Source organism: Callospermophilus lateralis, chromosome 1, assembly GCF_048772815.1.
Source record: "Callospermophilus lateralis isolate mCalLat2 chromosome 1, mCalLat2.hap1, whole genome shotgun sequence".
In the NCBI taxonomy this organism is placed as follows: domain Eukaryota; kingdom Metazoa; phylum Chordata; class Mammalia; order Rodentia; family Sciuridae; genus Callospermophilus; species Callospermophilus lateralis.
In genome coordinates this window covers 195,114,089-195,186,177 of record NC_135305.1, presented here as the reverse complement: position 1 = coordinate 195,186,177, position 72,089 = coordinate 195,114,089, and positions in this window count along the sequence as shown.

The window sequence follows — 72,089 nt, the reverse complement described above, 5'->3', positions numbered from 1 at the left end:
GGTTCACTTTAAAATGGGTCCTACAAATGAAATGCACAAACCAATACATGTCTCCTCAAATTATAGCTGAATTTGAGAGTGCATTTGCACTGTACAGTTTACATAAATGTGAATAAGGAGACAGACACACGGAGTGTAGTCAAGTGCTTGACATACTGTGTTAGTCTGGTAGGGTGCTTGTTATGGTTTCATGTGCTAAGGCATAGCTTTAACAATGCCCTCACCACAGGCAAAAGCCTGGGTGGGCACCGTTTTTTTGCTTTTTCTGGCATGACTTTTGAACACTGAGTGCTCTTATAGCTGCTTAGGGTAGGGACAGAGCAGTGGTTATAAGCGTTGGCTTTGGCATCAGAAATATTTGGATTGAATATCAGGCTTTGTTTTGGCTCTTACTGGGAAAATGACGTAGCCTCTCTTAGCTTCCTCCTCTCTCCTTGAATTGGAGGTCTACCCCAGATAGTGCATACTATATTTAGTATAATAAATGTTCAGTTAAATGTTATTGCGGCTCAAACACTGGCTAGGGTCACACTAGAAACTGTTCCTTGATAGTTAGCTAAAATTAGCTTGTACACTGCTTATCAGTTTATGGAAAGTTCAGTGCCCCATCTTTGAACTCTAACCCTCCCCCAGTCGCCATCCCTGCAGACATAGCACCCTGCACATGTTATCCTGAGCATGCTGCCCCAGGCAGGCTGTCCCATGTAAGTCATTTTATATTTTTCACCCCAAATCTTCTGTGTGCAGACTGCTAAAGATTTGGGAGGCAGAAACATTTTTATTAACAGAAACAACTAAAAGTTGAATTTTAGACATCCATGTTCTTAGAAAGAGCTTTGCTATAAAAATTTACCAGCTGCAATAAAAATTGTTTGGTAAGACCATCTGTATGGTTGTGTAGTTTGTGCACTGCAAGAAAGAATCTAAGGGAGATGAGTGAAGGTAAAAATTCAGCCTGTGATTTGCTTGTCAAACTGTGAGCCCTGGTGAAGGGCTGTACCAGAGATGCTCCTTTTCTCTAATTAATCCACTTAGACGAAGCACTTTTATCTAAGCACACAAGGGCCATTGTTTGGTCATTTTACTTTATTCTAACCTTTCTTCTCTTTGGTCTTTATATCCAAGGACAACAAGTTCCTTCTGTAAGATCATACTATTTCAGCCTAAACCCTCCAGCCACACATTTCTTTCTGAATTCAGAAATTTTCAGATCATGGAAAGGTACATTCACCCTGCATTATGTATCAACTCCAGCAGGGTCTGGGAAAGGACTCTGTAATTAAACACATTAATATTTTCCTGACAAAATGCATGAATATTCACACTAAGTGGGATGAATAAAGACCATAAATAGCAGGGTCTTACACCATGTGAGTTCAAGTCAGGTCAGGGTGTATTGCCACTGAGATTGGAAAAACATTCAGTGTTTAAAGCCTGTTGGGGTTCAGAACAAAGGATGAAGACCTGTATTTGATTGTTTGCTTAGTGCTGGGGGTGGAGCCCAGGACCTTACCTATGCTAAGCAAACTCTAAATCGTACACCTTCAGAGCCTTGCATTTTCTTTGTGGGGCTGATGAGATTTCTATAGCTCCCATATGCAGACTCATCATGGGATCCCCTACCTTGCGTCAAGACTAGTTGTGGATTTGAAGTGAACTCTTGTCAAAGTCTGATGGGCTAGAATATGTATGTTTTTAGGTCAGTGGGTCCTAACCTTTGCAGCTCATTAGAACCATCTGAGATTTAAAGAATTCTGGTTCCCAGATCTACCCCAGAACAATTAAAGGAGAATGCTGGGGTGTGGGGACCACTTTTCAGAGATTTCTAGGTTATTCTGATATGAAGCCAAATTTGGAGATTTGTGGCTTCAGGGAAAGGGGAAATTGTTGGGAAGGATGCTGAGCTATGTCTCCTCGTCACAGAGAGCACTGGGTATATGTGGACAAGACACTTAAAAACCGGAGCTTTGCATCCACCCTGCATTCTGGAGGCCAGTGAGAAGGTGGGCAGGGCTACTGTTACCCTGCTGTCTTCGGTAAAAAATTCACATTCAGAATTTGCTCTACATAGAAATGAATTCGGGAAGCCACTCGTCAGCCCTGCTTTATAAAAAAGATAGGTGTTTTACTCCAAACCTGGCAAGAAGACAAGGGACCAGGAAGCAGTCACAGTCCCTTTTGAGTACTCCTAGCTCCCTGCCCACCCCAAAACTGTCCATACTCCTTCTATAGTTGTTCTTAAGCATCAGGAATCACCTAAAGGTGTAGTTATGTTTTGTTTGTTTGTTTGTTTGTCTTTACAGAAAAGTAAGTCTGATCTTGACCTCTTGGCACAAGAACAGTAAATAAATAAAAAAGGAGATTTAAATCAATGAATCAGACAAAACTTTTCTATGTTTATATATGAATACACACCAGTGAAACTCCACATCATGTACAACCACAAGAATGGGATCCTAATTAGGACAAATTATACTCCATATATATATATATATATATATATATATATATATATATATTAAGTCAAAATACACTCTACTGCCAGGTATATCTAGAAAGAACAAATAAAAAAATCAAACAGAACCTCATAGGCACTCCAATCCAGTTCTTTTTTTTTTTTTGTCTAAAGGAAATTATCTTCCTTCTATACAGGAGAGGGAATGCACTATTATTTAATTCAACACTAAAATACCAAATAAGCATTATTTTCCTAGTTATATTTCACTTTATGTAATGTGATGAAGGATAATTTGTACTACACAGGATGTAGATAATCCTTTTATTCAAGGATTTTTATGGCCTAAAGAAGTATGGGAAAATGTTGGGTTAAGCAATGATTAGCAGCTTTCTTTCCTGCAGGACTTTTAGAGCTAAGTCTAAGGTTTCTAAGAATAAAGAATTTCCCTAGTAGAAAATAAAGGTGAGGGTTTTTTTTTTTTTTTTTGTCTGTTTGTTTGTTTCCCCCTCCCAGGATCATCTCTTGGGAGTAGAATGGAAAATGCTTTAGGATGAGGTATTAGATAAGTGTTGGGACTTGTAATAATCTCTTCTGTGATTGTCAAAGGTCATACTTGAACCAGTGACAATGATGGAGTTGAGAGCCTGGTCAGACTCTCCCTGATGTCCTAGATCTGTGATGCTCTCTTGATCAAGGGCCATGTCTCTGCTCTCTTTCCTGGGACCACTAGTTCGGAATGCATGGAATGAATGTGGCAAGCTTGTTAATGCCTGGATATTTATAAATATGTAAATATTTCATTGCTGCTGCTTTCTTCTCTACAATGCAAGCTCCCTTGTGAAGATATTTGTACTGACAGAGCTCAAATCCACCGGCACCCCCACATCTGTCACTGTCTTTCTCCTGGAATTTAATTGGCAAGAGTGACTCGTGGGACCTTATTTGTTAGCAGTCTGGGAGGGACGCTTTCTCTAAGGGTTCATGTTTCCAATGATTGATTTTTTCCTGGTGGTGCACAAGAGGGGCTTCTAAGCTGAAGCCCCTCATACAGGGCTTGCCATGTCCCTACATCTTATGCCAGGGATGTCTCAGGATTCTGGATAGTTCTTAATTTAGCACATTGGAAGATGAGTGCTTTTAATTTAGGTTCCCCACACCTATATTTATTACCCCACTAAGATGGTATTCATTCTTCTTTTCTAAAGATAGAAGGCTTGCTGGGGCTGGGATGGAGGACTTACCAATGGGGAGAAATAAAGAAAAAAATTGCCGGAAAAATTTTTTTTTCCTGTCAAAAATTTGTTATTTATTTAAGGCAAAATAAATGTAAGTTTTATTTGGACTTCACATCTTTTGTAGTCACATGGAGTCAGACTTGGTGATTCCCAGTCACTTAGCACTTTGAGGTATGTCAAGACCTAGTAACTTAGAAACTAGAATTCCTGATAGCTTTGCAAGAAAACAATGAAGAACAAAAAACAAAACATTCACCTAAAAAAGAGACAAATCTGAAGAATACATTGATGGCCAACATCAGAAGCAGAAGAGTGTCGATGCAAATCCAACTTCCAGACCACATTCTTTGCCTTTCGTTTTCTTCGCGTAAAACTGAAGGCAGTTGTGTGGAATCTGGCATTTCGAGGTTTAGTTTTATTAAGAGCCCCCATTTGAGTCCCTGTGAGGGTGGATTATTAGAAAGGGAATTACCTGATGGCTTGAAATCCTCTAAGACTGCCTCCCATGCCCACCAACTTCCTTTATCATGTTAATATTCCTCGATATAAATGGGTCTCCTCGCAGCAGCTTTGGCTCTTTAATTCTATGCAAGAGATCCATTTTCTGCTTGTCACCATGTTTAATTGTAGCAGGTAGCTTCCCTACCACAATTCTGAATAACCATTGAACTTAACTTTGATGTGCATTGTTCTCATTTCTCCATTTATTAGCGAGCATATTGGCTCTGCCAGAGTCATATAATTATCTTCGTGTCTGCCAGATTAGGGCATATGGTGTATTATTTTGGGAAGGCAGATAATGCTCCCATTTGGAGCAGTATCCGGGCAGTCTGAACATGCCTTAGAAAGGGTTTCTGTATAAATTAATTTCCCCTCTCAACTGTGTAACGACAGTATATTAATTTTTTGCTCTTTGAGGCATGCAGACTTAACTCGGAGAGGATTTTATAATGGTCTCCCATGATACCATTGGTTCAGCAATTTGAATATTTTAGCTTGGAGTATTTTTTTTTTTAATTTAAGAAAGTAAGCTGACAATCTGGTGTCGCTCTTAGAAAAAGGCCACAGAATCAAGAGTATTTGTCCTAAAGAGAAAGAAGAGGGTTGTCAGAGATGCTTGCTACCACTTTCAGAATGTGAGGCCATGGGTCTAGGAAGAGGAGACTGACCACCAGAGGCAAAGATTTTGAAGTGTCCATCAGGGTTTCCAGCTGGACCCCTCCCTCCGGAGTCATGCAGCTAGATACCTGCCTAGCACTTGGCACCTCAGGGAAGACACCTTGACCTGAAAGAAATGGGTAATATTTTTAAAGGTGAAGATGGAGTGTTTTTTCTTTTCTTTATTCACTGAAGTTCTATGGTTAAAAGACAAAGGTACAGTTTCTAAAGGTATGCAGGCTGCAAAGCTGACCTACTTTTGCAGGTTTTCTTTTTAAGATTTTTGTCTCAGTTCAAGGAATAATTAGAGTAGATGGTCTTTGAGGATGCCCCAACTCTCTGATTCCTGGTTTCCACCATCACACCTATCAGGACTATGGAACAGGATCTCAGGGAGCCATGGCTCTCAAGCTTGGCCTGCATCACAATCATCCAAAGGTCTGTTCAAGCAGATGGCTGGGCTGCAGACCCCAGCTTTCCCATTCTGTTGGTCTAGACGAGGCTCTGAAAAGTTGCCTTTCTATCAAGTTGACAGATGCTACTGATGTTTGTGGTCTGGGAAGCATCTGTTGAGAAGCGTTGGTGCAGGTAGAAGCTAAGCAAAGCACTCGGACTCAGAAGTTGAATTGCATGAGTTCCTATCCAGTGAGCACCTTTCAAGACTGTGATAACAGGAATGTGTGCAGAGCAGTCTTTGCTTTGTGTGATCTCAATATGTGCAAGTTTCAGTTAAATGGTGTCCTGCTGAGGTTCAGCTCCTGGGAAACAGATTCAGGATTCCAGCAGATGGAAGAGTATGAAAGGCACAGTTTGGGATACTAGGCAAACTTTATTTGAAAGTGGCAGCAGCCCCCGACCCCAGCCCCATTTTTCCATTGTCCTTTTTTATATGCAGGCACATTGCCTACAGATTGCACAAGGGAGTGCATGCATAAGCAGATAATTGCCTTGAGTACATATACTGACTCAGAGTGTTTATGACCTTGACTACATACTAATACATAGCTGACCAGAGTCATGGCAAGGAGCTTAACGATAGCCCTGTTGAGCCTACCCTACAATGGCATCATATGCAATGAGGACTGCCTATACATATAACTTTCTGTGTTTCAGCTTTCTCATCTGAAAGCAGGAATAATAAAACCTACCTAATGCAATGGTTGTGAGGATTTAATGAACAGTGCATAGAACAGTTTATGGATAGCTACTATTATAATTATATTATTATTATTCCTAGAGTGATCCCCTTAGAATTAGGAGATTTTAGATCTTTAGAGGGAATATAGTTCAACTCTTCACACTGCCCTCTTTTTAAGGAAAAGACAAAGAGCCACAGAGAATTGGTCAACCTCCCTGTTGCTGAAGTTCTGTGAGTGTTAAGGTGCAACTGGTGCCAGAACATTCATCTCTTGCCTCCTAATCCAGCACTTCCTCCCAAATGCACTTTTGATGGCTCTGCTTTTAAATATTTGTTCATTCAGCTTACATTAGGGATGTTCCCATCTTGGCTAGCTAATTTGAAGATCAGGGAGAAACCTGGGAAATGTAGGAGCGATGTTGTAGTCAGAACTCCATTTGGCATGTGGCTTGAGACCAGGTATCTTCCCTGTTCAATCCATCACTTTATCTCACAGGGGCCTCAGGATAAGTGTGTTTGTTAAAGAAGCTCAGCAGTCTCCTCTTGGGTGTTGTCATCCCAAAGGCTATTTCCTCATTCAGCTTAGAAATCATCATTTTACTTGTTTCTCTGGTGGTTGAGTTTATGTAGGACAAAGTCACTGGTCATAAAGGAAAATCATAAAAAAATAACCACTTCCTCCTTGGACCCACAGGAAATGGACCTCGGGATAGTTCCTTAGTTTGCCAGCTTGCATTGGATGAAACCTCCTACATCAGTTCTTCAGATTGGTATCTAAGGAAAGCCTTAATGTGTCCACTCATTCATTCAACAAATGTCCATTAAACACCTACTGTACGCCAGATATGTTGGGTGGTGTAAAGAACTTTGGACTATTGTATCCAGGTAGTTCTGGGGTGATTTATTTCATTCTTGTTCATTTCTTCTTCTTTTTTTCTAGTTATTTAGGGATCACCTGGCAATGGTCCAGGGTTACCAGGTTCACTGTCAGTCCAATACATGTTAAAAGAAAGAATGAAAGATGGATGGAAAAATAACTGCAAGGGCAAACCTGAATTCCTGTCCTGGGCTCATGTTCCTGCTTTTGGAGTTTGAGGTAGGGGTTTGACATGATTTATCATCTCTATATCACCCCACCCTCTCTCTCTAACTCCCCCCCCACCCCATACACAATTAGCTTCAGCTTATTGTGTACAATCTCAAGCACTGCTCTGGGTATATAGGAATGACGAGCTTATGTATTAGTGGACTTTTTCCTTTTGTGATTTATAACATATGTCCATCCAGGTACAAATTACCAGGGACAGTCAAAAGGCCAAATTCAAAAATATCAGCCTTCTTGAAAATAAGTCTGTAATGGATGTTTGAACCATTATAATAATAAGCAACTGCTATACACACCTCTACTGTCTATAAATTACTGTTACATGCATTTGAGTCTTCCAGGAGATGGTTACAGGCTTTGGATATTTGAACTGGGGCTGTGGACAGGGGACCGAGTCTTAATTATGTAACTTGGAGCATTGGATATGTATATGGATGGCAACAATCTAGGCAGTGAATGCCTCCTTAAAAAGAATGAAAAAGGTCCCTATTTATATAACTATTGATTGCCTATAGCTAGGCTAATTTAATGCATATATTTGTATAGAGAAATTTCTGAAATAAATCTTTGATTGTAAATTGATATATTTTTAAAGCAATCTGGGTGTTTTAAAATAGCATAGATTAATGGAAAAGTTAGATAGTAAGGGGAGAATCCATATATCCCATGTCCTGTGTCCCCTAAAGTTAACATCTTACATTGCTATACTGCTTTCACAAGTAAGGAAACAATAGTGGTATTACTCTTAACTCAACTCCATACTTTATTTAGATTTCATTGATTTTTTTCTCTAATGTTCTTTTTCTCTTGCAGGATCCTTTTCAGGATTCCACATTACAATTACCTCTGTGTCTCCTTAGCTTTCTCTGGCCTATGACAGTTTCTTTTTGGTGAACTTGGTTTCAAGGATTTGTTTGTATCAGAGATTGAACCCAGGGCTACTTAACTAAACCACTGAGCAATATCCCTGCCCTTTTTATTTTATATTATGATACAGGGTAGCTAAATTACTTAGAGACTCACTAAGTTGCTGAGGCTGGCCTTGAACTTGCAATCCTCCTGCCTTAGCCTCTTGAGTCACTGGGATTAAAGGCAAGTGCCAATACATCCAGCAGGAGCCTGTATTTCTTTCACTTCAAAGTGGCATTAGAAACCAAGACCTTTGCACTGGCTGGTGCTTTTAATAGAATGTCAGCTGCAGACCTTGGGCTGATCATCTGAGAATCAATTACCATCCTGTGGGGGCTATTCCCAGGTTGACCAAGTCAACAAAATAAGCTTTAAAACATGCAAAGAAGGGCTTCCCTTTAAGGGTAAGCTTTTGGAAGCTTAGGGTTGAGGATAGCCACTTATTCTGTAAGCAGAAAAATTCTTTATTAAAGCAGTGTGTGTGTGTGTGTGTGTGTGCGCGCGCACGCATGCATGCATGCATGCATGCCAAGGTGCAGTGACACATACCTATAATCTCAACAACTTGGGAGGCTGAGGTAGGAGGATCACAAATTTGAGGCCAACCTGGGCAACTTAGTGAGACCCTGTCTCAAACAAAACAGAAACAAAAAAACAAACATTTATTTTTAAGGAGAAATGTTACTTTTCCCCCCAAAGACACAGTCCTCAGAATCTTGACTATAGTTGTTATGATGATCCACCTAATTCTGCTATTCCCTTATACCAGTACCTGATAGGTATCTTACTTGGGGGCTGGAAGCAAATTAGGGAATTAGTTTGGGAATGACTGAAGATTTTGAAATGAGAACTTTAAATACAGGAATTAAAAAATTGTGAAACTCGATGGCCTGCTTAGGGAAACTACCAGGGGCTGTTCTAAGTGCCTAGAGTTGCCTCTCTTAACCCCATGTGACTCAGCTAATCTGGCCGCAACTACTTGGATCTATGATTGACAGTTAAGGCAAAAGCTCAAGAGTCAATAAATTAGCTGGGTGTGGTGGCACACGCTGTAATCCCAGTGGCTTGGGAGGCTGAGATAGGAGGATCTTGAGTTCAAAGCCGGCCACAGCAAAAGCTAGGTGCTAAGCAACTCAGTGAGAACCCATCTCTAAATAAAATACAAAACAGGGCTGGGGATGTGGCTCAGTGGTCAAGTGCCCCTGAGTTCAATCCCCAGTACCAAAATAAATAAATAAATAAACAAAAAAATAAATAAATAAAATAAAAAAATCAATAACCTCAGCTTCTCTATAAAATTAATGTCCATTCCCCAAGGATATATTTCTTAACACTGATAGAGTCTCAGATGAGCTGGAGCAACAGTTTTAACTTTAAATAATTTTGAGGAAACTAATATGTTATTTAAAGTATTTTTATAGTAATGTCCATACAGATGTGTACACCATTTGAATGAATCTCAAAAGTAAGTATGGAGGCTTTAAATATTTTTTTTTCCAATTTACTAAAAATTGAAAAGTTCTGTGGCTCCATGCATGGAGAACAACCCAGCAGTAAGAAAAATTAAGTACTGATATATGAGATGATATGCGTAAACCTCAAAAAGATTATACTCAGGGAAAAAAGCCAGATGAAGAAAGACCACATATTATATGCATCTAATTATATACAATGTTCAGAGTCGGTAAATCTATAGGAACAGAAACAACTTAGTGGCTGCTTGAGGTTGGTGGTGGAAGTGGAAGTTAATTGTAAATAGGCATGAAGGCTCGTATTGGGATGATGGAAATGTTCTAAAACTGGATTATGGTGATGACTGCACGACTCAGTAAATTTATTGAAAATCATTGAATTGTAAATTTGATGGGTGAATCTTGCAGCATGAAAACTGCACTTCAATACTTTACCAAAAAAAAAAAAAAAGGAAAGAAAAAGAAAGAAGCAGAGAAAAGGAAGTTTATGGTTCCCAGAATCTCTGGAGTGGTGGGTTTAGCTGTTAGGTGTACTTAGTGAAAAAATTTTATAAGCATAGCTACAAAGTAACTTGGGGATGCATGGTTCCTGACCTCAAAAACCTAACTAAACTGTATATGCTTAAAATAAAAAGCAGACATTATTTAAAATAATTACATTCAATACAATAGATTTTGATGTAAATTTCAAGTTTACTTTGATGAAGGAACAGGTGAGAAAACTTTTTTTTTTTTTTTAAAGAGAGAGAGAGAGAGAGGGAGAGGGAGAGACAGAATTTTTAATATTTATTTTTTAGTTTTTCGGCGGACACAACATCTTTGTTTGTATGTGGTGCTGAGGATCGAACCCGGGCCGCACACATGCCAGGCGAGCATGTTACCGCTTGAGCCACATCCCCAGCCCCTGGTGAGAAATCTTAACCAGAGAAGATTAAGAAATTTATCTGCCTTCTGAATGGGGCTGGGGCTGTACCTTTCATACTTCAATATGCACAGAATCACCTGGGGGTCTTGTCAAAATGCAGATTCTGATTCAGTAGGTTTGGGGGTGCCACCTAAGACTGCGACTTAATAAGCGCCAGAGTGATGCTCTGGGCCTGTGGAACACACTTGAAGTGGCAAGGACAAGACTGCAGTGTTCAAGCGTTCAGAATTTATGACCAGATGGAGATGGATTCAGACCTGTAGCCTGCTTTGCACATACAATGTGACTTCGTGCATGTTGCTTGAGTCTCCATGCCTTAGTTTGATCAGGTGCCAAGTGGCACTAATAATAACACCAGCGCATAGCCCTGTCATAAGGATTCAACTGTGTAAAGTGCTTAGGAAGCTCTGGACACTCTGCAAGTGCTGAAAATAGTCATCACCCTTGCTATTGGTAATCTGCTGATTACCATTCTCTTTTCTTTCTTTGTTTTGACAGTCTGTTTGCTGGGGTCCCTCTGCTCTGTTTTGGTTTGGTATTAGATGACTTTATTTCTTCTTTTTTCTTTCTGTCTCGTATCAAAGTATTTATTTATTCAAGTTCACGGAAAGTAGAGTTTGTGTACGTGCCTTCAGGAGGCTCCCTTTAAGTTCCCACTCTTTGCTTAAGAGGTTCGCTTTCCTCTTATGTCATCAGCTAAATGCCTGGCCCTGAAGCATTCCTAACCCTGAAATGGCTTTTCTTGGGCGGAGTACGAGCTCTTCCCGTCCTTCTGTCTGAACGAAGCCTTCTGTCCAGTTTGTGTTTTCTGGGCTGTGCAGCAGGGAGGAGCTTTCAAACTGTTCCCTGTTTTTTAGGAAGACTCACTTCCTGATTGGGGTTTGAACTGAAAATGGAATTTTCCTTTTGTTGGGTGGAAAATGGTGGGAGCCAGGACTCCTACAAACATTAAACATGCCCTCAACTCCACCTCCAGCGCCCACCTGTAACGAACGGTTCAGAGGAACTTCTTGTTTAATAATTCCATTTTAAATATTGCCTCCCTCGTGTGCAAGAACATTCACAGAGACAGGCCAATGATTTGGTCTGGACTGAATTGTTCTATCAAGCTGTGTCCGGCACATCTTTAGGTGACACAAAGAGATTGTCATTAAATAGTATTACTTTCTGTAAAGTATTTAGGTGAACTCTATTGTACTGTTTCTAAGGTATGTGTTTTTATTCAAAAGTACCCACAGGGAGCTAGAAATAATACCCATAAGAAATAAATGGAAGTATATTACCACTTCACACTGGTGGCCAGAGTATGAGGAAATCCACCTGCAAAATTCTGGGCTGCACTGTGCTGTTGAAATCCCTGTGGTGCTATTTCTGATTCTCAGAATGATTAACTCATGCTTTACTAAAGGTACTGCTAGGGAGTTTTTTTTTTTTTTAATACCCATGTTATTTTTTTTTTATTGGTTGTTCAAAACATTACAAAGCTCATGACATATCATCTTTCATACATTTGATTCTCATTTATATAGTATTAAATGCACCCATTCCACGCATATAATTCATGAATCTTAACAAATGTTTGCACCCCTGTATTTATGCTATAATCAAGAAAGAGAATATTTCCATTACTGTGGGGAACTTTTTTTTTTTTTTTTTTTTTTTGGTACCAGCAATTGAATTTAGGAGCCCTTAATCACTGAGCTACCTCCTCATCCCTTTTTATTTTATTATTATTTTTTATTTTGGACAGGGTCTTACTAAGTGACTTGGAGTTTCATTAAATTGCTGAGGTTGGTCTTGAACTTGTGATCCTCCTCCTCAGCCTCCCAGTTGCTGGAATTACAGGCGTGTACTGCCATACCTGACATTGCCAGGAATTCTTAAAGAAGGATTCAAAAGAAGGAAGTGAGCCAGGAACTGAAGTTTTCTATGGGGTGACTCCAAGTAAAGGATTTTTTTCCTCTTTTATTCTAACTCACATTTAGTATTCTGTGTTAAGTGTTTCCAAATCTTACAATGGAACAGACTCTGGATTAGTGGCAGGTGGCAAGAGGGAAACAGCACTGGTAGCAGGAATTATAATGAGGGTTCAGAGAAGCCGCATTTGCTGAAAGCTTGAACTCTTAGGTCTGCAGATGCCCTACAGGTAACTAAATGCAGGATAATGCTTGGTATCTCTGCCTTCATTTTGTTTTGTCTTCACATTCCTGCTCAGCTCTGAATGTAGACACATCTATCATTTGAGTGTTCATCTAAAAGATGGTAATACTAGGATTATTGACCCTAAATTTACCTAGCCTATCTCGTCCCCCTTTGAGACCTCAAGACAGAGGGACAGACTTATAGGACTGCCAGCTTTTGTAGTACCCTGTTTCAGACTCCTGGAGTGCCACCTAGAAGTCTTTCTACACCTACTAGGAAAAGTGGGAGGCAGGCACATCACTCCAATGGCAAGACTAGCCCCACTAAGCAGGAGCAATTGTCTTGTGGGAACTGAGTTGCCCCTTTCCAGGATCACAGGTCTGATAGATGAACATCCTGAGCAGAGGTGAAAATTGCCCTCTCAAGGATAAGAACTTCTGAGCCACCTCACAGCACCAGAACGGAGGGAATGGTCAAGCTGGCCTGCTTAATTATGCAGGCCTCTGGCTCCCACTCCAGATCTTCCTCTATTTAAACTCAACTCTCCTGTCAGTTCCCTGAAGTCAGCTGAGATGCTGGATCTCCCTTTGCTTTCCGAGTCCAGCTGTAGTGATTAAAGTTCTTGTCCTGCTTTTCACCATTTCCTTCTCTGTTGGGTTTTGGGGTGAGTAGTTGAACTTGGTTTGTTGGGACCCTGGAGCCAGGCTTCTGGCCTAGGACTCCCTTAATAAAATTATGGTGCAAGGAGAATCCAAGAATGACAGAGAGGAAGGCTGTGGGGAAAATCATAGCCTCAGCTCTGACTCAGAAGCAGATGATTGCAGACAGACACAACCCTTAACATGGTAGTCATTTAGTGAGTAAAAGCACAGCAATTCCAGCTAAATTGAATGGCAGATAGACAATGAGTAATTTTTAGCATAAGCATATCCATATAATATTTGAGACCCACTTATACTAAAAAATTAGTTGTTGTTAATCTGAAATTCAGATCTCCTTGGACATTTTATTATTTTATTTGACAACCTTATCTTCAAAGAAAAAGGCCAACATCTGTGTAACAATGTTTATTCTGAGTCAAAATGACCAAAAGTAAAATAAAAAAAAATTGAGAATACACATCTTTGGGAGGTTTGAATAAAGAGCAGTGTGTGTATGTGTGTGTGTGTGTGTGTGTGTGTGTGTGTTGTGCACGTGAACTAAAATGATCAAAGAGGGTCAAAACTGAAAGGCCAATATGAATTTTTTTTTGGCCTAAAGTAAACTTGATATTTTATTTATTTGAATCTTTGTTTTCCAGTGAGCTGAATGTGTTATTGATTTTTGGTTCCAAACTGGCTGAGTGTTTAAAAGTGTGTTTGACTAGGTTATGGTTTCCTAAGAGAGTCTCTTGAATTGGTACTGCCTCAACAAGAACAATTTTATACCTTTGAGAATTTGTTGGTAGAGAATAGGTCACAGGAGCCAATTAATTTTCTTCTGCCCTCCTCATGTTATAAACTAAACTCATTTCTATGAAAATTTTATGCCTACATTCAAAAAACCAAACAAACAAACAGTACTAAAATACTTGGTACAAAGAAGGGGCTCTCTTTTCTTTATTTATTCATTCTTTATCTTTAGCCCTAGAAATCACATTCAGCTATTTCAGAAATTTCTTCTGTTATATATTTTCCCATTTCAAGTAATATTTTTTTTCAAATGTATTTTTTAAAAATTGATAACAACACTCTATGTTTTTATCATACACAATATAAAATAGAAGGGTTAATATCTTGTTCAAATGGTTAAAAAATTTTAACCACTAAATGATTTAGTGGTTAAATCTAGTTAATTAACAAAAGCATTGCCTTAAACAATTAAAATTTTAGGGTGAGAGCACATAACATTCACTCTTTTAATATCTTTCAACGTAAATACATTTTTCAATGTATATTGACTTTAGTTATCTCTCTTAGTGGTTATGAATTCCTGTTCCCCCAATCATCCTGGCCTCTGATTATTACTATCTTACTCTCTCTTTCTATGAGATTGACTTTTTCAGCATTCACATGAGTATGGAATAAATCATATTCTCATGTTATTACTTAACATTGCTTTTGTGATTTCTTGCTATGTAGCAGAGAATTTCACTGTTTTGTATGCCTCTCTGTAATTCTTCTCTCTACATTCCCTATCTAATATCTTCCCAATCTATCAAAATTTTGTTTCAATCCACCATCACTGCTTGTTTTTCCAATCTACAAATATCTTTTAATGCAGAAATAATTATATTTTATGATTGCGTTTAATGTGGTTTTATGTATCTTGTTAATTGTTGCTTCTGTTTTACTTTTGATTATCTTTTGTTATCATTTTTTCCAAGTATTTTTTCCAAATGCTCTTATTGATCTGTGAAAGATATTGACTTTTTTTTTTCCAAATGATTAACATGTCACATAATTTTTCTGTTCCAAAGCCTTTTCTCCCTTTTATCTTCCTGCTTCCATTTGAAATGCTTGCTGGCTAGGTTTCCATCCTGCTGTCTCCCAGGTCTTCAATTCACCATCTATTTGTAAATTTCCCTTATTTTTCTCTTCTGTTGCACATTTCTGGATTTTACTTCTTATTTTTTTATTGAAGGATATTTCTTAGTAGCTTCCTGTAAAAAGGGTGCACAAAGGTTTATTTATTTGAACATTTTCATGTTTGCATATGACTTTATTTTCTTTCTGTACTTGACTGATGGTTAGACTTACGATAGAATTCTAGAGAAATAACTCTCAGAAATTTGAAGGCATTGCTTCAGGCTCTTTCAACATCTAGTTGCCATTCTTGTTCCCAACATTACTGTTTGTCATATTTTCTTTCTATGAAAGCTTTTAGAGTTTTCATTTATCCTAGATATTCTGATTTTTTTCAGGATGACATGCCTATGGTTGAGTCTCTTATTAGAGAGCTAAAAACACTTATGTCTTCAGTTATGAACTCTTCTTTTACCAAAAATGTGATGGTTTTGTTTTCTCTGGTCTTTCTGAAATTCATATTAATAAGGTATTTGATTGTGTGAACTGATCACCTAATTTTCTTTTCTTTTCCCTCTCGTTTACAGTGTCTTTGAAAAATTGTTCTACTTTTTGGGTAAGTTCTACTGTATTTTCTGGGTAAGTTCTTCAAATTTGTTATCTTGCCTTTCCAGCAAAAATTTTTGTACGTGTGTCAAAAACCTAATTAGAGAAAGAAACAATAAACAAATAAATACATGTATATGAATGAATAAGTGAATAAATTAACAAATTAAAAAAAATCACCAAGTGATAAACAGCTTTAAGAAACTAATACAGAGTAAAATGGGGAAAATTACAAGAAAATACAAATAATTCAGGTAAGAGCTTTGACTAGGAGAGTTTTTTTTTTTTTTTTTTTTTTTTTTTTTCTGTATCAGGGATTGAACTGATGGGAACTTAACCATTGAGCCATATCCCCAGTCCTTTTTAATATTTTATTTAGAGACATGGTCTCCCTGAGTTGGTTAGGGCCTTGCTAATTTGCTGAGGCTGGCTTTGAACTCTGGATCCTCCTGCCTCAGCCTTGTGAGTGGCTGGGATTACAGGTGTGTGCCACCGTGTCTGGCTGACAAGGAGATTTCTTTGAATTGTTCTTGTTATTAAGAACTGTGATTAGTGTCACAGAATATAAATTTGTATTATTTGACAGAATATAAATTACATAGTTTGGATATGACCACTTTTCCAATATTTACACAATAATCTCCAAATTTCATACGAAAGAGTAGAGCTGACTCTAGAATTTATGGGGGGTATCCCAGAGAACTCCAAAAGAAAATGACTACAAACTCACCTGCAAACTTGTTTTTCCCCTCTTCCACTGTAAAACTGTGTATCCTTCTCCACACAAATCAAAATAAGTCTTCACCTTGACTTTCAAACCTTATTTATAAATTTCACTGAGTAATTAAGATGATAAAAAGAATAAAGGAATTAACTGTGAATGAAAATAATGCATATACCCAACTCCTAACTCTAAGTACCACAGAAAAGAAAGGTCAACTTTTTATTGAATAAGATCCAATTTACTTTTCAAATCTTCATTTTAAGACACTTTTTCTTCCATCGAAGTTTTAATGTCAGTAAATTTTAAATTATTGCTGTATATTGTTCTTTGATTTGTGCTTCTACGGTAGCATCTCATTCTTATTTCACAAATGGAATTATCTTCTCTTAGATATTTCATGAAGATACATACTACAGATTTTTCAAACTTCTGTTTTTCATCTCTGCTTCTTTAGATACCGCTTTTCTATTTCTTCAGGTATATTTCATGCCAGAATCTTGCTCTCATAACTGGCAATCTTTAGGGTTGGTTGGTTTGTTTTTGGTATTGGGGATTGAACCCAGGGGTGCTCTGCCACTGAGCTATATCCCCAACCCTTTTTATTTTTCCTTTTGAGACAAGGTCTTGCTAGGTTGCCCAGGCTTGTCTTGAACCTCCCATCCTTCTGCCTTAGACTCCTTAGTAGCTGGGATTACAGGCATGCACCTCTGCATCTGGTTTAGGTTTTGGTTTTTGAAAGAGAATTCCTAGAAAGCAGACTGGAATCTGTTTGAGAATGCACGCGTGCATGAGGTGTGAGCGACTTATCCACTGGTGGGCTTCAGATGTGGATGGCAATCTAGTAAGCTGTGGGGGGAGGTATTTTTCTTGAGTAGACCACATGTCTCTAAAGATATTATATCTGTACTTTTTAGCTTTTCCAGAGAAGAATCCAGCCTCCCTGCTGGTGTGGAATGAAGGGACAGTACTTTGGCTGGCTTCTGTCATTCTAGGGCAAATGGAGGAAGGTGGGTTCAATCCCTAGAGTTCAGTAGGTGGTTATTTACTTATTTGCTGTGTTTTCAGTCTTACCTCTAGCTCTAACCTTTTGCTATCTCTTCTTTTGCTCTGTCCATTTGGATTAACACATTTATTTTTCATTCCCTTCCTGAAATTTCAGTGAGGTTTGGCAAGGAGAGGGAGAAAACCATGGAGTATAATCCATCTTTATCTAGGAGTCGAAGCCAGCTCCATTTCACAGTCTTTATCAATCAAGTCCCCTTAAATTCCATCTAAATAGATGGTGATGACTTTAAGGGGTAGAATGTATTACTCTCCAGTCTAAGGGGACCCTGAGCTGAGTGGCATCTAGCTCTATGTGGGACCTCATGCTTGTTTTGAGTTTGTTTTCTCATTCCCCTGCTTGAGGCCAAGTCCTCCTTTGCAGTAGGTCCATTCTAATGGACGGAAGGAAATGTGCCAACCTGGAAACAGCTCAGAACAGTAGGTGCTGCACTTGATCCTGATCAAAGACCTGCAGACACAATTAAATGTTCAAAGTTCGTTGAGTGCTAAACAGAGATTCTTTGACATTGGGTCTTTTAATCAAGATTAAGAAAGAATTCTGCCCAAGGGAACATGCACCTGAGTGATTAGGAAGTGGGAGGGCATTTGAAGTACAATGACTCTGAAAGCAGTCAAATAGATCCAAGAATCCATGGAGCAGCCTCGAGTCTATTATCCCATAATACATTCAAATATGAAGAAATTGATTGAAGTTTTTTGACATTTGTGATTTCTAAACCTATTTATGACAGCTAATGACATTCCAGGGTTATTATTAAGAAAATTCCTAGTCCTTTCCAGCGGGGAAGAGTGACTCTTAAGAATGCCTGGGAGGTATAATTAGGTGGGAATGCAGTTTTGTTTCTCTTTGAAGGTTTCAAGGACCATCCTCTAGCTTGCCAACTGATCTTATGATAAAGCTCTTGTACTCATGGAGATCCCTGGAGCTTTTATGACGTCATATAAATATGAGAAAAAAAAGGGGGGGATATTAGATTGGCATTATTTTGGAATGCTCGGTTAAGTATAAAAAAATAGCATTCATTGGATGTCTGCTATATGCCAGGCATTGTGTTAAGGATTTTAAATGAATTATGAGATTCATCTTTATTTTATAGATGAGAAAACTGAGGCCACATGGAGAGTAGGGGCAGAACCCAAGTTGGAAACTAGGTAGTTTGGTCAGGATGCACAGTGGGTGAAGTCAGTGCTCTCCTGGAGGCTTTGGAATCTGATTTTACAATGTGTGTGTGTATGTGTGTGTATGTGTGTGTGTGTGTGTGCGCGCGCGCGCGTGAGCACGTGTGCACACGCACCTGTGTATATGCATGCACTTCTGTGGGTTTTTGATTCCAGTGGTTACCACCTGTAGCTCTTTCTTGGAGGACAACATCTGGGATTCTGATACTCACTTGTCCTGCGATAGCCTTTCATCAGTGACTGTCAGGAGTGACACCAGGGAAGCTAACTTCCTTACCTCATCTTGGCATCACTTGGAGGTTAAATTAAATAATCGTCCTTCAGAGATCCCTCTGGGGGGATGTAGCTCCTGTCTGTGGGACTCTATTTGACATGGCTCCCTTCCTTCATCTCTCTACCTTCTCTATTCTACTTTGCTGTTCTCTGCACCTGGCTTTTTCTGGCTGCTCTTTCTTCCTAAATCACTTGCTCATGAACTGTTATTTTGAGCTCTGCTTTTAGGAACCTTGTCATAGGACAGAATAAGTTTTCCAATATGTCTAGGAATGGGACCCCCGTCTCACCTAGCTGCTACACATTAGAGCTGGGGTTGAATAGACACCAGGAAGACAAGCTCAATGCCTCTTACTGGTGACAACCACACAGTGGTTTGTACTTACAAATTCAAACCTTTACCCTGGTCCTTAAGGCTGCTCATCACTCCAACTTCCTCATTTTCTTCTTCACTTTTTTCCAGGTACATGAATTTCTCTTAGTTCTTTTAACACTCCAAACTTATTAGTACCCCAGGGTTTTTGTACTTGTTCCTTTTCTCCTCACTGAGGTCTCAATTCAAGTGACGCTGCCTTAGAGAAGCTTCCCTAACCATCCTAACTAAAGCAACGTCCAACTCTCATGTCGTTGAAAATCCACCCCATTTTGTTTTGTTTTTCCTTCTGACATGTATTGTCACATGAAATCACTTCAATTTTTTTTTTTTTTGGTTTATTTACTTGCTTCCTGTCTCTTCTTCATTTCGATGTTACTTTCATGAGATCAGGGACTGAGTTCACTGCTGTATCCCCACTACCTTGTTCCATGTCTGCCCCAAATAGTGCTCAATAAATATATGCATTATGGTGAATGTGTTGCCTACATTGAAAGGGTAAAGTAAGATCCTTTTCCTTCTGTGCTTTTTCTACTCTCTCCTCTCCATTATGATGTTTGTTGAGAATAGGTTATTAGAGATAGAAACAGAAATCTATGATTTATCTGAAGCACACACAAAGAGTGACATGTGCCAGGCTACAGACAACCCAGGTGGCCATCAGGCATGTTAACCATGGCTAATTTGTGTTCAGGGAAGGTCTGTGTTGCTTGCCCCTTCTGAGCTTTGATTCCAAAATTTCTAACTTGAAACTCTCCTGCTGGCCTGGGAACTGCTTCTTCCTCTCCCTTCTCTCAAGTATTTTTATTCACTGCCTTACACATAAAATAAAGTCCCACTCCCATTCCCACATCCTCTCTTTACCTCCTGACCCTGTCCCACGAAGGTCTTTGATAATATTTTTATATTATTAAGTACCCTAGATATTTTGGTTTGTGACAAACCTCTGCTTGGACACTTGAACTGCCTAAAATGGACCAATTGGCTGAGGGGTTCTTGTTCATAGTTTGTACTTTTCAAGAGTAGTGACAGCACTTTGTACCAGGAGTGCTTGGTCACATAACCCTGTGTAGAAAGAAGAAAAGTCCTTGTTGCTCCACCTCTGCTTCATTAGTGGATTTTAAAACGAGAAACATCAAACTCTTGGCTGAACCCACGTGAGAGGCTTTGTGTACATGCATCTGGCATTTCGTAAGTTTCTTTTTTTCTGTTTATCCGTGTTATTGTTTTCTGTGTTTATATCATAGGCTCCTTTCTATTGGAGACTTTGGCAAAGATTAACATGACGGCTGGATAGTTCTGGGTTGAATCAGGCGTGGAACACTTTGGAGAAGGGGCTGAGTGACAAGACCTGGCCTGCAAATATAGAGGAAGGAAAGAGGAAGTAGGGTAATAAACACAGGTAATGTAAATCAAGATGTCACGCCAACCATGGGACCACAGGGAACAGAGCTTGTTGATTAGCAGAGGTTGAAACACAACAGGAAAAGAAAGAGAACACCACTGGCCCAGGTCAAGATAAGAAAAACAACAAAGAAAGGGGAAATGTTTATTGAAGACCTTGAAAAATGGGCTGCACCTGGTGCTTTTCCTTCATTGATTCATCCAGCCAGGCACTCATTCATCTATCAGGAATTTATTGAGCACCTACCTTATTTCATTTGGTCCAACGACCCTTACTAGTGTGTTGAGCCATTTGTATCTATTCATCTGTTTCTCCCAAGGCATGTTGTTGGAACACTTTGTGCTTAGCAGAGTTTCTCTATGAGTCTTCTTCAGCTTCTAACTTCCCTTGGGTGGTTTTCGATCTTGGATAAGGGAGTTGAAGTAGAAGTGGTAGTGAGAACAGGAAGGATGTGGAGTTGGTGGCTAAAATGTGGTTGAGGTATGGGTGGACTGGACACTGGACAGGATGCTGGGAGAAGGGGAAGTGTCTCTGCTGATTAACTCTGGCAAGAACGTAGGTGAGCCCCTGACCAGGAAGGTTAACATTTTATGGTCCTTAAGAGTTTCTCTCTCTCTCTCTCTCTCTCTCTCTGGTGCCTGGGAATTGAACCCAGGGTCTTATGCATGCAAAGCAAGCACCCTACCAACTGAGCTATAGCCCCAGCCCAGAATATTCTTTCTGGTTAGCATGGTTGGCCAAAGGCAAGGTTGTTTTCAGTCTTTGATGCCTCTTACTGGCTATTTTCTCCTCTTCTCCTCTCCAGATATACAATAAAATTGATGGTCTAGCCCCTTGTGGTTGTGGAGGCCATATGGTGAAGTCTGGCCAAGGAGCTAACCTGAAAAGTGACATGGGTCTCTTCTGAGAGGGACTGTCTAATTGCAGGTGTGAGACCTTCCAGAGCATACTTTTCCCTCTGCCATTGGCAACTGGTAACATTGGATTGGATGCTTGCTGTATCAGCCTGGAGGGGGTTAGGGTGAGGCAATCTAGGGAATATCATTTGCATCTGCCTCATGATATGTGGGGAATGTGGGTAAACAACTTTGCTATAAATGTTTACTAAGATTTTGGGGATTGTTTGTTATTAAGCCATATCCAACCCATACATTATTTATTTTTTGGTGGTTCTGGGGATCAAACCCATGGCTTTGTGTATGTGAGGCAAGGACCCTACCAACTGAGCTATATCCCCCCTCAACCCATGTATTCTTAACAGGGATGACAGCCTTTTCAAGGGTGTACAAACTCACATTTGGGATAGGAGAAAAAAATACAACATATACATCATACTGTACATCAGCAAATGCTCAAATTTCATAAGGAAAGGGGAGAAAATGGGGAGATGATGGTCCCAGGGTTCAAATTTGCATTTAGACAAGAGAAGTAAGTTCTGGAAGTCTGTTGCATAGCATTAATATTATAGTTAATACTAATATGGTATATTTGGACATTAGTAAGATAACATATTTTAAATGTTCTTAACACAAAAAGTGGTATGTGGAGTGATGAATATGTTCACTAGATTAATTTAATTATTTCACAATGTATAGATATGTAAAAATATTACCTTGTACCCCATACATAGATACAATTGTTTATCTGTCAATTAAAAATAAGCACATTAGGGCTGGGGTTGTAGCTCAGTGGTAGAGCACTTGCCTTGCACATGTGAGGCACTGGGTTTGATTCTCAGCATCACATACAAATAAACAAAATAAAGATATTGTGTCCATCTATAATGAAAAATGTTAAAAAATAAGCACATTTAAAATTTCATGGGATTGGATTAAGGAAAAAAATCTAAAAGCGACTCCTTAGAAAGGTGTTAATGAAAAACACGTTGAGAAACACCAATTTAACTTACCCCAAATTGTGTAACTAGAAGAACATTTTTTTTCAAATACATCTCTTTCTATACCCTTTCTCTGACCCCCACCCCCTCTATCATCTCTATGATGTTTTTGACTGTCCACAGCCAAGATGTATGTATGTCTGAAACTTTTTTGGACAAGTCTATTAAATTTTCTGTTCCTTTGTCCCCATACATACTTTATAATTTTCCAGGCATGTTTTTGATTTTGGCTTAAAAAAAATGTTCAGTTTGCCCAGGGCCTTCATGGTTTCTTGAGTCCTCTTGAATGGAAGGGTTCTTAACATTTTTTAATGATGCTTTGTGGAGAATGAGGAGAGAAGGGTCAGGCTGTATGTGGGGAATTTCTAGAAGTTTGTCCTGCCTTGAGGAATAGTAAGGAGGCACTTTATCTTTTGGTTAAGACATTGAGAATGTTTGCACTAACAGTTGTGAAGTAAATCAGAAATAGCTTTTCTGTCATTAAGGCCTGGCCAAAAGAATAATTTCGAGTGGAGGGAAGAAACACTGAATACTAGCTCTATAAGTAGAGAGAGGAGGTGGGTGACCAAGGGACATCCATGGACAAACTATCTTCAGAGTCCTGCCCCACGGCCCCATGAAGAAAATTATCTCCTAAGGTATTACAGGGTAATGCAATTGAGCCCAATAAAATTGGTTCCCTACAATTTGAAGCTATTAAGCTACCCAGTGAGTGAGACCCTACCTCAGATGTAACGTTCTGGGAACCAGCTAGTGATATGATGGGTAAAGGGCTGGTGCGGGCACTTCAAGAAGCTAAAAAGCCCAGCCAGGTTGTGAAACTATGACATTACCCTTCTGCCTATTTGTATGAGGCTTTGAGACTTCAATTGACCCGTGGGCATGTAGATTGTTTAGCAAATGTTTATCATGGATGCATGAGAGACTGACTACCTGGTACCCATCATAGTGATTCCCAGGGGGAAAACCTATACTTTGAAGATGTCCTTCCTGGAGAGCAAGTGTGGGACAATAGCTGGAGGGATAGGTAGCCTGTGTCTTCTTTTTTCCCCTCTTTATCCATTGCTCCTAGTAAATATGCATCTTCTTGTTCTTTTAATGTGCCTGGTGTTGAAAGTTTAATTTGAGCAGTCCCCACGGGTAGTGACTTCTTCAACTAAATTGGGAGGCCTTCTGAAGCAGCTCCTCTATTCAACATCCTGTAATAGTACAAATCCTTCTTACTTAACTTATGGTCTGTGGATCAGCAGGGGCCTTACCTGAGAGCTAATTAGAAATACAGAATCTCAGATATGTTCCCCAAAACTCCTGAACCTGAGCCTGCATCCCCAGGTGATTCATATAGAGGCCTTGCTATGACTGATTATAAAGACAATGCATTACCACTTATGAGTAATAAAATTGGAAGAGAAAGGAAAGAATATGTAAAAAAGTAATTGCTCAGATCTATGAGCCAGAAAAGGAGTGTATTATAAAGTGTAGAGGGATGACCCAAAGACTCCTCCCTCCTCCAATCTCTTTTTTGGGGGGGTACAAGAGATGAACTTAGGGGCACTTGACCACTGAGCCACATCCCCAGCTCTATTTTGTATTTTATTTAGAGACAGGGTCTCACTGAGTTGCTTAGCACCTCACTGTTACCGAGCCTGGCTTTGAACTCAAGATCCTCCTGTCTCAGCCTCTTGAGCCACTGGGATTATAGGCGTGTGCCATCACCTGGCTCCTCCTCCAATCTTGAACCAGTCATTGGCATCCTTTCCTCTGAGGAATGTCCCCATGGGACATGCTGCTCATAAGGCTGACTGCCTCAGATGGAGAGCCAGTTCATGTCTTTATGAAGATGAATAAACACGATAAGGGGAAGATTTGCCCTTGACTGGATTTTAAATATGCTCTTGCATAACTATTGTCTTTGAAAAGGTTAAAGCTAAAGCTAATGTTCAGGATCCTTCTTAAGGAGAATTAAAGGCTCTTTGATATAAATATATTTTATTTAGAACCCATTTTATGATCAAAACATTTTTCTCTCTTTTTAGGTATACATGATAGTAGAATATAATTTGACTAATTTGTACAAACATAAAGTATATCAGTCTAATTAGGATCCTAGTCTTGTGGTTGTACATGATGTAGACATTCATTGGGGTACATTCATATGTGAATATAGGAAAGTTACATCAGAATCATTCCACTGTCTTTCCTATTCCCATTCCTCTCCCTTGCCTTCATTCCCATTGTCTAATTCAATGAACTTCTATTCCTCTCCTTTTTGTTGTATGTTAGCATCCACATATTGGAGAGAACATTCAACCTTTGGTCTTTTGAGATTGGATTATTTCTCTTAGTATGATAGTCCCTAGACCCATCCATTTATTGGCAATTGTCATAAAGTCATTCTTTTTATGGCTGAGTAATTATTCTACTGTGTATGTATACCACATTTTCTTTATCCATTCATCTGTAGTAGGGTACCTAAGTTGGTTCCATAGTTTAGCTATTGTGAATTGAGCTGCTATAAACATTGATATGGCTGCATCACTGGAGTATGCTGATTTTTTATAAATATGTCCTTTAGGTATATTTATACCAAAGAGTGGGATAACTAGGTCAAATGATGGTTCCATTCCCAGTGTCCTAAGGAATATCCATACTGCTTTCCAGTGTTCATTATTTATTTTTCTGATTATATATTTTGTCTTCATTGTCTGAATATCTCTCCTCCAAGTGGTTTAGTCTGTTGGTGATGCTCTCCATTGGGTTTTTAATTTGGTTGGTTGATACCTTCATTTTGAGAATTTCTTCTCTGATGTTTCCTCCACTGTTAATGAGGTATTTTGATTTGTTTGGGATGGTTTGTTCCCTTGCTTTTTCATGTTGTTTGTATGTCTGTCCATTTATCAGTAACAATCTGAGGTGGTGGAGCGTCTACCCTATGAATTTATAGTGTTTCTGAAGATTTCTAGTGTCTCACATTTTAGGGGGAAACGAATAATAACAACAACCAATGCAATCAATGTCTAGCATTAAATTCTCAGTTCCTATTTTGTCATTTACAATGTTAATTGGCACTATAAACAGAAATGTTGTGTTAGGCAATTGCCAATAGTAGAGATATTATGTTTATAAAAGGGTCTGCTATTTCGAAAAGGGGAAGAAGGAGAATACAGAGAAGATGTAGAAGTAATAATTAAGAGGGAGGATGAAAGAGAGTAGTAGAAAGAGCTAAAGGAAGAGCGAAAGAGAGAACAATAGAATTTGGCTGTTTGTGAAAGAAAGAAAGAGGAAGAGAATCAAGGGAAATAGACAGGAGAAAAGCAATATAAAACAAAGCCAAATTATACTAATCAAAAACCCTGGTCCTCAAAAGACAGAGTCAAGAAAATAACTACCTTCAAGAAATGCTTGAAATAAGATGAATGAGACAAATATATATATATGTTCAAATGTCCATGGATCATTCAGCACACAAAAGTTAAAAAAAAGACAAAAGGTTCCTGATGGTTCAGAAATTGTCTGTAATATTACGTTAGTTGTCAGTTCCCAATTATCTTTCTTTTCATTTTTTTCTTGAAGTATGTATTGCACACTGAGTAATAGTCGGGGGCCGTCAGTTCCTTCTTTTTTGGAGCTGTTCAGGTGTGAGGTGGGGCAGGTTTGGAGGGTGTTGTCTACTTCACTCACAGCAAGGAGTTGCTGTAGAGTTCTGTGAAGGCCTTTCTCACAGGCAGAGCTCCTAGAGACAGGGTTTGCATCTAGCCAGACCCCTGGTGCTTGTGGAATGATGTTTGGTGAAGCTTTTAAATCTGCACACCTCCAGAGTCTGTCTGTCTTCCAGTCTGCACTGGTCAGATGCATTGCTTGAATCTCCCTTGGAACACTCTAGTGGCTGAGCCTTTGCCTTCCATGGCTCTTGTATCTTGGCCTCCTGTGCTTAGTCCCAAAGCAGACATTCACTTCCCTCCACCCGCGACAGGTCAAGTGCAGGTCATCCCCAGTTAGTCCTGCCAACTGTGAGATTCGATTCAAAGAGTGAGAGACACCCAGGGTCTCTCACATATGAGTGTCTCGAATTCCCCTGGGTGCAACACTTTCCATGCCCAAATTTCACCTGGTTTTCTCGTCACACTCTGTGTCATGCGTTGGGCTTCTGTCAGGTCTGATTTTTTGGACTCAACTAGAAGGACACCTGTCTGTGCCCCTAGGTTTGGACCCACACCTGCCGGCCACCATAGTACAGTGGAAAAACATGGCGGCTGTTCCTGCTCCCAGTAGGTCCCTGGGAGATGCGCAGCGTCCCTCTCACAACAGGAAAGCAAAGTGCAGCTCACCGCTGGATCAGGTCGGCAATGTCTCTGATCACGGTACTCTCCATTTCAAGACACATCGTGGTGCCACCAGAAATGCGGGCTCTCAGTCTCTCTCTTTGACCTGCCTGGTGGATTGCATCAGCAAGTGCTGGTGCTGGCGGTAGGTTTTTCTTTCTTTTCTTTTAAAATTTCACTTTAGTGAAACTTCTGTGTCCCTAGGCTGTTCCAAGAGCCCAGTATTAAATCCCAATAGGATTTCTTTCTTTCTTTCTTTTTAAAATGCCCTCAAAGAAAAGCTGTTTGTGTTTTTACTTGACCCACTGCATGGAGCAGTTTGGAAAGTAATCTTCCCTACTCTGTCATCTTGACCCCCTCAGAATATCTCTTTAAGTGAACAACTCTTTGTTTACTTGAGCACAAGAATTACTCAGGCACCTGGTGTCTTTTGCAGAATTAATAGATGTTTATTAAAGAACCCATGAGCCGGGTGCAGTGGCCCATGACTGTAATCCCAGCAGCTGGGAGGCTGAGGCAGGAGGATTGTGAGTTCATAGCCAGCCTCAGCAAAAGCGAGGGGCTAAGCAACTCAGTGAGACCCTGTTGCTAAATAAAATGCAAAATAGCGCTGGGGATGTGGCTTAGTGGTTGTGGGCCCCTGAGTTCAATCACCGGTATCTCCCCCTGAAGCCACCCTCCAAACTGAAGAACGCATAGATGCTGTAATCTGCAGTGTGGTGGGTCTCAAACTTGAACACATGCCAGCATGGCCTGGAGACAGTTATTGGGCTCTTTTTCCAGAGTTTCTGACTTAGTGAGTTTAAGTTGGGCCTAGGAATTTGCATTGCTAACAGTTCCCAGGGGATGAGGATGGTTCCACTTTTATGAAGAATCTTTTTATAAAATATTTAGTCTGAAGTCAGTGACCTCTGTCTAACTCAAGAGTTGGCTTTGACCTTCGGCTTTATTTCATTTAAATTTTTCTATTGTTTGTTACAACATTACCAGCCCAAGAAATAAAATTTCTCTCAGGGGTGGATGTTCTGATGGAGATGATAATGTGCCCTCTCAGTCTCTTCTCTCTTTGATCTAAAGCCCTGAGCTTTGTTTGGCACATGGCTCCCCAGGATAGGAGCTTCATTTCCTGGCCTTCCTTGCAATTGGAGGTGAACATGGGAGTAAGTTCTGTAATGCCAGATTCGTGGGACCCCAATAGACCTCCAGGAGCCTAATCCAATGCAATCACACAAGAGTCTTTATTGCAAGCTCGAGCCTGGACTCACATCCGTTTCTGACACAGTGATACTGAGGAGTGAGCCCCGGTCCTTTGTTCAGTGAGGATTTATAGGTTTTGGGGGATACTCTATGTGTCACAACATCGCACAGCAAATCATTTCACACGGAGGGAAAGTCAAACAACAACTTTTAACATTGATTAGCACATTCACTGGTGGGAACAAATTGGGTAGGGGTGATTGGTTAGTACAAGAGGGGGATTCGTTTGAACTGATTGGTTTAAGCCACGGGGGGTGTACGTGCTGAACTACATGGTTTCCCAACATGTTATCAACCACCATAAACTACTGGGGGGTCATCTGGCATCCCTGGTATTTTCCCTGTCTCATGCTGATTGGAAGTTGCTAGGGGGGGTTGCTATGGGTCTTCACCTAGCCTGAGTCAGGGACACCTGGCAATGCAGATCTCTCCTGTTATTTACAGACAAACAACTCAGCAGGGTGAGTATGTGCCTAGGAGTGCTCTGTGGGTTTTTCCAAGGACAAGGGTCACACCCCCTTCCTTGGACAGGCTTCCCTCTGAGGTAGAGGCTGGTTTCTCAAAAATGGAGTCACATCAGCAAATGTGGCAGAAGTGATGGCAATTTGGGGGTCATGCCTATAAAAGGAAAGGTGTCTTTCATTCACCTGTCTCCATCTTGCTGGCTTGGATATGGACATGATGGGTTCCATCTTGGAGCAAGAACAAACTCCAAACAAATACAGAAGAATGAAGAGAGAGAGGAGGATGGGCCTACTAGAGCTCCCACAGAACTCTGCTATTGTCCAAGTGTCAGGTTAGAAACAATCACCTTTCATATGGAGGCTGCTGTTATTTTGGTTCCAGGGTACAGAAGTCCAGCTGATATTCTACCTAATTCCAGGGGATGTTATGAGTCTTCTATAAATTGGAGAGAACCTCTGAAGAATTTTTCAGAGTAAAGAACCATTCAAGAGTTTAGAGAAACAGTAGAGAAGACTTACTGTGTTTTTATTTTTATTTTTTTAAAAATTGTGTATGCTCAGAAAGAAAAAGTATATATTTTCTCTAAAAGAAATTATGGAAAAGAGAGGATGGGGCTGGGGATGTGGCTCAAGCAGTAGGGCACTCGCCTGGCATGCGCAGGACATTGGGTTTGATCCTCAGCACCACATAAAAATAAAATAAAGATGTTGTGCCCACCGAAAACTAAAAAATAATATTAAAAAATTCTCTCTTGCTCGCTCTCTCTTTAAAAAAAAAAAAGAGTAGGATGAAGCTGATGGAGAGCAAGGTCTTAAGAGATTTAATGTTAATCCAGACCCAATCTTAGAAAAACAGGATCTGCGCACACTATGACTCTCCTCTGTGTATTTTTCAGACCAAGAGCAGTGTTTCTAGGGTGAACTTATTGAACTGTCAAAAGAGGGAAATCTCATAATCTAGGTGTATGTTGACTTGAACAAGGAATTTGAAATAAAGTCTTTTATGATAGTTCAGCAGACAAGATAGAGAATTGAGTATTGAAGTTCACTACAGTTAGAATTGTGTCTGTTTAATCAACTACACTTGGAATATACATCAATGGTCCTATTCTAAGTAAATGCATAATTTAAGATGTTTTACTGCATAGTCCCCCCCAAACCTAACTATAATGGCTTATGCAATAAAGACACATTTTTTTTCCTCATAACTAGAATTATTGAGGTAGGTGTAACTGGCCTGTTCAGAAACTCTTCTGTCTTTATCACACAATATCTTCCTTTGTGCTCTCACTTTATGATCCTAAGATGGTGGCCATGGCTCCAGGTATTGCAACCACATTCAAAGATAGAAGTCATGGAGTAATCAGTGTTTATAGAGCATGTGTTAGTTAATCTTGCTTTTTTAAAAAAATTGAACAAATATTTTCCTCATTCCTCCTTGTTGATATGTGTCACTGGTCCCCACTGGCTGTAAAGAAAGGTGACAAAGTGGATTTCTGGCTACATTTTAACTAAAGAGAATAAAAAATAAGCAGATTGGGGGAAAAGGCTATTGGATGAATTGATTAGTTATTCCTGCCTTACTGGGAAAGAGGCAAGTATTTCATAGGGTTTTATGGTGCTAGCATAAGAAGACCATTTATCAACTACTTGAAAAAGATGTGAAGGTCATGATTATAGTATTTTAAAATGACAGCTGGGAGGACAGTTAATATATTGAATTGTAGGATTTGGTTTCAAACATCATATTTTCTAAAGAAAAAAACTTAAAGTGAAACAAATTACCTAAGCATAGAGGGATCCCTCACTTGACATCAGTTAATGTGGAAAAAAAATTGGTGTTTAAGTTGGTTACTAATTCCAATTTAAGTATCAGAGAGAACATTTACTACATTCACAAAAATTAAAATATGCCAAACAACAACACGACAAGACCCATGTGAGTTGTGAGTACTTTGGTTGGAGATGAACTTTCTCCTTTCTTTAGTGATTTTGTCTTGATTTCATTTCCTCATTCATTCATTCGTTCAGACAGCTTTATTGCCTCTCCTATCTGCAAGTCATAGTGCTAGGTACTTGGGAAATAGCAATGTGAAAGATAGAAAGCAATATGTAACATAGCTATTTAAATAGAAAGTATCATAGTCTTAAAAAATAGAAAATCTGGGACACAATTGAAACAAGGGTAAGAAGGGGTCTGAGTTGGGCTTGGGAAGGCAGAAAGATTTCTTAGTCTTACTGCTGAGAACAGGAGCTGAGAAGAAACTGGTCCAGCAGATGGACAGACAGGAATCATGAAGGGGCAGAGAAAACCCAGCGCTGTTTGAAGGCCAGACGTAGTGAACAGCAGAGAGAGTTTGAGGAAATAAAAGACCTTGGTGGTTTTCAGAGTGGAACCGGGAGAGCGCGTGGGAGGCAGGAAGGTGTCTAGAAATGAGACTGCAGGATTCTGCAAAGACAAGTCTTTTGCAGTTTTATGGACCGTGATCAAGATGTGATCTTTACCCTAGAAGCTTTACAATACATTGAGCAATTCCTCACAGCTGTGCCCTGTAGAGAGACACCCTGGCTGGCGTGTAGAGAGAACCGGCTGGAGGGAGTCAAGGAGGATGTGGAGACCCTGGCTGATGTCCCTGCCTTCTGGACGCAGAGACAAGGGCAGGTTGGACTTTGGAAGCACAGAGAAGGGGAGGTGTTTAGGACTTGGAGATGGATTAGATGTGGGGTGAGGGAGAGAAAGTGTCAAGACCGAACCCTGCTTTTCTGACTTGGTGGATGGATTTGCCTGAGAAAGGAACACTGGCAGAGGGATGGGATTGGAGGAGGGGGCCCAAGGGGCGTGGTCAGCAGGCGGAGGGATTTGAGGGCCTAGAGCTCTGAAGCTGGCGTTGGGTGGAGATCAAAGGCAAGGTCACCTGCTAGCGGACCTCGTGGATTCAGAGCCCGAGGAAGTATTCTGGGTGGAGAGCACCTTGAGAGAACAATAGCAGGTCTCTGGCGAGGAACCAAGTGTGATAAGAGGAGGCAGACCCAGAGGAGGAAAGCGAGGAAAACTCAGTGTTCACAGGGAAGAAGCCAGAGGAAGGGCGTGCGAGAGGGGCCAGGGGCAGCTCGGCAGAGCATGTATTTCTAGCTGCATGAAGTTTGCAGGAGTGGAAGGCTTCCTTAACCTGCTCCTCATGTGGAATCGAAATACCTGCCCCAAATTGAGCATATTTAATGAGTCATGTTGAAAACCCCCTCTTCTAGGCATTTAAATTGTGTGAGTTTAACCTTTGATCCATCTCACTTGTAAACCACTCAACCTAAATGACTTTCTGGTGATTACCCAGGCCCCACGCCCCGGTGAGCCAGTGGCCCAGAATAGGTAACAAGTTTCCAACCGACTTCTTAGTTCTGGAGGTTTGCATTTCAAAAGACTCTTCAGCACCAGCCTGAAAGCGCTGTCCTGGGTTTGCGGTGGGTCCTGTCTTTCGCTTCCTCCACCAGAAGAGCACAGCCAGGCAGAGGCCAGTATTGACCTCGCGTTGACCTCCCAGTCCACTGTGCATTTCAAAGCAGATTAGAAGACACTTTGAACAAGCCCTCGCTGCACGGCAGGTGTCCTTCCTAACGCTTAGGTGGAACTAGAGATGAGTTCCATGAATTGTTAATGCCGATGTGAAACAGGGCTTTCAATAATTCCGCCCTGGTGTCTCCTCTGGCCTAAAATCCCATTCCAAAGGGAACAAGGGCAGCCCTTGGAAAGATGCCCCAGAAAGGACCACCAACAAATTCAGGTGTAAAAACAAGTTTGTTTGTATTAAAAGCTAGGTTGCTAGCTATTAATTCTGAACGGGTGTATATAAATTTTACTTAAAATTTTTTTTCTGTTCTGATGTTCTTCTGTTGGAGATGATTTCTTATGAAGGATTTGGAGTGGTATCATTAATATATACAATAATCTATATTAATAAATATATAGTGATATACATTTATCAATGTATTATATTACAATTATATAATATATTAATATATTTATAAATATATTTATCACACGCCTCTATTAAATATATATTAATAGTTGTATATTAATATATTTATTACATGTCTATTTTCAATGTAAGGGGGGGGGCTATGCCGAGCATTGAACCCAAGGCCCTGTACATACTAGTCAAGCACTCTACCACTGAGTTTTATCCTCAGCTCACATTAATATTTTTAATTGCTGTGGTCAAACAGTTTTGATTGGATAATGTAGAATTTTGCATCTCAACACTTGCATGCACTCATGAACACATACACACACAACTATTGTTTAGAAGTCTCTTTATTTCTCGTCTGTAATACTTGCTTTGCCTCCTGCCTTCTGTGAATTCTCCCCTATACCCCATCTATTTCTCATATCAGCTTCTCTGGCTGCTTCTCACCTCTGCAGCCAACTGCTTCCCTTCTTCTTTTCTCAGGGGATTCTCTCCAGACACAGTGACACCTGGAAGTGAAAGAAGAAATGATCAACTATGGCTGAGAAACGTTCCCCAGTGACATTTGCCATAGTAAAATTTCTGCCAGGAGCTGGGGAGAGAAGTGAATGGAATCCTTGCAGGAATGAAGCTTCTGTTTCCAATCTAAAAATATATAGAGGTAGTGAGCATCTAGAACAGGATCAGGAAAAAGTTGGTTATTAAGCCCTTCTTAAGATTATTAATGCTGGGACTACAAAGATACAGGGTTTAAAAGGAACTTCTGGGCCAATCCCCTATCTCCAGGCAGGGTGGGACTTGAATTATTAGAGACAGATGGTTGCCCGTATCTGATTTTAAATGGCCTCCTTGGTAAAAATGGCACAGCTTCCCTTGGTAACCAATCCTGGTCCACAATAATAGTGGGATGAAGAGGGTCCACTCTGAGGTGTCTGAGGGCATGGCTTTTAGTTAATGAGGAATGCATGGCAGGACTGGACTGGAGGCATCTGGTTTTCTCTAAGTTTTTTTCCTCTTTTCTACTGTGTTCACTTTAGCTGTCGTTTTACAATCTTGACAGTCCAAAGGCTCTTTCTTCCATACTCCTAACTCATCCTGCTGTATTTTAAACCAGCTCTGTTTTGCTTGAAGTTTAGGCAAGAAGAGCCCAGCACACCCTCTTCAGTTCTGTATTATCATTTATAGACTAAGAAATTGTTATTATTACTTCTGATCTGTCTAAATTTTGCTGCAAATGACTTAGGTTATCTTTTTTAAGCACTTCATTACATGCTCAATCCAATTGGTGATATTAATGAAAATAAAAAATTAAGACAAAGTTGTTCTTGGTCCTGATTAATTCAGAAGAAGGTAGGAAATTAGGAAAAGGGAGAAATTCTACTGTATCCATAATGACATTAAATAAGGTAGACTAAACATTCCATCTAGAAGGCAAATAGTCTTGAGTAAATGCACACATTTACTGTTTGTTTGAGACAGACTTTATAAAAATAGGTTGGTAGATGGGTGGGCAAAGATGCCAAGTAAGCATTAAGTATAAGAGAGCTGATCTTATTTTATTAATAAAGAAAAGTAGACTTTAAAAGAAAGTGCTGCGAGAGAATTACTTCATAATGATGTGAAAAGGTCAGATCATCAGGAAGATATAATGTGTACCCATTTAGTGACAGAGCAGCAAAACAGTGGAAGCAGAATAGAACCAAAGGGAGAAACAACACAACTCTGCTATCATAAAGTTTATTGCAAATTCTTGTAAGGTCCTTTGTACTCCGACTCAATCATACCCATATGGATTCTCTCATACTGACCACAATAAACAGGGATCAGAGGGGCTATGTGGAGGGAGATCTCTGGGACCTTTGCAGGTAGGATCATGCCTCTAGAACTGTAGGACAAGAAGGAGCCGGGTTCATGGCATGAGCTCACAAGCCCTTTACTGCAGAGATTCTTACTGCCCAAGAAGCCTGGAAGGGCTCACAGATGTGAAAAGGTGCAGGCACTTGAGGCCCCCATCCTCCCACCCCCAGCTGCCAGATGGGGCTTGTCCCCTTGACCGTGAAGAACCTCCCATTTCCCCTGGTGCTATGGGTGGGTGTGCCATGATATAGAGAATGTGGAGCAACTCTGTTTTGTCCATTTTTCTCCCCTCCTGCCCTTCCTGTCTCCTTCCTACTACTGGTCTGTTCTTGTTGCTGGGCCCTGGCTTGTATTCTCAACAGCCCTCTGTGAGGTGCCCTGAATTCTGTTTGGGCCAGTAGGGACCTGACAACCTGGGGCCAGGGAGGGCCTGTCAGTGGCTATAGAGCTTTATCAGAGGTTATCCTGGTAAAATCTGTGCAGGGCTGAGGGCCAGTCTGAAGGTGCAAGCCTAGGTCCAGCCCTCAGGGGCACAACCCAGGAGATGAAGCGTTTGGGCTTTCGTGGGAACAAAAGTCAACTTTTAAAACCGGGGGAAAAAGAGCTTAGTATAACTTTTTCTGGCTTAGATAAAGAAAAAGTAAAAATTCTGAGCTCAGGAATATTGAAAAAGATTATGAAGCACCGTAGACCTTTTTGATGAAGGCCAGCCTTGAGAACAAGTTAGCAGAAACGCTGAGCCTGGAGGCAAATAATGAAAAATGGAAAAGTTCCTTCTTGAGGTTAAAATAGACTTGTCAGTATAGAATTAAGGAAAGAAAAATCGAAATGTCCAGGATGAGAGCTGGTAGGGCTCACCTCACAAGGATACCGAGTCACTAGAAGGTGAATCAGAAGCCATTCAGGCCCAAATGTCAGAAACCAATTTACTCTTAAAGTTATATTAGAAAAAGTGAAGAATTAATGCTAGCATTAAAGAAAGGTATGGATGAAATGTATTAGCTTTGAATTGCTATAAAGAAATATCTGACACAGGTGGCTTCTTTTGCCTCATGGTTCCTAGAGTCCAAGATTGGGTGGCACCCACTGGTGTGGGCCTCTCTGGTGAAGATGCTATGTCATGGCAGGACTGTGTGTTGGAGTGAGTGCTCACATCCTGAGCCAGGAATCAGAGAAAGCAAAGAGGGAGAGGGAGAGAGAAACAGGTGGTTTTCAGGGTACACCTGCAATAATCTAGGGACCTCCCACTAGGCCCCACCTCCCAATGCTGCCTCCTTGGGAACTAAAGCTTTAGCATATGGGACTTTGGGGGGACATTCTGTATGCAAATGACAGTGATAAGTACATCCATCTTCAGGAAAGCATGAGACAACTATCATAAGAGGCTGAATGATGGGAAGAGTAAGAAAATAAATGAACAGAAAAATAGAAGGTTGAAGATGCTGAAGCAGCTGTTCTCAGATTTTGATACCTTTAGAGTCTTCTCTTTTTGGTACTAGGGATTGAACCCAGGGATGCTTAACTACTGAGCCACATCCTCAGTCCTTTTTATTTTTTGTTTTGAGACAGGGTCGGGCTAAGTTGCTTACAGCCTTGCTAAGTTGCTGAGACTGGCCTTGAACTGGTGATCCTCCTGCCTCAGCCTCATAAGTCGCTGGGATTATAGGTGCATGCCCTTTACAGTCTTAAACATTATTAAGGATCCCCAAAGACTTACATTTATGTGGGTCATGTCTACTGATATTGTTATTAAATGGAAACAGTTTAAGAATAATTGTTTATTGTATTTATCATAATAATTATCTAATCCTTTGTATTTATTACTATATATTATTTATATTTTAAAATAAATAGCAAATTTTAATGAAAAAAAATCACCAAAATTTCCCCCAACAACAACATTACCAAGAAGACTGCTGTTTTACAGATTTGCACACTTTTTAAAAGTCTGGCTTAACAGAAGATATCTGGATTCTTATATCTGCATCTATATTCAGTATGTTGCAGACTGACATTTTAGTTCAGGTATATCAAGAAAATCCTATCTTACACAAATAAATATTTGGAAAGGGAGGGGAATATTAACATGCTTTTTAGATTGCATTCATTACTGCTAAGACTTGACAATTATTTATTAAAGGATAGTTTCAGTGTGGAATCTGACATAGTATCAAAAATGACATCTTCTACTCTATTACATTGAAGATCACTTGTCTGTCATGCACTTTTATAACAACATGTCTTGGCCACTTGAAAAATATTGGATCACTGAGGAATTCAAACCTTCCAAATGTTGACACATTTAATTAAAAAAATATCAAAATATTATATTTGTGAACAACACCACTGGTTTAAACAGTAAGTCTTTAAGTATTGGGAAGCTGTCAAGCTCATGAAGATAGACCCCAGTTTTTTCCAAAATCCTAATATTCACTTGAAGAAATACTCTCAGTTTTTTGTTAAGCAACAGACTTTGTTTTCATGGAAATATCTGCCAATATCTAAATCTGTAGTTTGTCAGATTTTCTTTCAACTGAAAATAGTTTTCTTAAAAAATTGGCTACTTTAGCTTGTAACTCAATCATCCATGCGCTTTCCCGCTAGACAATCATTTTTCCTCAGTATAAAGCAGAAGTATTTTATGTGAACCCTCCATTTTCCTGTTCAAGACACTAGAACAACTTGTGTCAAGAATCCAACTTGAATAAAATTACTAGTTGTCTTTTTCTACTCCATCAAGGACATTCTTAAATGAAGTTGGCTTTTAAAAAAAATGAAACACCTGAGATTGCAATATGAAGAAAACTATGACTACTAGTACTGTTTGGTGCTCCTATCTTAATTCATACTTAAGTATCACAAGTATTACCCAAAATAATTTTTGTTTCATCTTATATAAGTGTCAACAGTGAAACAAAATAAAAGGAAACAGTATCTTAATATTATTATGAAAAATTTTCATGGACCTCATAGTTTCCTGAAAGAGTCTTGGGACCCTTTCCCTGGAAGGATCCACGAACCAGGCCTTGAGAACCACTGCTCTAAAGCATGGGTGGAATAAATATTTTTAATACCTTTTTAAAAAAGATTTTTGGTTGTAGTTGGACAGCATGCTTTTATTTTATTTATTTTTATGTAGTGCTGAGGATTGAACTCAGTGCCTCACACATGCTAGGCAAGTGCTCTACCACCGAGCCACAACCCCAGCCCAATTTTCAATACTTTTTAATACTCCTTAAAAATGGAGTCAGGTGGAAAACATCCTGAAAATTCTTTGGGTTGTAGAGCACTCCTGATCCATCTTTAGTACCTGGAAGTGAAGTCATGTAGGCTTCAGTCTTCAGCCACATCATCTAGTTGAAGTTTCCTTGCTCATGGAATGGATCCATGAGCATATTTTATGAAATGAGAAACTCTTTCCTCTCCCTCCTTTCCAAGAGGTCTGTGTGGAGTTCTATAGGGATTTTCCTGGTCCTTGTATCCTGCTTTGACTCTGAGGAACATCTGTGCATCAAGGGAGTTTCCTTGTGACTCTTGCCCAAGAGCTGGATTTCAGCCCTACCGCCAAGGAGTAATCTCCCTAGAGCAGATTCAGCCTTCTAGAGAGCCACCCTGTGAACAAGGTCTGAACCCAGAGCAGTAATGTCATTCCTCTTCAGTTATTTTGAATTCTTTTTAATTTAACATCTGTTCTTGAAGTGATTGTATGTTTATTCAAATTGTAACTTGATAGAATTATAATTCTTAGGTTAGTATTTTGTAAGTGAAGTTGATCTATAAATTAGAATCTTATGAATGAGTTATTTCCATTTTATTGTGCTCTCTAGGTAGTAGAAGATTTGTATTTTGATTTGATTAACCAGTCCACTTAACATAAGCTATAATAGGCATTTTGCATGAGCAACTTTGCACATTTAGAACTTTAAAGGTTGTTTTTATCCATTCAGTACTATGCTTTCTATTACAGCATTGAGAAAATTGTTTGACTTTTCTGAGATAAATTTTCATTGGTGTTACAGAATGCTCTTCTATTTCAGAGCGACAGCTAGGGTAAAACTGTTAAGTGCCCATGTATCTAAAGAGAGGTCCTGAATTATCCATGTGGCCCTTGCTAAAGGAAGTTTAAAACAAAACAAAAATCCTGCTTCATGTATTCCATCGCCCACCTGTGTTTTGCCTGTATCTGGGAAGGCATGAGGGATTAGGGTATATTTCAGTAGTAAGGATCTTTTGAGGAGAACTGAAGACGCTACAGGTCCTGCACTCCCCAGTGTGGGAGGTGGCAGTGGGACTTCTGGAGAGTACATCCATACTGGAGGACACAAGTGTTCACATACAGAAATACTGAAATGCAAGGATCTTATGCCCCAGAGGTTAGAGTGTTGGGAAGGCACTTTCAGCTGTGGCCGGACAAGGTGGTCTCTGGATGATAGTTGGAGTTGTGTTGAATTTAAAGCATTCTGCCTGCTCTAATTTGAATCCTGAATGCCCTCCAATGGTCTCTGTGTTGAAGGCTTAGTTGCCAACCATGGCACCATTAGGAGGCGGTGGAATATTTGCATGGTGGGGCCTAGTGGAAAGAAGTTTGGTCATTGGGGTGCGCCCTTGAAGGGGATATTGGGACCTCAGCCTCTTCCTCTCTCTTTTCTTTCTGACCACCATGAAATGAACAGGACTCCCCTGTCATGTGCTTTCACCATGATGAACCCCAAGGGCAAAGCAACAAGGCCAAGGGGCCATGGACTGAAACCTCTGAAATTGTGAGCCAAAATGAACCTTTCTTCCTTATAAGATGTATATCTCAGGTGTTTTGACGTAGTTATGAAAAGCTGACAAACACATGGCCCAAAAGGTAGGTATGCTTGCGCCATGGAGTAAAGTCAGAAGCAAGGGAGTGCTTTAAGCACTTTAAGTGAACAATGGAGTGGGAAGACCTCAATTGGGGAGTTCCCTATCAAAGGCAAAAAAAACACACTAGTATTTAGGTATGTGCCCCATACAGAGAGTGCTGACTGCAAACTGACATTAGTCAAAGGAGACTTTTCAATCCTCCTTACCACTCTTCCCCTGCCCCTGACCTGAGCAAGAAAGTGAGGAAGGAAAAAAAAACACAAAAATAGATAATGCTGTCCCCTGTCCCCTCCTCCACTGCCTCTCTTTATTGCAGTCTTCTAAGCTCAGATCACACCAAGAGTTTTAAATTAAGTGAGATTAAAGTTTTGATTCAGATTTTATTAAACATTTTAATACCCCCAAATGAGACTCTTATTTATTTTTAATACTTTGAAGTAACTGAAAAGGCTAACAGTATCTGCTTCAAATATCCTCAAATTGAGAGACAGAAATTTTAAGAAAAGAAATATTTTAATATTTTATTCCCACTTGCTCTGGGTTATTAAATATATTCATTATGATCATGGTGACTGTCTTTGTGCATAGTCCCCTTGCACAAAGTTACCTTTGGGGTAATTTCCCTAAGATAAATGTCCATATGTGGAACGACTCGGCAAAGATTAACATCATTATGGCTTTAGATAAGTAATGCTAAACCAACAAGCCACAGGCTCACCATATAAACATCCATGAGTGACAGGGGGAAAATCAATTTCACACCAAATTACATTGTACCTTGTGAGAAGAGGTTCCAAATCAGGGTCACAACAGTACAGTGTACAAAATGTAATAGGACTCAGAATTCCTAATTTTCTCTTTGTCCTGATGACTATGTAATTATATATTTACAGAATATAAAAATTCATATGGATGTTGTTTTGCAATAACAAAACTGTGATTCTACAGTACACATTTGTATGTACTTTGCTATATCTTTCCAAATCAATACACAAATATCTGCCTTGTTCTATGTTCTGGTTTGGATATGATTTAAGTGTGCTCCTATAAAAGATGTTGGAAGGTTGGTCCCCTGAGTGGCAAGAGTTTTGAGGTGGTTAATCTTTCAAGAGGTGGGGAGATAATTAGATCACTGGGGAACCATTTTTGGAAGGGATCAGTGTAGTTCTATGGATCCACAGTTTCTATAAGGGTGGCCTATTATGAAAGGAGCAAGGCTGTCTATTCCCCATACCTTGGTTTCCTGTCTTGCCGTGTGATTGTTCTTGTTCTCACTATTGTGATACCATGTGCTTTGAGGGCTTCACCAGAGCTGTGCAGAAGCTAGTGCCATGCTTTGGTAACTTCCAGAACTGAGCAAAATAAACTTCTTTTCTTGATAAAATACTTAGCCTCGGGTATTTTGTTATAGCCATAGAAAATGGACTAATAGAGAAAATTGGTACTGAGAAGTAGTGTCATTACTATAACTATACCTGAAAATGTGGGAGTGGCTTTGGATGTGGATAATGGGTAGAGGTTGGAAGAGTGGTCTGGAAAAAAATCTAGATTGTTATAAATGGAGCATTATGTGTGATTCTGGTGAGGGCTCAGTGTGGATACTAGAAAACTAGTCTCATGGAGATAAGAATCCTACTGGAAATTGGGGTAAAGGCTTTTGTTGTTACACTGATGCAAAGAGCCTGCTTGTACCCATACTCCAGAGCTTTGTGGAAGGCCAAATTGAAAGTGATTACTTAAGATATCTGGTTAGGAAATGTCTAAGCAGCAAAGCATTATTATTGGCTATTTTTAGTGAGATTTATAGAGACTTAGGGCAAAATGAGGCAGGTCAGAAAGACTTAAAAAATTGACTGTTTGACTAAGAGGAAAAAGTGTGGAGTAGAGCAGCCTGTGGCTAAGGGACCATTTTTGAAAAAGATCAGTAAAAAGGACCTGGTTGCTAATTATCAGGGCAAGGAGAAAGAGGCTGTTCCCATCACAAGCCCAGAGGCCTAGAAGGGCAGAATTGTTTCAAGCAACAGTCCCTGGGCACTCTCCAGGGGTTTGCTGCCCAATATCACCTTGGGGTTCTGCTCACTGCAGGCCTGTGTACCACCTGAGAGAGCAAATCCTTGGGGTTGGGACTAATTATGTGTGCTTGTGGGGAGGGCTTTTGGGAGCCACCCTGAGACCTTGGGAGACCACCCTCCACCTATAGTGTGCCCAGGATGCAGGACTTGGAGCTTTAAGATTAGATGTCTTCCCTGTTGGCTTTGGTCATGCTTTGGGATGATTACTTCTATTTCCCTACTTCTCCCTTTTGGAATAGGAGTATTTATGTTATCCATGTCTTGCTGTTGTATTCTTTTTTAAAAATATTTTTTAGTTATAGATGGACACAATACCTTTATTTACTTATTTTTTTATGTGGTGCTGAGGATCGAACCCAGTGCCTCACATGTGCTAGGCTAGTGCTCTACCACTGAGCCACAACCCAGGCCCTTGCCAAAGTCTTTTGAAAGCAGATTACTTGTTTTCTATTTTACAGGCTCACAACTAGAAGGAGGTTACCTCAAGACTCAAAGGAGTCTTTTGTTTTGGACTTTTGAATGATGGTGGGATGAATGAAGACATTGGAACTCCTGGGAATAGAATGAATGCATTTTGCTTTATGAGTGGGACATGAATTTTGGGGACCAGGGGTGGTTTGAATACAGTTTGAACGTATTCCCCAAATATTCATGTGTTGGAAGCTTGAGCCCAGTGTGTCAATTCATAAGGTATGGCTCGTAGAACATAATTCATTTGGGACAGTACCCTTGGAGGGATCAGTTTAGTTCCCCTGGGACACTAGTTAGCTTCTCAGATATTAGGTTGCTATGAAAAAAGCAAACCTGGCCCCTCCCTATGCTCTGGGTTCTCATCACATTATTGGATCATTCTTGCTCTTGCTATTATGGTGCCATCTGCCATATGGCTCTCACCAGAGCCAAGCATTAGCTAGTGCCATGTTCTTGAACCTCCAGTACTGAGCTAAATAAATATCTTTTCTTTATTGAATGCACAGCTCAAGTATTTTGTTATAGCAACAGAAAATGGATTAATACACACTGTGCATGAATGTTCTTACTTCTTTAAGCAAAAATAAAAAAACGAGTTAAATATTTATTTAGAGGAAAAAGTCACACTAAATTCTCATTTTATTTAATTAATTGATTGATTTTACCAACCCTGTACTCTTTTTTTCCTTTTTGTTTCTTTCCTTACTCTTTATTAATGTCTCCTGTCTTTATATATCAGGATATTGTGTTGTGATTTAGCCTCCACTCATGTAATATAAACATACTGTATATTCAGGCATGAATGAAACAAACAAGGTATGTGCTCTCTGGAATTTCTACCCTAACAAATCTCTTTCACTTTCTACTTTTCCTTCTAAAGATAAGGTTAATACTTAAATCAAAAAATACATATCGTGCTCTATGTAAAGTGGTGTTATGGGTTTAGATATGATGTGTCCCCCAAAAGCTTGTGTGTGAGACAATGCAGGAAGGTTCAGAGGTGGAGTGATAAGATTATGAGAGCTGTAACCTAATCAGTCAATTAGTCCACTGATGGATTAACTGAGTGGTAACTGTAGGTATGTAGGGTGACTGGAGGAAATAGGCCACGTGGGATGTGCCTTGAGGGTTTATATTTTTTCCTTGGTAAGCAGAGCTCTCTCTCTCTCTCTCTCTCTCTCTCTCTGCTTCTTGGTTGCCATGTTCTGAGCTGCTTGCCTCTCCCATGCCCTTCTGCTATGATATTCTTCCTCAGGCCCAGAGCTATGGAGTCAGTCCATCATGGACTGAACCTCTGAAACCATGAGCCCAGATAAACTTTTCCTCCTTTAAGTTGTTCTTTTGGTTGCAGCACTGAAAAGCTGACTAAAACAGTTGGTCACTAATTAACAGTGATCTTTTAGTAGCCAACTTCTGTTGGCAAAATAAATCATATGCATGATTTCTAGGGAAATGTCTAGTCCTTCATAGCTCTGGAAATGGAGATGGTTTTTCCTGTGGCTCTTCACTAAGGAGCTGTCTTATGATGTAGGGAACTATGTTCTCAGCAATAGCTAGATAGAACAAACTGAAGCTCATGGCATTGTTTTCTATTATGTTCTTTTACATAGGCTAATGACATAATGCCAAACACAGTTCAGAAAAACAAATTATCTAAGGAGTATAAAACTTGACTAGGCTTATACAACTTTCTGACTTAAGCAATCACATCATTTAGAGGACCTGGAGTCTAGCTAGAATCCAGACATCAGAGGATATATGGACCACATATATTTCATGCAATTCTTCATCAATACTATCTTGTGCGACAGGAACTTCTTATGAAAATAGTGTAGGGAGTTTGGGAGTTCACTTCATAATAAGTGCAGATGTTTACTAATTTATAGCATACATGCATGCTTTCATGGGCTTTACAATGGGCCAAAAACTATGCTAAACAATTGGCTGAAGAGATAAATGAGATGTCCCTACCCCCAGTACTTTTTCATACTTTGTATGAAAAAAGACTTTCATACAAACAGCTGTAAAAAAAAAGATGCCAAATATCAAGGGCCATAAAAAGAATACAGATAAAATGCAATTAATTTATTCATTCAACAAATATTTACTGAGTACCTAGTGTTTGACAAGGTACCATGTTAAGTGTTGGTAAATGCCTTACTAACACAATTTTAGAAAATAAGAAAAAGTGCACCAGGAAGTTTAAATACTTATTAGTAAGTCTAACAAGAAATGTGAAGTATTCTCAACAACATTGAAGAGAAATTTAAAAAGGCCTAAAAGATGGGAGGATATATTATGTTCATGGATTAGAAAACTCAGTATCATTAAGATGTCAGCATTCACGAAGTCAGTCAGCAGGCTCAGTGCAATATCCCAATCAAAATTACACGAGGAATAAAAATTACACTAGGGAAATTTTTTGATAAGTTGATTTTAAAGTTTGTATATAAATTCAGGGGATCTACATGAGTTGCATTAGGCAGAAATGATCCCTTACAATGTTCACATGTTAATTTCTGGAATCTGTGAATATGTCATGTTACATGTTCTGAAAATATAGGACCCCCCGCCCCCCCGCAAACTCAATTTATCCTATACTCTACGTGACAATCAACACAAAAGACTTTTGTGACCCAATGTGTGAGGCTTTGTCTCCATATGCTAAGCAAGTAATCAATTCTGCATCAGACACCAGCTGGGGCCTGTAATTAAAATCAATTATGACGCTCTTTACCTGGAGGCAGCATCAAATCTCATGTGTTGAAGGCTCAGTCCCACTAGACTGTCCTCCCTCTAGATGCCAATTTCAAGCCCCAGGCTGTTTTACCTGTGCTTCTGACTGACTGGCTGTAGCTTGGGGTTCCAACACCCCCTCTTCAAGTTTTATTAATTTGCTAGTGTGTCTCACAGAAGTCAGGGCAATACTTACTTGCACTTACTAGCTTATTGTGAAAGATACTACAAAAATTAGCAATGAACACCCGATGAAGAGAGGGCTACGGTGAAGTATGAGAGAGGTTGCTCAGAGCTCCTAGGTCTTTTCAGGTGCACCACCCTGCAGGAACCTCATGTGTCCTGCTATCTGGAAGCTCTTTAAGCCCTGTTCTTTCTGGTTTTTATGGAGGCTTTGCTATGTACCCATGCTTGATTATGTCATTGACTGTTGATGATTGACTTATACCTCAGACCTTTCTTTTCCAAGGCTGGGGGTAAGGCTGAGAGTCTCTATCCTCTAATCCTGCCTTGGTTATTCTGGTGACCAACCCCCATCCTGAAGCTACCCAGGAGTCTCCAGCCATCAGTCAACTCAACAGCAAATAAAAAGATAGTTATCACCTTAAAGAGTTCAAGGATTTTAGGGGTTTTATGCCAGGAAACAGGAGGAAGGCCAAACATTTACTTTACAGTATCACACATGGCAAAAGAACTTTATAGATAATAAGGTTCGTGACCCTAAGATAGAGTCGACCAGGAGTTGAGGATCAACTCTGGAGTGTTGTGATTGTTTCTCAGTCCTTAGGTATGATGTCTAAGATCAGGACAATTATCAAAGTGTTGAAATAGAGGTACCGCAAGGCAGAGAGAGCATTTAGATAAGGTTTATTGTAAGTGAAGGAAAGGCAAAACATAGGGAGACACTTCCCAGAGAGAGGGATGGGCAGATTGGCTAGGGACCACACTGCACCAAAATGATTAATGGGCTTTTGTTAGGTTAGAGATGGAAGTTTGCAATGGCATGAAACCTTGGGGTGGTAGAAGGCCACACCTCTCTGGATCCAGTGCTTTGTATAACTGCTGCCCATTTGGAAGAAGTCATAAGCTTGTGCTGATTGGAAGCTATGGTTATGCACCTGGGTACTTGTGTCATTTTGTCCTTTCTGGCCTAGTGCGACCAGTAGAAAGTCACTTAACAGTTCTGATGCTCAGAACAGTTGTGAGTGAACACATGGCCTCAGGAACATGGTGTGTGCCCACAAGCTATGGGAGAGAGTGCTAGGCCTCTTTCTGGGATGTGGAAGAAGACTGGTGCCTCCAGATCAATTACTGATCAGTTGATTCCCCTCTCTTGTCTCCCCTTCTCTCATTCCTATTCATTTCTAGCTAACTACCTACACTAACAATAGTGACATTATTCTGGATTATCTGAATAGGTTGAATCTAATTCCGTGAATCCTGAAAAACAGAGAACTTTCTTCAGCTGGAGGCAGAAGAGATGGAGCAAGAAGTCTGGGAAAGTTGAAGAATAAGAATCCAATATGCCATTATTAAGTGAAGGAGGAGGGACAACCTGGAAAGGAGTCAGGTGACCTTAGAGCTGCCAGTGGGCACCCAGATGACAGTCAGCAAGGAGAAGAACACTTCAGCTTTACAGCTTCAAAGAACTGAATCCAACAACTGAATGAGCTTGAAAGGAGGTTCTGTCTTAAAGGCTACAAATAAAACTCAGCCTGGGTAATATTTTGGTTTTGGCCTTGTGAGACCCAAAGTGGAGAAACCAGCTGATCTCATCTATATCTCTGATTTACCAAACTGTATGACAATGAATTCACACTATCCTAAGCTGTATGTGGTAAGTTGTTATAGCAGCAATGGGGAACTCATACTATACCGGAGGCAATCTTGAGAACAGAACTAGGGGATTTATACTTTTTGTTTTTAAAAAATCATTCCTCCCTCCTCTAAATTGCTCTAGACAAGAGAATGACTTTTGGGATCACATTTGTATCATAGAATGTTTTCCTTGATTAGAGTAGAATGGACCCCAGGTTCAGGATCTCCAGGATGTGATTCTCTGGGAGATTTGAAGTGAGTACCAGAGAGATAGATGTGGTTTCTCACACAGTGGCCTCCAATGCACCTCACCTCCTGAGTAAGTGGAATAAGTATTCCTGCATTTGAATTGGGAATTTAACAAGAAGAAAGCAGCAGAAGTGCCAGTTTCACAAGGATGACCATGTGCTTCTGTTTTTAGTTAGAAAATACATTAAAATGTGAAATGAAGCTAATGGCATTATAAGGTTGGCATGAGGATTCAATGAGCTGGTGCTCATGAAGTGCCTTGCTCAGTGCTAAGTGCCCGATGCTTAATATGGTCAAAAGTAAACATGAGTTGCATACTTGAAAATGGATGTTTTTCTGAAAAATTTTCCAGGCTATTGATTTCTTTAGATTAACTATAAGTATGTATACAAAAAGATGATCAGGAATTGGGCCCAGGAGAGAGAGAGAGAGAGAGAGAGAGAGAGAGAGAGAGAGAGAGAGAGAGGGAGAAAGTGTGTTAGCTTTCCATCACTGTTTTAGACAGCTTTTTTGCTGCTGTGACCAAAAGACCTAATAAGAACAATTATAGGAGGAAAGCTTTTTGGGGGCTCATGGATTCAGAGATCTCAGTCCATAGACGGCAACTCCATTACTCTGGGCCCAAGGTGAAGCAGAACATCATAGTGGAAGTGTGTGATGGAGGAAAGTAGCTGAGAGCATGGCACTAGGAAAGAGAAGGGGGTAGGGGAGCCCTCTGCCCAAGGACAAAATATATACCCCAACAGCCCACCCTCCAGTGGCCCACCCCCTCCAGCCACACCCTACCTACCTACAGTTACCACTCAGTTAATCCCTATCAGGGTATTAACAAACTGATTAGGTTAAGACTCTCATAACCCAATCATGTCACCTCTAAACTTTCTTACATTGTCTCATACATGAACTTTGGGGGGACACCTCATATATAAACCATCATGATCACTATAATAAATACTTGGGATAATCAGTTTCTCAAGAGGAAAGGTATATTTTGGCTCACGGTTTTGGAGATTTTAGTCCATTGCTTTGGATCTGTGATGAAGCAGCACATCATGGCGGGAATGCATGGTGGAGCACAACTGCTCTCCGATGGCCAGGTTGCAGAAGAGATACTGAGGAGCGGCCTTGGGTCCCACAGTCCCTTTCAAGGGCGTGCCCCTTATGACCTAAAGAGATCTAACTAGTCTTTACCTCTTAAAAGTTCCTTTATTTCCCAAATACTGCCTCCCTGGGGACTGGAAAAGTCTGTAGAAGATCAGGTTAGAAAGAGCCTAGATTATATGGGCACAGTGAACCCACTGAACTAACCAGTTGATAGCTTGTGGGTCAACCATGGTTAACACCCCAAACAAGGCATACAGGGTCTTACCTTTCTAAAGCTCCAACCCTGGAGCTGAGGCTCAGTTCTTTGATCCCTCTGTGCTTCTTCTACTACCTGGTATAGTTTACATCTCATGCAATGCTAATGCCTGACATGTAACCCAGCACCCCACTGACCCAGATTCTATTCTAACACTTGATGTTGTGTCTTTGTCCTCCCAACACTCCTCCTGAGATGGGTATTACTAACATGCTCATTTATAGGTGAGGGAATCAGATGACAGGACGTTAGATAACTTTACTTTGCCTGATTAATTAGGGGTAGAACTTGGATCTGACCCAGGTAGTCTATTCCAAAATTTGTGTTTTTAGCTCACAATATTATACTGTTAGCTAGAGAATGAGAAATCTCAGGGTAAAAACTATTTTGGCTTCACAGATCCTTCACAGAAAAATCACAGAATCTGAACTTAAATATAAAGTTTATGTCTCACTTACATTCTGCTCTTCTTGGTGGCCTGAGCCACTGTCTCTGTCTATGAACATCTTCTCCTCTTCACTTTGTGGTGATTCTCTGTTTGCTAGAACAGGAAGGTCAAGGATGTGGTGGGGCATTTTCTAGACATTGCCTTTGGGTCCTAATTGGCTCTTCTGGGAAGCTTTCCAGGTCCAAAGGTTGTGCTCTTCCCTTTTGAGTTCCTGTTCTCGAATATCTTCTTCCCCTAATTTCTCTTTCTAGGTGAACAGCCATGATAACATCCAAAAAATTTTCTCTGGTTCCTATTACGATCAGTTAGAATATAGGTATTTTAAAAAAACCTCATTTAATCTCTTTCACTCGTATCCTTTTCTTTACAATCCTACTTCCCTATTTTTCTGTTTTTCTCTTGGTCAGCTTCTGGCATTTGGAAAAATCCATATTTGCACTGCTTCCATCTATGTTTAATTCATATAAAAGGGCCCCCATCCTGTATCCTGGAAGAAGTGGGCTATTTGTCACATGCCATTAACCAAAGTTTTATTTTTCCCACAATAACTTGCTCTTGATGGGACACTTATTAAAAGTGGCCTTTTTAGAAAAACATTAAAAGGTAAGCTTTGCACTAAATTTTCTTCGAACTCACACTTCAGAGAGTTTTCTGTAATATTCCCTACCCTTTGGTATTTTGGTTCTACACAAGTGAAATTTGAAAACCCACAGAGATGTCTTTTCTCATACATCTAACAAATAAGTATTTTCCTGTCACGTTTGCTCACAGAATGGAACCTAAGCTCAAAATCCATTAGCTATGTTCTGAAATCCCTGATGACTTAAACTTTGATGGTTTGAGAAATTAACCAATTTCTGCCTCCAAGTTTTCTGCTAGAACTACCAGACCATGGGGCCTTCTAATTGGTAGACAGCAACAACATGCATTAGACAATGAATAGTTTAACATTCCATACTGGGGTGTTGTTTGGGTGCCTGCTCTTCCTTTTAGGAAAGGATACTCTTAAAATAGAACAATCTCAGATGAGGATCCTTAGTTGGGGTCCATAAAGGCGCAACCTGAGATTGAGATCAGGGTATATGTAACTTTTTGAGGGAGTGTTCTTCAGGAGTAGCTGTTGGGGAGTGAGGGAAGCCATACCCAAGAGGAAAGAAGCTGAGCAAGGCTGCGGTCTGACTAGCTTGGCTCTGACCCATGAAGCTCTAGAACACACCAGGTACCACAGAGTTGCCTCACTTTTGGGCAAGGGGCTTGGCTTTCTTTTTGTTTTTAATGTTTAAAAATTCTTATTATTTAGTATCCTCCTCTTTCCTGGGATGTATAAGCTTCTAGGTATCTCCTGGCTGGCTATCTCTCTTTAGTCAAGTGTAATTTTGATGAAAATTGCTCAGGTAAGCCATGAAGCATAGCACTTAAAGCACCTTGGGAGGGCGTACCAGCTGCAAAGATGATCCAAGTGATCAAAAACAGGGTCCTACTACAATAGCTAAGAGTACAATTATTACTAATAGCTCAAATGAAGTTAGATTTTTTCCCCCCAGCATGCAAGCTGCAACTGTGTGCAATACAATAAGAACATGGGATATACAGGTAAGACTAATGGGAACTCCTATCTATAGTTGTTCCTGTTTGTAATGGTTAATCTGGATTGTCAACTTGATTGATTTGAGATACTTAGGATTCAGAAAATTCTAAGTGTCTCTCTGAGGATGTTTCCAGAGATGATTGGCATGTGGGACAGCAAAATGAGTGGGGAAACCCTCCCTGGTGGTACTGTACAACAGGCTGAGGACCCAGATGGAACAAAAGGCGGAAGAAGGAGGAAGCAGAAGAGGATGCAAATCCATTCTTCTTGAGCAGGTGCTGTGATCACTGTGGCCATCGCCCAAGGACATTGGACTTTAGTTCCTTTACTCTTCCAATGTGAACTCTGACCAGCAAGTCTCCAGGGATTTTATAGACCTTCAGCCTAGGACTACTGGGGCTGCATTGCTGATCCCTCTTGTTCTGAGGCTCTGGTTTCTTGGACAGAGCAGCTACTTGTTCCTCTGGCTCTCCAGCCTGTGAATGGCCATTGTGGGACTATCCAGCTTCTGATCACGTGAGCCAATCTAATAAATCTTTTTTAATAATCCTGCATAAACATATTCTGTTGGTTCTATTTCTCTGGAGAATCCTGGCTAATACACTATAGGAGTAAGAATGTGTCTACAAAAACAGGAAAAAGAAATAAAAGATATATAAGGCTTAAATAAATAAAGGATTATTTTCCCCACACCGTTCCAATTTGAACACTGCCAGGATCACATGTTTTCCAGGTCAACTCCGCTGTCCTTAGTGTGTTGACTTCATCCTCAATTCACCACAGCATGGTCCTCTAATGGATGCTATACTCAAGGCTTCATCCTTTTTTTAAGTAGGAAAAAGTAAGAAAAGGATGATTAGGGCCAGCAGACTCCCACTTCAGTTTTGAAGAACACAACTAGGTCACATGACCACTGCTAGTCAGAGGAGAAGCTGAGATATCTAGCTTTTGACTTATAGCTTTAACAATAGAGATAGACCTGGGACAGTGGGGTTGGGAATGGGAACTGGGCCATACTCTTGCAAATCACTACAGAATATTTATTCTTTAGCATTATTTCTGAGGAGTGTTGATGACCAGGGTGGGCAGAGTGCTAGTTTCCTTAAGGGGGAACAGATAAGCTGGGAGACTCCAGGGAGTTTGCCACCTAAGGAGGGGAGCAGACCAGCAAGTCAACAACTATCCAATGTGATGAAGGCTATGTGTAGGAAAGAGATGGCTTTGCCAGGCTGCTCCAGATAATGGAAAATACAGAGGATGGACTTGGCCAATTGGACTGAGAAAAGGCAATTGGTTAAGACAGGTTGAAATGATATGTCTTGGTGTTTTCTGTGATTGTGGGTGAAGAAGAGGTAACAAATAGATAGTAAAAAGGATCCCTGACTTTGTAGCTCTAAGAATGAATGAAAAGTTAGATACTATGATTCTGGACACATAAAATCTGAAGTGCTCTTTTGGGACATTTAAAAGAAGCCATCTAGTATGCAGTTGGAAAACTAGGGGTTAGTACTAATTCAGCCCTCGCTCTGGGTTGCGTACTATTCACCCACATGGATGAGCTTTCATTGGTTGTGCCCATAGCACCACCCTCATTTCACAGAAGGGAAAACTGAGGCTTGGAAAGGTTAACAAATGCATCTAGGATCACACAGCTAGTAAAGAGTGGTACCTAGAATTGAGCCCACTATCTAACTACAGTCTCTGTTCTTAACCATTATTCATTGAACAAATACTTAATGAGGATCTGTGATGTGTCAGGCACTGCTCTAAGTGCAGGAGATACAGTGCTAAAAGAAAGTGATAATATTATCCGCACGAAGCTTTCATTTTATTGCAAATAGAAAACATAGCATAACAGTTAATAACATTTTAACATACAACAATTGCTTTTTAAGATATTTATTTTGTAACTATCATATAGTAATAATATAGAAGAATAGTTTGATTTCAATAGTATAGCAGTACCATTGTACCACACTGCCTCCTGGTAGAACTGGAACCCAGAACAGGCAGGGTTGAAGAAGAGAGCCTGCCCAGAGACAGTGCAGGGACAGGTAGTTGACACAGAGTGAACATCTGGTAGAGTCAAGTCTCCTGTCTGGTTTGGGAAAGTAATAGTGCTGGTTTGGACCAGGGCTTCATTGTGAACAGTATAATGGTAACTAAACATGACATAACCAAGATATAAGGCTCCAGAATAGGGTCCAGGTCAAGACTGAATTCCGAGATTAGACAGAACCAGGACTATGCTGACAGTACTGGCGTAAGTGGACTAAACTCCTCTGTAAGTTTGGCACGTAGTTGAAGATACATAGCAAGATCCTGAGTGGTCTTGAGCCACCTCTTTGTTTTCTTTTCTAACATCAGGGGCATGGCCAGAGATAGGAATTCATATGGGAAACTCTTTTTTTGTTAATTACATGAGGTTGGATCTCAGTTTAGATTTCATAGATCTAGGCCTTAGAGTCACACAAAGGAGGGTCATGGATTTCACTGACCACCATACATTCAGATAGGAGCTTTTATTAAATAGGGATGGGACTTTTTCTTGGTTTGAATATAAGAAGTAACTTAATTATTGTACTTTTGAAGAAGATTCCAAAGATCAGTTTTGCCCAGGAAACTAAGAACTGAATTTATTTAAATTGTATGTTGATTTCACTCTCAAAAGTGGAAAATGAACTGGGCGCAATGGCACATGCCTATAATCCCAGCCATTTGAGAGGCTGAGGCAGGAGGTTCAAAGCCAGCCTCAGCAATGACAAGGCACTAAGCAACTCAGTGAGATCCTGTCTTTAAATAAAATACAATAAAGGGCTGGGAATGTGGTTCAGTGTGGTTGAATGCTCCTGAGTTCATTCTCTGGTACTCCCCCACCTCCTCCCACTCCCCCCCAAAACCCTCAAAGTTGAAGATAAGCTACTTTGGATTAGAGGGGAGTGAAGGGCAGGGAGGAGAGATAAGGGTAGGAATGATAGTAGAATGAATCAGACATTATTAGCCTATGTGCAAATATGATTACATGACCTGTGTAACTCTACATCATGTACAATCAGAAGAATCAGAAGTTATACTCCATTTCTGTATGATGTGTCAAAATGCATCCTACTGTCATGTATAACTAATCAGAACAAATAAAGGAATGTAAAAAAAAACATGGAAGATGAAAAAAAAATTAAGACAGCTCATTAAGGGAGAGAAGGCAGAAATTTCTTTAGGAGAATGATGGAAGTCTTAATATGCAGTCTAGGCAGATATGAAAGGAAAAAAAGATCTTGGAGGCCAGATTAGATATATGTGAAAATGGGCAGGACAAATGTGTTCATCTAACTGCTCGTGCATTATGAAGGAATTGCTTGACTATGGCTCTGAGATTAAAAAGGGTAACAGATCTTGGGGAGGGGATGGGAATAATCCCCCATGGGGTTCCTGAATGTAGGAAATGACTGAGGGATATCCCTATGAAATTGCAGAGAGACATTCCCTAATAAGAACAACTGGGTAAGCACCCCTTGAGGATGGAGACTGCCGTCTATTACATTTGGACAGATGTGAGTGAGGAAGCCTGAGAAACCAGGATAAAATACCGAAGGCACTGAGTCACGAATTGGAAAACGGTCCAGTTAAAAGATGGGGAAGAAGGAATTGTCTGTGCACTGAAGGATCCTGCCAGGAAAATTTATGGAATTAGGATCTCCCGGAGGGAAGGCATGGGGCAAATAAAACATACTACGAGAGAGGCAGGCAAGATAAAAATAAATCGAGGTCAGTCCTGACTTGGATATTGATCTGATGAGGTGATGCCTCTGGAGTGGGATTAAACAACTCAGGGAGGTGAAGATGGACATGATTTTTTTGAAAACTGTATGCTCTGGAAAAAGTGTTCACTCTGTGACTGAGTATCAGATACTCAGTCAAAGACACAATCTAGAGTTTAAGTTAGAAAGACAAATGTCCGGGCCAGAAAGCCAACAGGAGAAGGGCACCAATCTGGCAAGCAGCATTCACCGTGTTCTCAACAGGAAGCAATAGGGGCCAATTTCAGAAACGGATTAAACCGTGAAATCCTGGTAAGGCTTCTGATGGGAATAGGTGCAGAACTCTGAGGTATGTCACATCCATGCAGAAGGTGCCTGGGACTGAAGGAAATGTTACAGGGCTGAAACTTTCAAAAGCAGGAAGGTAGGGTCTTCAGCAACATAAAATGGAGGTAGGATCTCATGAGGAATCTGGACACAAACTTTAGGGCCTTCCCTGAACAGAGACAGGAAGATACCAATGAAACTGGCATCCGCCATGGTGGCAATGTGGTTCTGAAAATTAAGAGAACAGGGCTCTTTTTTGGGGGGAGTTTGGAAGAAACTCAAAGGCAAGCAGGGGCTGGGAAAGCTTTATAGTGAAGCAACAGGAAGGCTTCGGGTGAGCTCTGAGTAGAAAGGAATCTGGATGCGGGTTAACTGGAAACGGAACATGTACATGCTTGATTTAGGGGGAGTAATTGGGCTTTCTCTGGTTGGTGCTGATTTGGAAACCAGAGCAAAACCTTTGGGAAGCTAGCAGTCATTGATCATGGCGGACCGATTGCTGTAGAGATTGTGGTTTGGCTTCCTTTCCTTGACTGGTTGCTGAAGAAGTTGTGGGTTGGAATTCTATATTCATTGATCGTCTGGCCATTGTTCATTTGTATACTCATTTCTTGAGAGTGAAACTGCCCAGAAAACAGGTTTCATGGGCCTGTGCATTTCTATAGCAGGACACTTGTGACATGAACTGTAAATGGGTGATTACAAAAAATGAGGAGGTAATATTCTTACCAGGAACCCATTCTTAATGTATCTCTGGGATGCCAGGGATTGAAGGGGAGAAAGAATGAAAAAGATGATGTTTTCAATATGCAAGAAAATAAAAATAAGTCACCTTTGAGAAGTTCTGATGTTCAGAAGTGTCCCCATAGCCAGTCTTCAAGAAGACAGTGAACTTAGCTGCATTTTTTCCCTTCCAAAATAGTGCTCTAATTAATGTCTCTATGGATGATACTGCCCATTCTAAGGTAGAGTCACAGACCATGATTCTGGGCAATGGTGTAAAGGACTGGCATTTGATAGAGGCTAAGACCAAGAGGATATTTTTTGCAGGAGTATGGGGTGAAGGGGGGCTACCAGCATCATCCTCAGATGATGCTGAATCTATGCTATTTTTTAAAAAATTAAAACACTAAAGATTAGACTAAATACTAGCTCCTGGGAATATCATTGCAGATAGAATAATTTCCCTGGGGAGGAGGGTTTGCTTCTATTTTCTTGTATTCAATTAGCCATTGTAATTCCTTAATTCCTAGAGGTGCTTGAAGGAGTTGGGGTTCCATGACACAACTCTGAAGTCTGGAATGAGCTACTCCATTCCAGTGGACAGTGACAAAGGCTGAAGCCACTGAGGGAACCCTGACTCTGACCTTTCAAAGCACTACTGTGTTGTCATTTGTTTTTTTAACTTCTGGCACTCTATATTGGGCACCACGGCTGGACATAAAATGAGAAAGTAAATTTAATAGGGAGGGAACTGTCAGTCCAGAACTGTTAGAGATGTGCAGTAGTTATTTTCATTTACTGTCATTACAGATTTCACAGCCTTTTCTGGCAAAAATTAAACTGCCCCCTTTGGTCCTAGGGGACTATACAAAGGAGTAATGTTTGATGTTGGGGGAATTGTTTTGTTTAGGTGAGAGCAGAATGAGCCTCAGATCTTGTTAAGCACTGTTGGGGGAGAGAAAAGTTGGGGATGGGATGGGATCTGTGTGCAGAAACAGAAAAGTGTTCTATAGAACAAAACAAAAAATCTAGGAACAAACTAATACATAAAGCAAAATTTAGTATCTGATAAAAGTGTTTCAAATATGTAGAGAAAATATATTATTTAATAAATAATATTGGAAGTATTTGTTACCCATTTGAGGAAAAAAATTAAGTTGTATTTCCAGTTTACACTACAACCAAAATAATTCCAAATGAATTAAAAAGCCCAATGTAAGCAAACAAAAAACCAATGTAAACCAAAAATCCAATGCAAACCTGGAAAGACTGGCAAATTTGATTACATTAAATATAAAAACTTCTCTATTTAAAAAGATAGAATAAAGTTTAAAAAGTGAGTCATAGGGAGAAAACACTTGGAACATATAATAGAAAAAAAGGATTAAAACCTAGAATAAAGAAATTTACAAAAATAAATAAGAGAGAGAGAGAGAGAGAGAGAGAGAGAGAGAGAGAGAGAGAGAGAACGAGCCCAAAGAGAAGTGGAAAATTAAATAAGCAGGCAATTCATAAGATTAAGAAATAAAACTGCCTGATAAACATGCTAGTAGCTAGTGTGAGAAACAAAAGTGAATGAAGAAAAAATTAACATAACCCAGGGACCCATAAGAAACCATCAAACATACCAACATATGCACAAGAGGAGTTCTTGGTGCTAGGAACCAGGAAAATGAAAGGAGAGAGCAAAGGGAGAGAGAGGAAAGAAAGGAGGGAAAGAGGGAGAAAGGACTTTTTCTTCTCCTGTGTCTCCTCTGTCTCTCTCTTTCTTTTTTGTCTGATTTTTCTCAATTATTAAATTCTCACCAGTGTAATGAAAGTGGAGGAAAAGATATTTCCTTCCATGTCAGTGAAAAGTATAGTTGTGTAATACATTTTTTGAAGGCAATATGCTACTGTAATAATTGTACATATCTTTTAGCCATTAAGTCCATTTCCAGGTGTTTTTCCTAAAAAATATGACTAATGTATTAGATTCTTTATTATAGCATTGTTATTAACAATTGAAATTGGAAACAGACTAGCACAACCATTAATTTGGGAATGGATGATATGCCACGGCACATAACAGTATAATGAATATGGTAAATCTGTAAGAACTGGTAAGAACAGTCTGTAATGCACAGTAAAGAAAACTGAGTTTCAAAACTATGTATTTAATAATAACCCAAGGCCTGTATGATATTTATGCCCATATATATTTATATCAACACATAAAAAAGGTTCAGAGTAATATTCACCCAACATATTACAAAGGTTGCTTCTATGAGGGGAAGGGAGACTTGGGATGAAATCCCAAGAGGGATGTGGGATGAAATCTTCACAAGGAGAATATGTGAAGATTTCATATGAGACTGTATTACTTGAGGAATACTTGAGTAAATTAATGATTTTAAATGTTTTGCTTCGAAGTAAAAAAAATATTAGCTTATATTTTATCTATTTTGTGAATATCCAAGCTTGATGCGAAGAGGAATAACACAAAATTTATTTAGGTGCTTTTAAATGATTATTAAAATTCTCTGTTCTGTTTTCTTAGTTGCATAGTAGGAAAAATATCACCTGCTTCAGAACATTGACTGTGAGAATTACAGGAGATAACATAACTCCATTAGCTGTTTGGCACATTACAGCTGCTCCATAATTGTTGGTGCTCTTTCTTGCTTAGGTTATTATTGTCTCATTTCAGCATTCTATTAATTTAGGTGCTTTTAGGTAAGGGGCAACATGGTAAGACCAGTGGATCCTGTTATCTCTTCTTATATTCTTACTTCCTCTTCTCTTTCTCTTCTTCTGGAACTCCTCTTGTACATATGTTGGTATGTTTGATGGTTTCTTATGGGCCCCTGGGTTCTGTTCATTTTTTATTCATTCCCTTTTGTTTCTCACACTAGCAACTTTCAACTGACCTGTCTTTACCTTAACTGATTATTTCTTCAGCCAGTGAAAATCTGCCATTGAGATTCTCTAGCAAAATGTTTGTTCCACTTATTGAATGTACTAACTCCAGAATTGATGATTATTTTTTCAATAATTTTTGCCTCTATTCTCTGGCAAGTCACCATACTTCTGCTTTCCTTTAATTCTTTACATGTGATTTCCTTTAGTTCTTTTTAAAGCTGATTTGTAGTATTTATCTAACAAGTAGAGTGTCTGTTTCTTCAGGGACAGCTTTTGATTTACTTGGTTTTTCTTCCCATGCAGGATCATACTTTTTTGTTTCTCTGCATATTTTGTAATTTTGCTGTTATTGTTGAAACTGGACACTTTAGATGTTGTGTATAAGTCTTGTAATCAGATTCCTTTCCTCCCCATGATTTGTAGATGTTGCTGTTTGTTGTTGTGACTGTTGTTGCCTGTGCTATTTATTTAGTGGCTTCCCTGAACTTATTTGGCAAAGTCTGTATTCTTTGTTATATGTGGCTGCCTTTGAGGTTATTTAAATATTGCATAGACACTTCCTTCAATACTTTGCAGGCTTTGCAGAGAAACTCTGCATGTTTGGACATGCATTAACTGTTCAGGCAGGTAGTTTACAACTTTGCCTTAGCCTTCATGCCTGAGAAGAGTCTCAAGGTAAGCCAGAGGTGAGAGCTTCAAGCCTTCTTAGTATTTTTTTTCCTAGCTGTGTGTGCAACCCTGGGTATGCACACAGCCGCACACATGTGAATGGCCTTCTAGATTACCAGAATGATCTCAGAATTTTGCAAACCTTTTTGTGGACTTTTCTTTTCCTTCTAAGTTTTTTGGTCAGCTTGTTGACCAAGCTCCACTGCTACAGCCATTTCAGAGAGCTGTAACATGAAACAAATTACTGCTGCTTGTTTTTGACAAGTGTCTCCAAGGAAAAGATTGCTCATGCTAAGTGAGTTCTGAGTCCTGTCATACAAAGACCTGCTGGTCAGAGTGTCCAGGGAAGTGCCACAGAGGTCAAATAATGATGCTTCTCTGGAGTATTGTTTTTGGGGAGCTCCAAGCCTGTCTGCTTCTTCCAGTGATGACTAAGCTGCTAGCTTTCATGGTGATTACAGAAGATAGGTTTTCAAGTCTTCTGTGGAGGAAGGAGAGGGGGATGGGAATGCAGCAATAAAATACCACAAACCTGTGGCTGTTTTTACTGACAGTCGGCTTTTTTTTTTTTTTTAATAGATAAAAAATAGATTTGGCTTGTTACAAGTTTTGGGTTAATTTTCAGAGATCTGTAAGTTAATTTTTAATAATTTGCCAGTGTTCTTTATTACTTTTATGGGGAAGCAGATTTTCAGAGTCCTTATCCACCATCCTCACTGACATCCCTCTAACATGGAGTGTCACTGATTCTGTTTCTGCGATATTTGCCAGAATGTTTGTGCTAGTATCTTTTCTTCAAAGCTCAACCTGATTCCAGGGTTGTTTCTGCACCACATGGCTAGACCATTATTATCCAAGAATCAGTGTAGATCCATTCTTTAACCGTGCCTCTGTCCAGGCAAAGTGGATAATCAGTTGTGCTACTTAAAGTTTCGTCCAGGGAAGTGTTCCTCAATATTTTTCACAGACACTTGAGGGTGAATCAGTAATGTTTCCTTCTGGCTTGTGCCAGAATATTGTTTGGACCATCTGTAAACCAGACCCGAGCTTTATCTTCCTCAGTTAAATGGTCACAGGAAACTTCCCTGAGGCTGTAGGAATGGATTGAGGGATAAATGACAACACAGAAAGAGTATCTGCCATGTCTAGCTAATGTAACTTACTTGTGCCTTTAGGATCTGCTTAAGCCCAATCTTGGATAAACTACTTTCACTTGAAGACAGATTGCTGCTGTGCATGTCTAACTTTATGGTTGGTGGGCCAGAAGGTGATGTGAAGTTTGCGATGGGTAGGTCAGACCACATGGACACTTGATACCCACTGTTAGATATTCAGTCTCCCCTGGAGCATAGTAGTGAGACAAAAGCTATTTATGAAAATCAAAAATACTTATTGGCAGAAGAATGCACTGCATTATTCCAAATTCTGTGAGTCTACCCTTTAGTTTTCCAAAAGTTTCATTAAGTTCCTATTTATTAAAGCACCCTGGATACCATGAGGCCAAAAAAGCACTACAGTTTGCACTATAGTGGGACTTGTCATATAGCCTTCCTTTGCTCTGGGTCCTAATAAATACTAGCTACTTTTTTTTTTTTTGGCATTTGATAAATGGAACATTCTGTTTATTATCTCCAAAATCCAAATAGGTCCAACAATCCAGTAGGCCTCCTTAGTGGTGGATTGAACGAAATGTAGCAATTTCTATCCCGTCATGCTCTAAATCATTGCATCCCTAGGAACAGCACTGTAGAGAGAGGCTCTTCACTCAGTGGGGTTTATCTTTTATCCTTGGATGTGCCAGTGTCTTACTAAGGCTCTTCCTGAGTAAAAAGTACTTTTTATTTTCCAAGATCAATTGGCAAAACATTGCTAACATAGGGAGCCAGTGTGCTACTCTAGAATGTCTGAGTGATCAAGGCCCTCAGACTGGTTAAGGAGCAGTAGGGTTAACCCAAACCAGAGAGCAAATGCCACTGGAAACACACATATGTACTGGCACATGATCTTTCCTCATCCACTTCAAAAATTTAAAACGAGTGACTGGATTAGTTTGAATAGGTAACAGGTATATGGCACAGAATTTAAAATATAATGAAGTATTTATAATCAATAGTGAATTCCCCTGCCACCCTATTCCCTCGTCATCCAGTTTCACTTCTCAGGGATAATTGCTATTCTTGACTTTTTGGTCTATTAATCCATGCCTTAAAGAAAAAAATAATCCACAGTATATGTTTAAACATAAATATACACATACATACATACTTATTTTTATAAATCAAATAATGGCATAGTTTTTATAATTTTTTGCACTTAAAAATTAAAGACTACTTGTTAGACATCATTCCACATGAGTTTCTGTAGAGATTTTTATAGTAGCTAAAAAGTATGCATCCTGTAGATATGCTTTAATTTGTTTAATCATCTCCCACCTGATTTAAATAATTTACCATTAAGAGCAGTGTTGAAATAAATATTCTTTGTTTATGTCCTTATGCACATGCATGCTTATATCTATGGGTAAATTCCTACAAGTTCATGCATTTATTTTTAACCAATTTGAATGGCTATTGAATAAGTAAAGCCCTGTGCACTTAAATGATTGTATCTACAGGGCAAATTCCCACAAGTTTATTGTTCATTTATTTCATATTTAATTTCAACTTATATTATACAATTAAGCCTCCTTGAAACCTTTTTGTACCATGATGAGGCACAAATAAATAAGTAAAATATGAAAAATAGGATCAGTAAAGTAAGTTACTACTTTTATCTACAGTAGTTTCCCCTTATTCATGTTTTTGCTTTTGGTGGTTTCAGTTACTCATCGTCAGGTGTGGTCCAAAAACATTAATGGAAAATTCCAGAAATAAACTACTTGTAAATTTTAAACCGTTTGCTGTTCCGAGTAGCATAATGTAATCTTGCATTGTTCTGCCCAAGACGTAAATCATTCGTTTGTCCAGTGTATCCGTGTGTCTGTGCTACCCACCCATTATGTACTTACTACCTCTCTCAGTTATAAGATTGACTGTCAAGGTATTGCAGTTCTTGTGTTCTTTTATTTTACTTAATATTAGAGTCATTATGTTGGAAATTCTGATAGACTAAAGAGAAGCCATAAAGTGTTTCCTTTAAGTGAAAAAGTGAAAGTTTATCATAGGTAAGGATATGTAGAAAAAAACATGGTATATGTAGCATTTGGTACTATCTGGGGTTCTAGGCATCTCCTGAGGGTTTTGAAACATATGTCCTGTAGATAAGAGGGCACTACAATGGTATATGGGTACTGTGACAAATAGGGACACTTAATGGAACTTTTGGCAAACTCTGACAGGAAAACTCAAAGGCAGACCTAGAGAATTTGGAGTAACATCATGCATTTGGAGTAACATTCTTCTGTCAATAATGTCTTACTAATGTCTGCTTCTCTTTATATGGGAAACAGATCTTTAGTTAAGAAGTCAAGAACAAATACCTTGTTTGGGAAGTAAAGAAAAACAGAATTAGGGAACAGAGAAGTTTCAAATGGCATAGAATTCGGTTCAGTGTTTTTCCTATGTTCTCTCATAATTTCCCCCATTTTATAGAAGAGGAAACCAATGCTGGGGAAGGTGAATTGTCTTCTACAAGGTTCATAGCTGGTAAATAGTGCAGTTTTTTTCTGATCGAAACTACTCTACTGGGTAACTACTACCCTCACTAATTTCTGCTCCCAGTGGAAAATCTAAGAGAATATTTGAATAGAAAATTGAATTAAGTGCCATAAGTTTTTTTTTCCCCCTAATGTAAAGCTTTGGTTGGAAGTTGTTTCGCATTTTATTTTATCATTATTTTTTATTTTTTTTTTTTAATTTTTATTTATTTATTTATTTTTTTTTTTTAGTTTTAATAATTTGAGTCTTTATTTTGTTTTGACAGTGTAGCTAATGTTTTGCCAATTATGTTAAGATTTTCAAAGAACCAGATTTTGATTTCATTAGGTTTTTTTTTTAATATTTATTTATTTCTTTTTTTAGTTTTTCCGCGGACACAACATCTTTGTTTGTATGTGGTGCTGAGGATCGAACCTGGGCCGCACGCATGCAAGGCGAGCACTCTACCACCTGAGCCACATCCCAGCCCCAAACACAATGCCTTTATTTTTATGTGGTGCTGAGGATCGAACCCAGGTCCCGCCCATGCTAGGGGAGCGCTCTACCACTGAGTCACAATCCCAGCCCTCATTAGGTTTTCAAAATTAGTTTTCCTTTTTTAAATTTTTCATTACTCTAAAACTTAATATATTCTTATTTTTGTTTTTGTTTCAGTTGAACCCAGAACCTCACACATGCTAAGCAAGTGCTCTACCATTAAGCTATATTCCCATCTGAAAACGTCTTTTGTGTGTGGTACTGGGTATCAAATCTCAGGACCTCTTTCAAGTTAGACAAGTGCTAAGCCACTAAGTTGCATCCTTAACCCTAACTTGTTAGCTTTGTGTCACTATGACCAAAAAACCTGACAAAAACAACTGAAAGGAGAAAATGTTTATTTTGCCTTGTGGTTTCAGAGGTTCAGTCCATGGTTGGCAGTCTTCATAGCTCTTGACTTGAGATGAGGTAGAACATCCTGGTGGAAGGGTGTGGCAGAGAAAAGTATATGGGGTAAAAATGGGAGTTCATATCCCACTTGAATCAAAGTGTGAAATATGATATATCAAGAACTATGTAATGTTTTGAACAACCTACAATAAAAATTAATTAAAAAAAAAAAAAAGAAATCAGAATTGATTAGGTCCTGATTGGTATCATTATTTTTTAAACAAATGCATTTATCCTTGTCAGAGTAGCTCTGGGAAGCTTCTAACAGATGAGCATGAGTCCTTGGAGTCTGCAGTCCCCCAGGGGAATGCATTTTGTTAAAGGCCTGGACAACATCAAACAAACAAATGAAAAAAGGACCATGTTGGGCAGATACAGTGCTGATGATGGAAGGACCAGAGGCCAAAGGAAATTGAAAGAAATGAGGGAGAAATCGAGGCACCAAGAATTTTCATGTATACCCCCCTGGAAAGCAAAATGCCATGGATTTCTAAGATAGAATACGTCATTAAAAAAGTGCTGAGTCATAGCCTTCTCCCTAGGAACCAGGATCAGTGTAGGCAGAAAGTATGGATAACCCTGAAAACCAAGAGATGAAGCCCCGCAGAGTCTGTCTACATAGTATGCTAACTCTATGACCTCTTGCCGCATGTGGATAAAAGCTTAATTTGATGATTTAAGTAAAATATCACCTAAGATCTGTTTTAACCTTAAATCCAACTATGATTCCTTATAGTTCAATATTTTCAATAATCTGCTTCAGTCTTGAAAATACTGAATTGCAAAGAGCTTCTTTATTCTCTCTCCACTCCTCCAGGTGTGATTCAGTTACTCCTTCCTCTGACTCTCATTTTTCTAATCTCTCCCACCCCACAGCGTTTTTGAGGGTATAGACTGCTTCTTTCATTTAAGCAATGTTTCCCCTTGTTTTTAAGTTCTGAATTATACATATTTTTGCTTTTAATAATTTCCTGTTGGGTGATTGAGGTATGACTGCTCAGAGTCATTTATGTTTCCTATTATTTGTGAAGCTTTCCTGCTCACATTGAAGACACATTTCTGAAAAGTGTCAAGAGGAGGAATTTAATTTGGCAAATATTTATTGAGCATTGGCTATGTGCTAAGACAGAGGCTTCAAGGAAACCCAATCTAGTAAATAGGATGAAACACATGGCACTAAATAATCATGGCACTTAGGTAAGCAGCAAAGCCAGAAAACAAAACAAACAGAAAAAGCAAAGAAAAAACAGAATCTGATTTTTCAAAAAGATAAAGCTTGAATTAGTCATCTTCCAACTTTAGTCACGCTTACAACTTATACTCGACTATTACTCTTATTTTTTAAGTTTTTTTTATTTTGATGAAGGATCATGATATTTTCACAGTTTTAGGACATTTTAATTTTCTTATTGGCCATGCTAATAAGACACAGAAGTTCCTGTAATAGTCCTCATCTTAATTGCAAAGCTCCTTTCAGTTTGCATGCTGTTTCCACCCATATCTTTCATTTTAGCACAGTTTGTGAGAGCAGTGATACAGGTGCCAGTTCTGTTTCACAGATTATAAAGCTGAGTCTTACAGAGAGTAGATGGCTTGCCAATAACTACTGAAGTCTATGTAGATATTTTTTAAGATCAGACCCTAAGGAAAGGGCCAACTATGATCCAAAGAAAGTTAAAAAAAAAAATGCATCTTATGGTGTTAGAGGGTGTGTAAGAGGCAGGCTTTAAGGAATAGCTAAGACTGCAAAAAGGTAAGATGGTAAGAATGCCTCATCAGGTAGGGGCAATCACATTAGCAAGGAAAATTAGGTTGTAGGTTATAGGGCTTATTCAGGCATAGCATGTGGCCCAGTTGTCTCAGAGATAAGTAAAAACATGGGAAAAAAAAAAAAAAAACCAAGAGCAGGAGTTAGCAGATGAATATTCACACTGTTATGCTTGGGATCTGAATGTACTCCCGAAGACTCATGTACACAAGGCTTGATTCCCAATGCAGCAATACTGAGAGGTGGGGATTTTGTGAAACAATTGGATCATAAAGTTTCGACTTCATCAATGAATTAATCCCAGATTGATGGGTTCATGACTGAATGGGCTCTTAGGAGATGGAGCCCAGTCAGAGGCAGTAGGTCCCAGGAGGCATTCCTTTGAAGGATACATCTTGTCCCTTCCCTTTTTCCTCTTGTATCACCCCCACCCCCATTTCCTGGCTGCCACAAGGTAAGCAGCTTTCCTCCGCCATGCCCTTCTGCCTTAATGTTCTACCATAATGATCGGAGCCATCCGATCACGGACTGAAATCTCTGAAACTGTGAGCCAAAATAAACCTTTCCTCCTCCTATGTGATTTTTATCAGGTGTTTTGTCACAGTGATGAAAAAAATGACTCATATACATGCCTTTTGAAATTATCCTCTGTAGAGACACCTTTGGCCAGGTTGCTTCTTGCCCTTAATTAGTAGTGTGGGTTTAAAAGGAAGAACAGACAAAAGTGATAGAAGGTGATCCAGGACTGATTTGTAATGGAGTTGAAGAGCTGTAACCCAAAGTAGACTCCGTGGCTCTTTCTTCTTCAATCTATTTTCTTTGTATTACCCATCCCACCACCTTACCCAGTAACTCTCCTCTTGAATTAGTGTATTTCCCAATGGTTTTAAAATTTTCTTTTTTTTCCCCCCTATAAATCTTCATCAATGATTCTGAAAGCATTAATAGAAAATCAATTCACATTCAGATAGGAGTAAAAGAAGCCCATGGATCAAGTAAAAGTTCGTTTTGGTCTGATGGGATCTTACTGAATGGAGCAATAAGTCCAGATCCTGAATCATATCAACTCCCTTGACCTTTATCAGTAAGTCAAAATCAGGTACACTGATAATTCTGTATATAGGTTTAGTAATGAACCAGCTAAGGAAATATGACAATTCCTTCTGCTCTTCCATCTGGTTACATAAAATGAAGTCATCAAGCCAGATTCATCCATCTATTCATTCATGCAAACACTTTTTGATTCAATGGAAACTCATTGAGAAACTACAGCATATCCAAAACACTCTGGGTTCAATCCCTGGTACTGAAACAGCAAGCAAGCAAGCAAACAAACAAAAACAAAACTGTATAGTGGAATGTTCTTGTCATAACTTCCTTTAAGGTGAACTGACAATCAAGGCTAGAATATGGGTGGCATATATTCCCTTAAGACTAGATTTTCTACCCACTTTACGTGTTGACCGACTAATATATAGGACAGGGTATTTACCTGGGTATTGATACCAATTCCCTCAGCCTCCATCCCTACACTTATCATCTCCATTCAAATCTGGGACTTGTCCTGAACTTAGGCCATTTCCTTGAGTACCTACCTTGCTCTGCTGTCTGGTTGAAGAGTTGGATCTTTCCTTCATCTGTGCTGTGCTCCTGTGGATGCTCCCGTCATGCTCTGTTCCTAAACTGTGATAACCACTTGCCTGTCCTACAATCACTACTAATTGAATTCAGCCTTCATAAAAATGATAACCATTAGGTCAAAGTATATAATATAATTAAAAGATAGACTTGGTTTTTATTTCTCAAAATTGGCTGTTCAACTAAGGAAAATCTATTTAATCCTTGAAAGGGAATCAGTGAGGAATGCAACGCTTAGGTTGGTCATAGGTCCCCATCTTCTTTGAATCAAGATTGATGAAGCCTTTTGTGATTTGGCTTTTGTCCTTATTGCAGAAAACTCGAAACTTTGAATCATGTCAAGGTATTTGTCTAGAAGAGAATATAATTCCTTTCTTCTGGGTGACCTATGAGGATCAGACATTAACGAACAGGGCTAGATGCTGTTGAAAAGGATTCATGAAAAAGGAACTAGTGATAGCTGGGAGCACTTCCTAGGTTTTGCTGCTTTCAAAAGCCTCATATAAATAGCAGGGAGAATTGTAGATTAGAGGAAGGAGAGGGGGAGAAGCGGGGATGGGGAAGGGGAGCAACTGTGGAATGAAATTGAGCAAACTATATTATTTATGTGCATGTATGAATATATCACCATGAATTCCACATTGATGTATAACTATAATTACCAATTAAAAATAAATTATATAAAAGCCTTGTGTATCGATTATTCCAGTCAGTAAAGCTAACAAATCATTCCCAAGAATGGTTAGGGAAGACTTTAGAATCTGATAGCAGCTCTGACTATGAGATTTAACTCTTCCCTAAAGTCTGGGGTCAAGTAACTCAATTCTCCCCAGGCAAAAGAAACTTTCAGGTGGTCCAGTGAAACAAACAGGAAATTTACTGCCTTAGGTTTTTAAAAATGACTTTTTACTAATATTTGCATGCCAAGAGAAAGAAAAGCAGTGTTATTTTCTTACCTGTCTATCTGTACCATCTAAAAACAAGCAAAACAAACATGGGAGGAAAGGAGTTAGAATTATCCTGCTAGCATTTAAAGACTGTTTCCCTTTATTATTTCTGAATTTGCCTTTCATTCCTACACAGAATGTTTTTCACACAATAGCCACAATTTTAATATTTGAGTTTGATCATATTATACTTTTGCTCAAAATTCTCTGGAGAATATTCCTCTCTCTCAGAGTAAAAGCCCAAATCTTTTTAATAACCTATCGATCTCTATCTGGCCTTGATTCTGGGTTGTCTGTTACTTGTTTCTACCTTTTACTTCTAGAAGTCAAACCTCAGCAAGTTATCCATAGTTTTTTTTTTTTTTTGTCATGTGACGGTTAATCTGAATTGTCATCTTGATTAGATTAAGAAATATCTCAGATTAAATAAAGGCTTCTGGGTGTGTCAGTGAGGGTGTTTCTAGGAAAGACTGGCATGTGGGACAGCAGACTGAGGTGGAGACCCTTTCTAAGTGAGGGCAGCCCAGTCCAATAGGATGGGGGCATGGAGGGAACAAAATGGTGAAAGAATGAAGAAGCAGGAGCAGATTTGAGCTCTTGAACTGGTGCTTTGATTGCTGATGTGATGACATGAGGACGTCAGACTCCAGCTCTTTCACTCTTCCAAAGTGTACTTGACCAGTGACTTTCTAGAGAGTTTCCTGGCTTTTGATTCAGGACTGGGGCTGCATCTTTGGTCCTTCTTACACTGAGGCTTCAGCTTCTTGGACTGAGCAGCTACTGGGTCCTCCAGCTCTCCAACTGCAGATGGCCATTGTGGACTATCCAGTTTCTAGTCATATAAGTCATATAAGTCTATATTATATATCCTATTGGTCCTGTTACTGTGGAGAACTCTGACTAATATATATAGAACATATCACTGCTCTGCTCAATGGCTCCTGAATCCTACCAGAGTAAAAACCCAAATCCTGATGGGACAAATACCCATACAATCATATTCTTTAGCTACTCTTAGAACTCTGTCTGTGCTTTGCTTTATTTTTCCCCTAAAAATTATTACTGAGAGAACTATGTCCTTGCTTGTTCTTGCTTTGTTTTCTGTCTTCCCATGAGAATATATAAACCCCATGAGCTAAGAGATGTTGCTACTGACTCATTGTATCTCTAGTGTCTGGAATAATAGCAGAAACCTAGCAGTTGCTCAGTGAACATTTGAATCAATAAATATGTATATACATGTAGTGGTCTACAGTCAGGTTTTCCTGGAAGGTAGTTGTTCTTTAATGGGAAATGGAAAGGATGGGGTAGTATTCTTTATTTGTATGTTAGTATTATGTTTTCAGTTAATTCTGTTTTGTTTTAAATGTTCTGAAACATTGATAATTTTGACTTCTTGTCAGTAATTCCACATGGTATTTACATTTGTCCTCATTTTGGTTGGAACTTGCAAGAGGATGAAGTTGATACTGGTGCCAGAGTATATTGTTTTGGTCTCACCCCCTTTACTCAAGGCTAAGGGATCGTGCTCAGCTCCTGTTCAGGGCAGTCCCCGACAGTAGGATGTTTAGCAAGTCCCTGGCTTCTACTTTGACATCAATGGTGTCCTGCTAGTTGTGACAATGAAAAAATATCTCCAGGCATTGCCAACTGCCTCCTGGGGCAAAATTGCCCAGGATGGGAAGTACTGCACTGGTGTTTCAATGTGAAGCTCGTTGTTTTTAGTCCAGGTTTTCTTGTGTCAGGAGAGAGTAAAACTCTCATTTCTTGTTAGAGGGAAAAACAGATACAAACTTTCTGGAAAGCGTTTGGCAGAAGTACCAAAGGCTTAAAAAATGTTTCTTCCCTTTCACCCAATTATTTATTCTCTAGCAATTTATCCCAGGAAAATAATCAAAAGTGTAGACAAAGATTTATGTGCAAGGATGTCTATTGCTGCATTATTTATGATTGTGAAAGAATTGAAAATGACCTAACTGTCCTATAATAGGAATGAATCAAGAAATTATAGTATATCATAAGATGGGATAGCTTTTCTCCATCAAAAATTATGCTTTTGAGAAATATTTCGTGACAGGAAATAAGTCATGTATCTTTTGTAAGTGTATATATATAAGAGTTAATATCTTAAGATCAATAGATATATATTATGATCTTAATCTCCACTATGTGCACACACACAAAATATGGTAAAAAGTAAATGAACCCAAGAATACAAATGATGGCTTTGCTAGAATTATATTTTTGCCTTTATTTGGCCTGGGGAGGTGAGGGTTTGGGTCATCTCTAGCAGAGAGTAAGCAGCTTTTATGGTGGACAAAATTAATCAAGGGGTGTGGCTTCATGGATTTAATGGCCTTTTACCAGGCTGGGTCTATTTAAACATCAGTCAGTTCTTATCCTTTAAGTAAGTCTCCTCACTTGGAATTGGAAGAAGCAATTAGGAATTATTGTTCCTGTTGGTACCTTCCTTACCTTCCCCCAGTCTAACTTGTTGTAAGTGAGGCATCTTTTATTTTATTTTATTTTTTTTTTTTAATTAATTTTTATTGTAGGTTGTTCAAAACATTACATAGTTCTTGATATATCATAATTCACACTTTGATTCAAGTGGGATATGAACTCCCATTTTTACCCCATATACAGATTGCAGAATCACATCAGTTGCACATTGATTTACATATTGCCATTCTGGAGTCTGTTGTATTCTGCTGCCTTTCCCATCCTCCACTATCCCCCCTCCCCCCTCCCCTCCCCTCTTCTCTCTCTACCCCCTCTACTGTAATTCATTTCTCCCCCTTATATTTTCCCTCCTTTCCCCTCACTTCCTCTTGTATGTAATTTTGTATACCCCTGAGGGTCTCCTTCCATTTACATGCAATTTCCCTTCTCTCTCCCTTTCCCTCCCACCTCTCATCCCTGTTTAATGTTAATCTTCTTCTCATGCTCTTCTTCCCTACTCTGTTCTTAGTAACTCTCCTTATATCAAAGAAGACATTTGGCATTTGTTTTTAAGGGATTGGCTAGCTTCACTTAGCATAATCTGCTCTAATGCCATCCATTTCCCTCCAAATTCTATGATTTTGTCATTTCTTAATGCAGAGTAATACTCCATTGTGTATAAATGCCACATTTTTTTTATCCATTCGTCTATTGAAGGGCATCTAGGTTGGTTCCACAGTCTTGCTATTGTGAATTGTGCTGCTATGAACATGGATGTAGCAGTGTCCCTATAGTGTGCTCTTTTTAGGTCTTTAGGGAATAGACCGAGTAGGGGAATAGCTGGATCAAATGGTGGTTCCATTCCGAGCTTTCCAAGAAATCTCCATACTGCTTTCCAAATTGGCCGCACCAATTTGCAGTCCCACCAGCAATGTACAAGAGTACCCTTTTCTCCACATCCTCGCCAGCACTTGTTGCTGTTTGACTTCCTAATGGCTGCCAATCTTACTGGAGTGAGATGGTTATCTTAGGGTGGTTTTGATTTGCATTTCTCTGACTGCTAGAGATGGTGAGCATTTTTTCATATACTTGTTGATTGATTGTATGTCCTCCTCTGAGAAATTTCTGTTCAGGTCCTTGGCCCATTTGTTGATTGGGTTATTCGTTATCTCATTGTCTAATTTTTTTAGTTCTTTGTATATTCTGGATATTAGGGCTCTGTCTGAAGTGTGAGGAGTAAAGATTTGTTCCCAGGACGTAGGCTCCCTATTCACCTCTCTTATTGTTTCTTTTGCTGAGAAAAAACTTTTTAGTTTTAGTAAGTCCCATTTGTTGATTCTAGTTATTAACTGTTGTGCTATGGGTGTCCTATTGAGGAATTTGGAGCCCGACCCCACAGTATGTAGATCATAGCCAACTTTTTCTTCTATCAGACGCCATGTCTCTGATTTGATATCAAGTTCCTTGATCCACTTTGAGTTAACTTTTGTGCATGGTGAGAGAAAGGGATTCAGTTTCATTTTGTTGCATATGGATTTCCAGTTTTCCCAACACCATTTGTTGAAGATGCTATCCTTCTTCCATTTCATGCTTTTAGCCCCTTTATCAAATATAAGATAGTTGTAGTTTTGTGGATTGGTTTCTGTGTCCTCTATTCTGTACCATTGGTCCACCTGCCTGTTTTGGTACCAGTACCATGCTGTTTTTGTTACTATTGCTCTGTAGTATAGTTTGAAGTCTGGGATAGCTATACCGCCTGATTCACATTTCCTGCTTAGAATTGTTTTTGCTATTCTGGGTCTTTTATTTTTCCATATGAATTTCATGATTGCTTTCTCTATTTCTACAAGAAATGCCGTTGGGATTTTGATTGGCATTGCATTAAACCTATAGAGAACTTTTGGTAATATCGCCATTTTGATGATGTTACTTCTACCTATCCATGAGCAGGGTATATTTTTCCATCTTCTAAGATCTTCTTCTATTTCTCTCTTTAGGGTTCTGTAGTTTTCATTGTATAAGTCTTTCACCTCTTTTGTTAGGTTGATTCCCAAGTATTTTATTTTCTTTGAGGATATTGTGAATGGGGTGGTTGTCCTCATTTCCATTTCAGAGGATTTGTTGCTGATATACAGGAATGCCTTTGATTTATGCGTGTTGATTTTATAGCCTGCCACTTTGCTGAATTCATTTATTAGCTCTAATAGTTTCTTTGTAGACCCTTTTGGTTCTGCTAGGTATAGAATCATGTCATCTGCAAATAGTGATAATTTGAGTTCTTCTTTTCCTATTTTTATGCCTTTAATTTCT